Source organism: Berghia stephanieae, chromosome 12, assembly GCF_034508935.2.
Source record: "Berghia stephanieae isolate SIO BIC M18660-M18661 chromosome 12, UCSD_Bste_1.3, whole genome shotgun sequence".
Taxonomy (NCBI): Eukaryota; Metazoa; Mollusca; class Gastropoda; order Nudibranchia; family Aeolidiidae; genus Berghia; species Berghia stephanieae.
This window is the reverse complement of record NC_088371.1, coordinates 33266789-33338877: the sequence shown is the minus strand read 5'-3', so window position 1 is coordinate 33338877 and position 72089 is coordinate 33266789. Positions and strand designations below refer to the sequence as shown.

The window sequence follows — 72089 nt, the reverse complement described above, 5'->3', positions numbered from 1 at the left end:
TCATTTTACACTTGAGTACGGTGAGAGAATGTGAGTAAAGAGCCTTTTCCAAGGACTCAACTATGCGCCGAACGCGAGGCTCGAACCCAGGACCTTACGATCCGAAAGCGAGTGTCATACCACAAGACCCAAGGAATGTAGAGTCATCTTCCTTAACATTTATATCTATTTTTAATTTTACCTGGTCCGTTACAATTTTTGTGATTATCAAACCGATGATTTTTCCAAGGAGATAATAATAATATATCTTTATTGTCCTAAAAAAAAGTGGCAATTTGTCATTTGGTTACACATTTATAACAATACAATATTGACATAGACACACACACACACACACACACACACACACACACACACAGATGCACACTAGTAACATAGTAGTCATCGGAGAAAAAACAACCCCCCCCCCAAGAAAAAAAATGATTTCATATCAATGATTTATAAGCGGCATCAAACCTTTAAAAACAGTAAAGTCCTTAAAAGAATGTAGATCCCATCATCTTCCTTGCGGCCACTGGCGGTCGGTCAATAGAGCGAAGTTGTTTTGTGCCGCCCTATATTTTCCGTAGATTAGCATGTCAACCAAACAAAAAACTTCAATTTTACAATTTTGATAAAATTAAAAATCTAGCACATACTGCTTTTTGTTTTGAATTTAATATTTGATGACTCGTGCGTCGCTCCGCGAAGGTAGCGTCAAATCGGCACGTTTCATCTTTCCCCGTTGCCAGCGCGGGGAGACAATGAGCGGAGGGTGTGGTGTGGTGGGGAAGTTTTTTTTTTGTTTCTATGAGCCAGTCTTCGTTTGGCCGTCCTGTCCTTATCCTATACTCCGTTGTACCTTGAAGAAAGTTAGTTACTACTCCCCAATCTCCCTCCACCCTCCCTCCCCAACTAACTATTGTCTTTCACTGCTAAAATAATTAGGCCAAGACGGCCAATCTAGCGATGCACGCCCTGAGGTCCTACTTGGGATAAATTAAAACCATATCAGTTTTATCACTGAAAGAAGAGGCTTTGCTTCACTTAGATATACGGATGAAGAGAATGGCAATAAATATATATTTTATCATTGTTTGTTTTGCTTAAATATATATTAAATATAAAAAAGAACAGTAAACAAAGTATGCACCGAGAAGAGCCCCATGGTACTATAAATAAAAATCCCTGACCCCACGGAGTCCTTCATCCCCGCACATTCCCAACGATCCCTACTCAACTTGTATTGTGTGCATTGTCTAATAATAGTATAATTATAAAGATGTCGCTGATTGTGTGTGAAGTTAACAAGTGCTTTGCGTTTGGAATTAAATGTGGATTTTTAAATTCTATTATTCTAAAGTTGTCTGTCATACCGTTAGTCGTTAGTATTCAGAGAAAAGTATTATCGCTATTGTCATTGTTTATGAAACCTACCTGTTTTTATCTTGAATCATTTTATTTTAAAAAGTTATTTCTGTAATTTGTAACCAATCATGAATCATGTTGATTTTTTAATTGATAATCAATTCCGACACTTATCCCCTCAAGAGAAAATAGTGGTGAAAGATTTAGGTCCACACAAACCAGTGAATTTTAACTTAGTTTCTAACACTCCGAGGAGACAGCGCCGATTGAATAATGATTATTTTTAAAATGTTGAATGGCTTACTGCCAGTGAAAGCCGTAAAACGCTTCATTGTGTTTATTGCTTGATTTTTGGTGATGTATGCTATAACGGACAACAGGAGGATTCAGTGATATTGCGCACATCTCTCAGGCACTGAAGAAACATTCTGAATCAAATAGCCATGTCACAGATGCTGTTAAATATAAACTTTTCAACGTTGTAGATATAAGAAATCAGTTGGAAACAGGACATGCTGCGTCTGTGAGTAGTTATAATGAACAGGTGAAAGTTACCAGACAAGTTTTGTCCAAGATAATTGATGCTCTTTTGTGAGTACGCCTCGTTAATATTCTAACACACACACACACACACATACACGCACACACAAATACACGCACATATATGCAAACAATTGCAATACCGCCCTCCACACACACACACACACACACACACACACACACACACATACACACATACACACACACACATACAAAGTAGGTCAAATTAAGTTAAATTAACTAGACCAATAAAATTTGATTCTGTATTTCGGATTTGTGTCGCCTTAAATACAATGTGACCAACCGCCCCTGCTTGCGGCTCACACTAGCGGCGGGCATTCGGAACATTTTCATGTTCCTGGTACGATTGTGTTCCTGGTGGCGTTGTTCCTGGTACGGAACCAGTTCCTGGTGCGATTGTTCCGGTCGAAGAGAGTTTCGTATCAGTCATGTCCTAAGTAGTACGGAGCATAGATGACACGGGTACGACGTTCGTACTCGTGTTTGTGGTACCAACCACAGACAGACGAGAGGTTGCGTACTCGTGTTTATGGTACCAACCACAGACAGACGAGAGGTTCAGACTGGAGGGAGGGACGTAGGCTGGTTTGCGCGCGCTCTCTCTCTCTCTCTCTCTCTCTCTCTCTCTCTCTCTCTCTCTCTCTCTAGACACACACACACACCACACACACACACACACACACACACAGTAACAGTAACATGACCAGGAACTTGTTCCTGGTGGAGGTTCCTGGTACTAGTTCCTGGTTGAGCTATGTTCCTGGTGTTACTGTTCTCGATAACCAAAACCCGTGCGGCACTAGCTCACACCGATTTTGCCTAAACCAAAAGTGTTCCAAACCCGTAACCTTATAAAAAAGTGAGCTTCATATAGCGCAATATCCACTAAATGTGCCCAAAGCGCTTTACAAGGGGTCAACAACAACATTAAACACGAAGGACGGAACATAACATATAAATAAGGATAGGAGCAAAAAAAAAAAAAACAATTGGGCGAGGAAAAGTAGCTACAGAGCAGTCCTTAACGTCTCTCTCTCTCTCTCTCTCTCTCTCTCTCTCTCTCTCTCTCTCTCTCTCTCTCTCTCTCTCTCTCTCTCTCTCTCTCTCTCTCTAATTTCACCGCCCCCTCTGTCTCTGACGCTCCCTTAAACATATTCAAGACCCTATAACTATGAAGTTGTTCTCTTTTCTTTAATTTTTTGTTTGTTTGTTGTATTCGTTCTTGTTTAGTTTAACTCAGGACTCGTGCTGTTATGTACAAAGAATGCACAAGGCAATGCATTTTGACGTCCTAAATTAAAATAATAAAACTAAAATGAGTAAAAGTAAATAAATAATAAATAATGTTAAAAGTTGACCAAACTTCTAGAGTCACCAGGAATGGTGTCAACGTGTTGAAGTTGAAAATTAAGAAAAAATGTACCAAGGGAATACACAAAAATACATAAAAGAAAATTATATTATGCCTAGAAATGAGTTCGAATCCCTACCTCACCCCACCCCGGTTACAGTTACGTTGTGCTAAAACAGCCGGCCACCTCGCCTTCTCGCGCTCGGTCAAACGTTTAATCTCTTCCATTGGACTGAATACACATCTGTGTCGAATAGTTTCGTATCAGTCATGTCCCCAGTAATACGGCGTGCGTACTCGTGTTTGTAGGTGGGTCCAACTATAGACTGTCATCGTGGTTTTTCGCGGCCGCAATGGCAAATTTGCGGCCGCAAAATTCGCACTTTTCCGCAATTTACCGCAAATTTTACAAATTTCATGAAAAATCTAAATTTTTCACCATTATTTAACCCGAGTGGTTTTTTTAAAGTGGCGAATTTCCGAAAGTCAGCATCGTCCCTTTCTTTCATTTTCTCATAGCACCTGGTCTGTTTAAACTGCTACTGGAAGCTGCCCAGTCTGGTTTTTAAACTGCCATACTACTAACAGACGTTACATTGCAATTAAAAGGAGTTTTTCTACTTTCACTTTCACCTTAGTGACGAGTGACGCTATTATTGTTATCTTCAATTGGTTTCGCTACCGGCGTTCTTTTCTCTTACATCTACTTGTTGATTACAAACTCGCTATGGACAAGTTCCTTGGTTTAGACATGAAGAAGGCAAAATGTGCTCGCCATGTCACTGCACACCAGCGACACTCAGAATACAGCCAGTGGACCCACGTCAGTGGTTCAAAGCTATTCTGCACACCATGCAACAAGGTTATTGACCACTTACGAAAGTCTTCTGTGGATAGCCACCGCAATTCCGCAGACCATAAAACAAAAGAAGAAAGAATGAAGAGGTCACATGCCACTGACGTGGATGAGAGTGAAGCGGTGAAGAAGCAGAGGACATTGGATTCTGTTTTGAAGAAACCGTCTACAGTTTCAACGCAAGGTGAGTGGTGCACCCTTTCCCTCTAAATGAGTACTTAGTTTTGGGTGGATATTGCTCTATAAATCTATACAATTACAACTATATAAAAGATGAGGGTATTATTATTACTATTATTATTATTATTATTATGATGATGATTATTATTATTATTATTATTATTATTATTATTATTATTATTATTATTATTATTATTATTATTATTATTATTATTATTATTATTATCATTGTTGTTCTTTTTATTATTACTTTGTGGTATAGTGAAAAGACACTCGCTTTAGGATCGGAAGGACCTGGGTTCGAGCCTCGCTCAGTGCATAGTTGAGTCCTTGGAGAAGGCTCTTTACTCACATTCTCTCATGAAATGGAGGTGTAAAATGAGTACCTGGCCGTTAACAGCGTTGTCTCTGTCCGAAAAAAATTGTAATATCCCCTAACAGGCTTCATGTCCCATCCTACCTGTTAAATGTTGCTGTTGGCCACGGACCCCTTGTAAAGTGCTTTGAGCACGTTTAGTGGATATTGCGCCATATAAAGCTTATTTTTTTTAAGCTATTCATATTAACAAACTATTTTTTAAATTTCTTTCTTTCAGCAAGAAATGATATCTGCAATGAAGTTGTTTCAATGTTTGCTGCAGCAAACATTCCCTTATCGAAGGTTGACCACCCAGCAGTCAGAAACTTCTTGCAGACAAGAGTTGAAAACGGTGGTGCCATTCCACAAGCTCATCAGCTGCAGGAATGCTACTTAAAGAGGGAGTTCACCAACAAAAAAGAAGTGGTGTATAAGAAAGTTATAAACAAGCCTGTGGCCATCATCTGTGATGAAATGTCTGATGATGTTGGAAGGTGGGTTTTGTTTTTTGTTTTTGACTGACAATGTTTGTAGAAACTAAAGCGAAAGAGTAATTTATATATAGGAGTAGGAGGCAGGTGAATACACACACACACACACACACACTCACGCACAATCATGTATATATATATATATATATATATATATATATATATATATATATATATATATATATATATATATATATACCACACACACACACACACACACACATATATATATATATATATATATATATATATATATATATATATATATATATATATATATATATATATATATATATATATATATATATATATATATATATATATATATATATATATATATATATATTATATATATATATATATATATATATATGGGCGTACTACACTACACAACATACACAGTGATCAGTTCGAATCCTTAGTTTGAATTCTATAATTAAATGCTGAGAGCAATTATGATATCACTTTTGCATCCTTCCCTATATGTTATTTTGTGTTTTCTCTTATTTGTATCGCCTATCTTTTCAGGTTTGTCCTCAATGTCTTAGCTGCACCACTGGAACCCTTGAGCGCTGATGTGGACAAAGTCCAAAGTTACCTCTTGGACACAAGATTTTTGTCTGTCACAAACCACACAACCGTTGCGACGGCCATAATTGAATGCTTAGTCTCCACTGGCATCAAGTTTACTGACGTCGTCACCGTAAACACAGACAATGCAGCATACATGAGGAAGGCTTTCAATGATGTATTGAAAGGGCTCATGCCAAATGCTACGCATATCACATGCATGGCTCATATCATGAGCCTAGTGGGTGATGCCTTCAGAAAGCCCTTCAATCGCACCAACAAATTCGTCAAAGCTGCAAATGCGATATTTTGGAACGCCAATGCCAGAAAGGCAAGATATCTGCGATTCCTGACACCACTCGTCAAATCTCCAAAGATGCCTCCAAACCCAATCGCTACACGGTGAGATTTTGAGAATTTTCCTTTCTTGGTCATGATTCATCTGGGTCTTTAAAAAAACTTTTTTCACCTAAAGGTGACACATTGTTAATATTGGATATTGACAAATAGGAGGGTCAGTCATTCTTATTACCTAATTTGATATGTTAGTAAACATATTTAGTAGTATCATGTTACAGTTATAGTAATCTGCTCCCTTTTTTTTGTTCAAAAGATGAGCTTTAATTAAGTATCTGACTGGGAAAGTGCTTGCTATGGCTTAATAGAATTGATTATTCCATTATGTTATCTTTTTAGATTGTCATCATTTTTTTATTTCAAAGTTAGTTTGCTTTAACCATTGATATAAGAAAATGCACTAGAATTTTTAAAAATAAATATTGGAAGCTATCTTGCACAATTATTTCGGGGTAAAGTAAGAGGGTCATAGTCAACCATTAAAGTCAATGCCTAACATTAGTCCTCACTAGGTCAAGTCATATGATGATGGTAAATTCAACAGACTATACTATAAGGCCAAAAACTGATAGATTAAGTAGGTATAATGTTATCTTCTTTTCAAATAAAAATTCAATTTAACAAATGAATTAAAAATGCATCATTTCTTTTACTTCCTTTTCAAAATCCAGATGGAATTGTTGGTTTGAAGCGGTCTCATACCATGAGAAAAATTTGCAGCACTTTGCCACATTCATTGCGAAGGAAATGGAGCACTGTGGGCGCACGGCTCCAGAGTCGTTAGTCTACTTGAATGATATCCTCTGCTCGGTGTCGGAGCGCCAGTTAATTCAAGCAGAGATGAGCTTTATAATCCAGCAGTCTCAGTCCATCGTTGTAGCTACTGATGTATTCCAAAGCCAACGTCCAATCGCCATGACAGTAAATATTCATTTTCTCCTCCTACCTTTAAATCTTATTTTATAAGATTAAGAGCAGGTATCATTATTAATGAAACGATTCCATCTTTGTTGAAACTCTGCCTTTGGACACAACATTATAGTTGAATGTCTTTGACTAGAGCAAGAAAAGAATTACAAAACAAAAATACTTTCTTATGTTTTTTAATCCTTGCCTTATTCTTATTTCTATTTTCACCAGGCGTGGTCAAAGCTCATGGAAATTAAGGACCAGTTTTCATCTTGCCATGTGACCCTACAAGATGTAGAAAGACACTGTCCGCATGACCTGGACCAACATCTCAAGCTTCAGCTCCAGGATAGTTTTTGTCAAGCTTTCTCTTTGGCCAATGAAAAGCTTGAGAAATATTCATCGACGGAAGGCCAACCAGGGATGGAATTATTGAAGGAGATACCTTTCTTCAATCCTTGCAATTTAGTGTTCATTGCTGACTCTGATATTGATTCTTTGACCATTCCTGGTATTCATGAAGTACCTCGTGTAGAAGTACTTCGATATAAAGAGTCTCTTGGTCCAAGAGCAGTGTCGACATCTGGAGGCATTCCACTTGATCTGACTGTTTTTTGGAACAGTGTTAGCTCAGATGTTCCCCATCTTGCTACGCTGGCAAAGAGATACATATACACCTGCCTTAATTCTGCTGATGCTGAGAGGTCCTTCTCCATTTATAATCTTGTATTTTCAGACAGGAGAAGGCGGCTCAACGAAGCAAACTTAAAGGCTTTGGTGTTCCTTTATTATAACAGTTTTATTTCCTATGAATATCTTGTTTAATTAAATTTTGATACCTCTCTTTGCAGGTTTTTCGTACTTTTGTTTTGATATAAGATTAAGATTGATGTTTTAAATCATTTTTCATTCTGATCTGCACCTGAGTGACTTTTGTGTGCATCTTCAGATCATTGTAGTATTTGGGGTCCCCGGGAACGAAAAAAAGTTATCCGATTAGTTAACAAAATTTGCAAAATTTGGCAATTTTTACGGCAAAATGTGGCAAATTTTTCTATTTTTTGTGGCAAAATTGTCATTTTTTTGTGGGAAAATTTGGCAAAATTTGGGATTTCAAATGGCAATTTTCCGCGATGCCAGTATAGAACAGTAAAGTTGGTGCAATAAAATAAACAATATCACGTGACCATTTTAGAAGCACGTGGCAAAACACATGTTCCTGGCTTTGACAGCTCACCTTCCAATGTAAATTATAGAAAAAAAATAACCATTAAAAAATGTCTGTTAGGTGGCAAAAGAAACACATATTCATAAATACTCGATCACGCGTCAAATAATATCTAAATATTGATTTTTTATTAAACAAATGGTAAAATTTATCAAAAATTACTGTCGGTCTATTTTTAGACCACGGTCAAGATTATTCTCCAAAATCAATGCGCTTGTGTGAACAAAACAAGAACTATTTGAAATCTGGTTTTCGGAATAATTTAGCCATATACAAAGAATTTAACTAAATAACAATTTTATTTTTACTTGTTTGTTTTTAACTGAATGCGTATTATCTACAATTTGAACGACAAAAACGGGAGACCTGTTTTGTGCGCAACGTGTCCGGCTGCTAAAGTTCCTAATCACCATCAAAGAATGGCAGTCCAACTCATGCAAAGGTAAGATTCCAATTTCAGTGTTTGAGTTTGTAATTTGTATCGATTGGTTTTGAGAGCAGGAAACGATTTAGTTCAATGTTAATCCATAATAGCGTTCGGGTATTTAACTTTGGATGTCTCACCGGCATAATTTTAGAATGTGTTGTTCATTTGTTTTCATTTCACTTCGCAATTTGACTGTCACTGTCAGTGTCAGTCATTACAGTACAGCTTCACTCGCCGATTCTCACTTACAGAGTTGACGTTTCCTTCACTTATGTCTGCTTCATGCTCATTCAGTGAGTGATTCGAATACTGTGTGAGAGAAAACACTTTTCGTAATTTATGACATTTTATGGGTAACGTTTACAGTCTAGAACGTGTGTCAGTCATAACTTGACCGAAAAGGAAAACAGAAAGGAACAACAACAAAAAAAACCCCAAAAAAGCAGACACCCCCCTCCTCAATAGGTGGAATCTCAACAAAAGTTGTATTTTTTAAATCCTCATCTTTCGTGGTGCGAAGCTTTCATCGCTTGTCATATTTTATTGACTCTCGCTCTTTCCTAACCTGATAATAGATTTCGAAACAATCTTTAGGTCTTCATTCTCTCATTATCTGTTCATGACTGGAACTGGAAAAGAAACAAGACAAAGGCAAAGGGTCTCTGCCACCGATTTTCAATATCTTGTGTTGTTTGAAGGATTTAAGTTGGTAGACGTTTTTGCCACATAAGACTTTTTGTTATTGTTTTTGCTGAGAGTCGATGGGAGAAGGAATGGCAGAGAGGGAGGAAGGGGTGGTGAAAAAATGAGAATGTCTGGAAAAAGAAAATGTCCCACTCAACCCCTTATCGCATCTTTGATATTTGGCAGGTGTCAAACTACATGTATGACGTTTTGGATCTTCCAAGCCTATTCGCCTTATTTGGTCGGTAGCTGTGTGAAAGAAAACATATTTTATTGTAAAATGCAGGGAGTGCGGTCTGATATTTTCGTCATCGCTATGATTATTCCCAGACAGGGTCTGCCAATAATGAAAATTGGTTATTCCCAGACAGATAGAGGGGAAAAAAACACAATATTTTTGTATTAAAAAAAAAAATAAAAACAATTTTAAGAAATTCATGCTCAGAAACGGAACAAGGCCAAACGAAAAAAGGAGAAAAGAATAGACTCGCTCAAAAAATTAAAGAAAAAAAAAAGGGGGGGGGGAGGAGAGCGATTGAATTCGAATCTGTGCAGCTAAAATGAGCAACGAGTTTCCCTTGGCTCAAGAGAAATGAAAATGAAAAAATTGTGTTTATGTTTTTGTATGAGTGTTGGGTGGGGGGGGGGGGTCGTGGGGTTTTGTTACAGTTTTATACACATCCCTGTTAGTTCAATCAATTTTGTGGGTAATGATGAAGAGGGGCCTGGTCCTACAACTCTTTACGGATTTACCTTGGATTGAAATGAAAACTAAACCTCTCTGATTACTTTAGATTACCTAATTTTATTTCATACGTTTTTTTTATGAAGAAGAAGCTTTTTAGGATTTTGTAATAGATAGGAAACACCATGATATGTGACATGATGTCTTATCTAAATTTTGCCTGAGGAATAATAAGCGAACAATTTTGAAAAGCTCTCTCTGTTGATCGAATTATCAAAAATTTTATTTGTGATCAGATATTTTATTTGACTTTAAAGTGAAATCTAGAGGCATTAAAACATATTCAATGTTTATTAGACTTTTCTTATGTGATCAGAAAGTTAAATACAGGAAATATTGATCAAATGAGTTCACCGGAAGGTAAATAAAAGCCCATTTTTTTAAAAGCTAATCGACATTGGTTATGTAATCTTGCCTTCATGATCATAAACCTCTGATAAAATTTAGACCTGACCCAACGGTTTTAACAACCTTGTGGTTTCTGAGTTCCAGGTCCATTATGTTTTCTAATGTTTTTATTGAATATAAGCAAACCATTAAGAAATAGGTCATTATATATTCAACATTGAATGGTATTTCTTCTTACATTGAAATAAGTGGTTCTTTAGAGTAATAAGGCTCATGGAATTGGAGTTTTTCCTGTTTCTGTAACAGACCTTAAATAGTGTTTGATAACTTTCTTAAAACAATAAATGGTATTTCATTTTACTTTGAAATAATTGGTCCTTTAGAGTCATAAGGCTCATGGAACTGGAGTTTTTCCTGTAACATGAAGCGACAGACTGTAGCAAGTGCTTCCTGAAATCTGAATAAGTTTCACATTTACATTTTACTTGTAGAGTTAGATCCAGTTATTCATTCAAACATTGGTATCTTAATTTCGAATTGTCATTTAATTATAAAGTTAAATAAATCCAATGATAATAATTGATAAAATAAGGTAATTATAACTTTTATTCATTGTTTGGTCCATATGAATTTTACTTTATGATTTTGTGTGAGATGATATTGCATTTTATGGGACCATGGGACAATGGTTTAGGATGCCATGCTTATCATTTTTTTTTTCAGATCTAAATAACATTACAACAAGATTGAAGAATGAGTCTCTGCAGTCCTTTAATTGTTCTGGAAGCATTGGCCTGCCTATACCATGGGAATTAATCAATTTATATTCTGGAAGAAGTATCATAATTATTATTATTATCATCATCATCATCATTGAGTCTTATCCTTCAAGATTATCAAAATGGCTTTCATGTTACTGTATCTTATAGTTATAGAATTCCTCATATATCATTATGGACCCTTCTTTGTTTTTTTTATTGGAATTAATGTTTTTCTTCTATATTCTTCATAAAACCTCTCAGCTTTATTGACCTAATCTAGAGACTGGAGAGCGGTGATTAAGAGAACAGGACCATATTTTGCTTTCGAGCTTTTCTTAATTTTAAAAGCAGCTTACTGTAGTTTGTAAAGATTTTTTAAAACTTTTTTCTAATGACAGTGTCTACTACACGTTAAAACCAATGCATATCTATCCCTATGTAATTTTTGGCAGTGATCTCTCCATTATAATGGTATTGGCTCCTGTTTCTTTATAAAAATGCCCTGTGAGCTTGTTATACACTTGAAAGAAACATTTACATAGGGAAATCAAGAAGAATATATAGCAAAAGAAACCTGCTTCCTTGGTTATGAATAAGAAATTTAAAAAGAAATAGGCAATGACCTCTTTATCTTGTCTACCATTTAACTTTATAATTATTTTTAAAAGTTTATTATATCCTTTTCTATATTTATAATTTAATTTATCAGCAAGATAAGAGTACTGATGAATCCATCTATGTAGCTGATTTGTAATGGTAGTAGAATTTGATAGATGGGACCATGTGATGTTGCAAAACATATTTTTAAAAATTGTATTGCATTGTTTCATTTATCAGCAACATCATATTAAATAATGCAGTGGCTTAATCACAAACTTTCTGCACTTCATATGCAAGACAGTGATGCTTTTGTGCTACATTTCTCGAAATATTCACAAAGTTTCTGTATTTTGTAAATAAGACCATGGCGCTTTTGTCTTAACTGGTTAGTCGCAAATTCTGCCTTTGTATTCCATTTCTCGAATCAAATTATATTAAATTCTATTAAATAATCATTTTAATGGCAAACTTTCTGCATTTGATAATTATAAGCAAGACCATAATACTAAAGTCTACACAGGTTAATCGCATGTTCTGCCTAAGAAGTACATTTCTTGAATCAGAACCTTTCTTAACCAAAGCTTTTGCTGAGGCTCTTGCATCACAGATTTTTAAAAATGGAACTACTCAGTTTCAGTAATAATTATCAATTTTTTCCTTTTTTTTTCTTTCTCTTTCACAGGATGAGAATACAAGCATACCTTTAATGGAGAAACATCATATCTATATTTTTTTAATGATTTCAGTGTGAATAACATGAATATGAATGAAATGACAATAAATGTGATATAAATTTATAATCTGTTTTTAATTTATTTGGATTTCACAAGTTGTGTTATGGCACTCAGATACAGCAGGACGGGTGAGACTGAGAACCAATCCTCACAATAGCACTAGAGGTCTTGTATATGCAAGATGTGATTTCCATTGATACAGTTTAAAGACTGTCCTGTTTTTATTCATTCTGGTGCACGCTGTAGGTTTTTTTTTTGTTTCTTGTTTTAAAAAAGATTCTTTGGGCTTTTTTCTTTCAATCTATGTCTAAGACTTGATTGAATTCTGACTCAATGCAAATCAACTTTGTTCCAACTCCTCAACTTCAAATTACAATGAACTTGTGCGCCCTTCCTTCTCTGTTAACCTACAGGTTATTGGATATGTAACTTTAATACATCTATGTACGTCTACCACAATGATAAACTAGCAATTTATCTAAATATCTTGCAATCGTCTTTTGTAATAACTTTTCATTCTGGGTTACACATAAAAGTTAGCAGTGCCCGGTTCAAAAGTACTTTGATGTTAAAAAGATCAGCATCCTGTCATCTTACTTATATATTGGCAGGTGTAAGACTTATTCATTTTGCAAGTCATCATCGTCACAGTTTCGCACCAACACCGAACCCACTCAACAGCATCTGGGGAGCAGACTCTTGGGTCATGGTCAGTGCAGCTGAGCGCATCCTGGCATTCTCTAAGTCTAAGGATGTCTGCTCTGGGCACCCACATGTACACAAGCTACTCTCAGCAAGCCCCCACTTTTTCATGCTTCCAGTTATTCTCACAAGTTTTGCCTGTGCTCTGTTCAGTGTTACCAATTCATTCCTGGGGAGCTCAGTTCCGTAGGACAGTTCTTCTCTCAGATCTCCAATAGCTTCATTTGCATGATTGTTCCACTCTCTCCACGTGGAACGCCTGTATACAGCTGCATGGTCAGGGTTGATGCTTTCTTCCATCGTGAAGCTCTTTCTCGACTTCAGTCTACTTGTCATTGGGCTGTGCATTGGGTGCCTTGGGTCCATTTTCTATTTATATTTCTGGGCTTTGGAATCAGTGGCTCTTTGAAGGTGGGGAGGTGCAATGCCAGCCAGCCGATGGAGGACTGGAACTGCAGTCGGTTTCAAGTTACTCTAATGATCCGGCAGGTGTTATTTTGACATGGCAGGATCTTGCCCAGACTGGTGAGACCTATTCGGCTGATGAATAGCAGAGGGCTACTATGGTAACTGACTGTTTTCGGATCTGCTCCCCATGGCGTGTAAGTTTTTGCCTCTTTTCTTAGGAAGTTGTTTCTTGTGGCCACCTTTGCTTTTGTTTTCTTTGTGTTCTGAGAAAAGGACCTTGTGCGGCCTATGGTAACACCGAGGTACATGGGGAATGTGTTTTTATCCAATATGTTCCCATTCCAGATGTTCAGTTTCCTGTTTTCTTAGGCTTGGCGGTTCTTTAAATGGAAAGCACACACTTGAGTTTTTCCTGGGTTGGCAAGTGAGTTCTTTAAATGTGGCCTCAGAGAGTGGCTCCAGGACATCCGTTAGTCTCTCCTCAATGGTCTTGAAATCAGAGGCCTGGGACGCAAGACACAGATCATATAGAAACCCCTGATGTTCTCAAAATGAGGTTGGTCGTTGGTATAATAGTTGAAAAGGATAGGTGCAAGTACCGATCCTTGAGGGAGTCCGTTCTTTTGTGATCTGCTTTTCTTCCCATCCATTTCCACAAAAAAGTGACGGTTTGACATAAGGAATTATATTATTGCAACTATTTTTGTGTTACGAGTTACCCTTGCAACCTTTAGGAGCATGTTTCCTATGATTTACTGTGTAATAGGCAGCTGCCAGGTCCACGAACACAGTTCATATAATTTGTTTGTTCTCGTAGAGATGCCTGATCCTACCTCAATGGCGATAGGTCTGTATACTGATTTTGTTATGGGGTTGCCGACAGTTTTTGACATATCTGGAAGACAACACTGCAAGGTCTGTTCTCCAGCGAGCGCTTGGAAAGGATGCTTCATGCGTCATAGAAGAGTGTCAGATTATATTGGTCAGCCCATTCCTCAACAGTATCTCCATCTTTGTTGTTCTCATTGTATCCCCATTTGGTGCTGTGGCAGTTAAAGTCACCTATCACAATCATTGGTTTCTCACTAGTGGTGGATGTAACTGGCCACTTGAATGGCGTTGGTGGAGGTTTGTTGACAGTAATATCACATTGAGAAAAGTGAGTGGAGCAGGCACTTATGTTGGTAACAACAAGATATGAAGTGAGTAGAAAAGTGCCAGAAGACAATAGAGAATAAAATTTTTTTTCGCGGCGGTGGTGGGGTTCGAACCTGCGACCTTATTGGTACGACAACTCCGCCTGGCAGGTGAGAGCGTGGCTCTACCGTGTGAGCTATCCACGAACACAAAAATATTCGTTTCAAACCCAAAGTCATTTCTAGATCCCTCTCTCACCCACTTCTTGAGATCGCCGATTCGTTCACCACCATCGCGAAGTAATTTTGACCAGCAGTTAAGCTTAATAGCCAATATTCTCATCACAAACATATAACATAGAAACGAGGAAAGGCGGAGTTGTCGTACCAATAAGGTCGCAGGTTCAAACCCCACCACCGCCGCGAAAAAAATTTTTATTCTCTATTGTCTTCTGGCACTTTTCTACTCACTTCATATCTTGTTGTTACCAACATAAGTGCCTGCTCCACTCACTTTTCTGAATTAAAAATTCACCCCATACACCGGAGCATACTCAATGTCTCAATCGTTTCTATGTTATATGTTTGTGATGAGAATATTGGCTATTAAGCTTAACTGCTGGTCAAAATTACTTCGCGATGGTGGTGAACGAATCGGCGATCTCAAGAAGTGGGTGAGAGAGGGATCTAGAAATGACTTTGGGTTTGAAACGAATATTTTTGTGTTCGTGGATAGCTCACACGGTAGAGCCACGCTCTCACCTGCCAGGCGGAGTTGTCGTACCAATAAGGTCGCAGGTTCGAACCCCACCACCGCCGCGAAAAAAAATTTTATTCTCTATTGTCTTCTGGCACTTTTCTACTCACTTCATATCTTGTTGTTACCAACATAAGTGCCTGCTCCACTCACTTTTCTGAATTAAAAATTCACCCCATACACCGGAGCATACTCAATGTCTCAATCGTTTCTATGTTATATGTTTGTGATGAGAATATTGGCTATTAAGCTTAACTGCTGGTCAAAATTACTTCGCGATGGTGGTGAACGAATCGGCGATCTCAAGAAGTGGGTGAGAGAGGGATCTAGAAATGACTTTGGGTTTGAAACGAATATTTTTGTGTTCGTGGATAGCTCACACGGTAGAGCCACGCTCTCACCTGCCAGGCGGAGTTGTCGTACCAATAAGGTCGCAGGTTCGAACCCCACCACCGCCGCGGAAAAAAAATTTTATTCTCTATTGTCTTCTGGCACTTTTCTACTCACTTCATATCTTGTTGTTACCAACATAAGTGCCTGCTCCACTCACTTTTCTGAATTAAAAATTCACCCCATACACCGGAGCATACTCAATGTCTCAATCGTTTCTATGTTATATGTTTGTGATGAGAATATTGGCTATTAAGCTTAACTGCTGGTCAAAATTACTTCGCGATGGTGGTGAACGAATCGGCGATCTCAAGAAGTGGGTGAGAGAGGGATCTAGAAATGACTTTGGGTTTGAAACGAATATTTTTGTGTTCGTGGATAGCTCACACGGTAGAGCCACGCTCTCACCTGCCAGGCGGAGTTGTCGTACCAATAAGGTCGCAGGTTCGAACCCACCACCGCCGCGAAAAAAAATTTTATTCTCTATCGTCTTCTGGCACTTTTCTACTCACTTCATATCTTGTTGTTACCAACATAAGTGCCTGCTCCACTCACTTTTCTGAATTAAAAATTCACCCCATACACCGGAGCATACTCAATGTCTCAATCGTTTCTATGTTATATGTTTGTGATGAGAATATTGGCTATTAAGCTTAACTGCTGGTCAAAATTACTTCGCGATGGTGGTGAACGAATCGGCGATCTCAAGAAGTGGGTGAGAGAGGGATCTAGAAATGACTTTGGGTTTGAAACGAATATTTTTGTGTTCGTGGATAGCTCACACGGTAGAGCCACGCTCTCACCTGCCAGGCGGAGTTGTCGTACCAATAAGGTCGCAGGTTCGAACCCCACCACCGCCGCGAAAAAAAAAATTTTATTCTCTATTGTCTTCTGGCACTTTTCTACTCACTTCATATCTTGTTGTTACCAACATAAGTGCCTGCTCCACTCACTTTTCTGAATTAAAAATTCACCCCATACACCGGAGCATACTCAATGTCTCAATCGTTTCTATGTTATATGTTTGTGATGAGAATATTGGCTATTAAGCTTACTGCTGGTCAAAATTACTTCGCGATGGTGGTGAACGAATCGGCGATCTCAAGAAGTGGGTGAGAGAGGGATCTAGAAATGACTTTGGGTTTGAAACGAATATTTTTGTGTTCGTGGATAGCTCACACGGTAGAGCCACGCTCTCACCTGCCAGGCGGAGTTGTCGTACCAATAAGGTCGCGAGGTTCGAACCCCACCACCGCCGCGAAAAAAATTTTATTCTCTATCGTCTTCTGGCACTTTTCTACTCACTTCATATCTTGTTGTTACCAACATAAGTGCCTGCTCCACTCACTTTTCTGAATTAAAAATTCACCCCATACACCGGAGCATACTCAATGTCTCAATCGTTTCTATGTTATATGTTTGTGATGAGAATATTGGCTATTAAGCTTAACTGCTGGTCAAAATTACTTCGCGATGGTGGTGAACGAATCGGCGATCTCAAGAAGTGGGTGAGAGAGGGATCTAGAAATGACTTTGGGTTTGAAACGAATATTTTTGTGTTCGTGGATAGCTCACACGGTAGAGCCACGCTCTCACCTGCCAGGCGGAGTTGTCGTACCAATAAGGTCGCAGGTTCGAACCCCACCACCGCCGCGAAAAAAAATTTTATTCTCTATTGTCTTCTGGCACTTTTCTACTCACTTCATATCTTGTTGTTACCAACATAAGTGCCTGCTCCACTCACTTTTCTGAATTAAAAATTCACCCCATACACCGGAGCATACTCAATGTCTCAATCGTTTCTATGTTATATGTTTGTGATGAGAATATTGGCTATTAAGCTTAACTGCTGGTCAAAATTACTTCGCGATGGTGGTGAACGAATCGGCGATCTCAAGAAGTGGGTGAGAGAGGGATCTAGAAATGACTTTGGGTTTGAAACGAATATTTTTGTGTTCGTGGATAGCTCACACGGTAGAGCCACGCTCTCACCTGCCAGGCGGAGTTGTCGTACCAATAAGGTCGCAGGTTCGAACCCCACCACCGCCGCGAAAAAAAAATTTTATTCTCTATTGTCTTCTGGCACTTTTCTACTCACTTCATATCTTGATATCACATTGAAGTGTCTGCTTTCAATTCTGAGAATTTCCACCTCACTTACTGCCATGTCCTGGTTGTATGTCACTATTTGTCTTTGACTTTGACGTAGTTAACGCTACCGTGAATGTTGCTTTCATGTTGTTTGACTAAATGCATGCCAGGGATGTTTAGTGCCACGGTCTTGTGCGTCTCTTGTAGTTGTAGACAGAGTTGCGTTGCTGGATTGCTACAACACACACAACACCAACATTTTGCAAGTATCTTTAACACTTTTTTAAATCATTAATAAACGGTGATACTGACAACAACAATAATAATTGTTATTGTTGTTATTATTATTATATTATTGTTATTATCATTATTATTATTATTATTAGTAATAGTAGTAGTAGTAGTAGTAGAGGTCTTGTAGTAGTAATAGTAATAGTAACAGTTGGACCAAGTACATAAATATGAATATTTATACAGCGCATTTCTACAGATAGCCGTGAGCAATGCGCTTCACAGTGTTTCATATTTATCCCCACACTTCAACAAGCCGTATGGAACCATATTTCTTTGTCAGACAGCCTGTTAGGCGACCCTTGTGTACTAAAACTGTCACTACACTATCCGCCATTTCTGTAGCCAGATACTCATTCAATCGAGTGGGGTAATGTGTGTATAATTTTTCACGATTAGTCACCCATCCTATTACTGATCACACTTAGCATTGGCATTGCTCGGCTTTTGTGACAAGACGAAAACCGTACCTCTAAGCCATACGGTCCATTAGTTCTAGATAGTATAAAAGTCTATAGTTTTGTGGTATCAGTGGTTATAATACAGTAGTGGTAGTGCAGTTATAGTTATAGTGTAGAAGTAGTAGTTGTCTTCTGTTAAAAGTGTCATCTGAGCGAAGAGATAGGAGATAGATTCGAATTTACTCTCTTCATTAAATTGGCCGTATGCTTTGACTTTGATCATTTGATACGCTGTAAAAAAAAAAAGTATGGTCCGCCTTATCCAAAAACAAGCAACCATCTTCGTTTCCCTGGACATAGATATGATTTTGTTTACGGGAGGAGGGGAACCATGATTATGGTTTTCCTATAAAATAAAAGAAGGGGCATTTTGGCGATAAAAAAAATATGATCGTGGCCTCCCTAGCTATCTCAGACTCGGAGTAAACAGCTTGAATTTATTCCCGCCAACTTCAGTTTGCTGCCTTATCAACATGTAAACAAAAAGTTGGTTGGAGTTGGATGCGCATGACATTACCAAAGGTCAATTGCAGCATAGTTCGGGTCATTTATAATAAAAAAATCTGGGTCACGTTTGACGTCAAATGTCTGGTCACGTGATGTTGTTTATTTTATTGCACCAACTTTACTGTTCTATAGATGAGAGGTTCAGATAGAGAGGGAGGAGGGAGTGACGTAGGCTGGTTTGCGCTCTCTCTCTCTCTCTCTCTCTCTCTCTCTCTCTCTCTCTCTCTCTCTCTCTCTCTCTCTCTCTCTCTCTCTCTCTCTCTCTCTCTCTCTCTCTCTCTCTCTCTCTCTCTCTCTCTCTCTCTCACACACACACACACACACACACACACTCACGCACACACACACACGCACTCACACACATACACAGCATAACAACGTCCGCCCACCCCACCTCCTCGTCTCATTCTTCGCCCCGTTCGTCATCACACTATTATGATTAGCAATGGCTATCCCGCACAAATCTTTGGGCCTCTTTTTCGCTCACGAAGTGCCCGAATTCGCGTCAAAATATGGGACGAGGCCGTTTCGTATATGCTATTTTAAAAAAATTAATTACGACGCTGTTTATCGATGAATATGACTGAAAGTTGGCACACAGTTAGAAAAAAGGTCATTTTAGATTATGTCAAGCGACAAAACTCGTACGATTACCAGAAGACCGTTAAAAATAGATTTTTACTCTTTGGAGTAAAATATTTCTAAAACTACCGGGCGTGTAGGTTTTGTCGCTGACAAGGTAATACATGAACATTTCTTCTTTTAGGTTGTGAAATTTCATATAAATATGACGAGTACTTTTCCCGTATTTTACAAAACACCATCCTAATTAATAAGCCATTTTACCTCCCTACAGACTCAGCCCGAATCACAAATTCAAAGCGATTTGGCAGTGTTGGGTTATTTGATCGCTTTTACTCGATCGACGACCGAGCGCCAAGCCACGAGTCAGTGCTCGATCTCAATGCCGGAAGAGCGAGTTAGTAAAACGATCACTCGATCGTAAAACGATCAAGCGGGTTGTGAGCTTGAGACGATCTTGACACGTGAGACGAGCTTGAGACGATCAGGATTCGAGCGAGCGGAGGGGTAACGAGTGTTTCGAATCATTTCAAATTCAAACGATCACAGTTTGCCATCCGATACCAATCGCCAATGTTTGCACACGGTAGTCTGTGGTTCTTCCACAGCCCTCACTCCTTGTCAGATGTTAGTGTGTCTGGGTGGCAGTGGCAGGGAAATTCGTATAGGTGTATCACGCGTGTGTGACAAGACTTCATTAAACCTACTAAAGTTTGACTATCACACACACACACACACACATACACACACACACACACTAAGGCTATTTCTATGACACACACGCATCCCTCTATCAATGAACACTCCTACAGTAGTGCGGCTATGTGGTCTAGTCATGACGTAACTATAGGTAGTACTCTAGTCGACCATGGCTCTCGTGCATTATAATGGTCTAGTGGTATGACACCCGCTTTGGGATCGGAAAGTCCTGGGTTCGAGCCTCGCGCTCGGTGCATAGTTGAGTCTTTGGACAAGGCTCTTTACTCACATTCTCTCACCGTACTCAGGTGTAAAATGAGTACCTGGCCGTTAACAGCGTTGTCTTTGTCTGAAAAATTGTAATATCGCCTAACAGGCGGCATGTCCCGTCCTACATATTAAATGTTGCTGTTGACCGGGGACCCCTTTACAAAGCGCTTTGATCACATTTAGTGGATATTGTAAAGCTCAATTTTTTAAAGTAAAACATTAGCTTTGAATATGGAATGTTTCAATTTTAGATGCCTGTGTATTCTTTGTTAGTTCCCATCATCATCATCATCATCATCATCATCATCATCATCATCATCATCATCATCATCATCATCAGGGGCAGCGGTACGGTCTTTGGTTGGCACCCGAAAGGTACCGAGTTCGATCACCCGCCGCTGAGTGGTCTTGAGCAAGTCACCTTGCCCTAACTAAATTTGCGGCGCTGCACTGCGGCTATCGCTTGGGTTATTCCAGTCTTCCCTTAGAATAGACCCGAAAGACGAATCTCCCCTATGGGATGAATAAAGGGAATTATGTTTAATTTATTTATCATCACCATCATATCAGCGGGATCATCATCATCACCACCACCACCACCACCCTAATAATAATGGATAAAATAAATATCAACACATTTCAATGTAATAATCAAGCTAAAATCAATCAGTGCTCCTAAAAGACCCTTTGATTTCTTTGTCTAATTCGTTCCATACTTTTGGAGTCCCGACAAAGAAAGATTTTCAGCTAACTATAGTTTATATATGGGAATATTAATCAGTCGTTTATATTGGAATCGGAGTTGCCTAGCAGGTGTATTAGTTCAAAGCGCATTTCCAAGGATTTACCATGCTCAATGAACTTCACAATATTTTATTTAATTTATTCCTCCGGCACGCCATATCGACCATACATCCATTTCGTACAGTAGGTACCGATCGCTGTTTGGAGTCTTTTTGTATTAAAGCTCTTTACAATACCCGTCATTGCTTATAAGATAAGAATACATTCACACCTGAGTCAAGTGCCTGACACACGGACTTAACGTCTGGATCACAATTTTCAACAATCACTGTCACTCATCCGGCCATTGACAAGGCTTGATTTTGTGACGAGACACCGTACCACTGAGCGACCGAACAAATAATCACCATCTGCGCCATCGTCATCATCATCATCATCATCATTATCATCATCCTCATCACAGCCGTAACAGCCAGCAAAACCACAATCATCATCTTCGGGTCCGGTCTATCCGTGTGGGGGGTGGGGGTGGAACCTGCTAAAGTATTTCATTTTTTAAACAGAAACACGATAATCATCATCATCATCATCATCGTCATCCATTGTCGTCGGCATCGTTATCATCGTGTCCGGGCAATCCGTGTGTGTCTGGGTGTGGAACCTGCTAAATATTATTATTATCTACCTACCTAATAAAAACACACCATTCTTGTTCATTTATTTTTCAAATAATGAAATGAAAGGCACGACCTTTCCCGCACACACAAGAGGCGATGACGACCAGTGACAAATTATGGGAGGTGGGGGCGGCCGACAACTTTTGGCGCGACATAAATATGAAATGTTAAGGTGACAGCGGGATGATGGTGGTGGGAGGGGGGGGGGGGTCTCAACCCTTCACCATCAACAACTGTTTGATGGCGTGTGTGTGTGTGTGTGTGTGTGTGTGTGTGTGTATGTGTGTGTGATGCGACGAACGATCATAATCAAGGCTGCCAGACAGCCAGATTTCTTCTTGCCCAAGTAGTCAAATAGACCCCAAATAGCCCAACACCACAAGCATTCTGACTCCCTTGAAAAACTCATTTGTTTTGATTAACAAAACAATCGACTACAGTTGGATAAACTTATCTTTTCATTTTTTTTAAATAAAGATTTTTTTTAAATGAATAATAATAGAAAAGCGTTTCTTAGTAACCAATTTTGAACTTGGCCATCTGGCAGCCCCATCATAACCAGCTGCAGTCAAGCCAGCCACAGACATAAGAGAGGGAGGGGTATGTGAAGTTTCCTGTGGCAAACGAGTTGCTCGTGTTTTTTTTTTTTCAAACGAATCACTGCTCGATGACGTCACTGACTCGAAACCCGCCCGAAACCGACTCGATTTTAGAGGACTCGATCGAAAACCCGCTCGATTTGATCGTTTCAAACTCGACCCAGCACTACGATTTGGCACCAAACAGCGGCTGAGCGAGTCGTGGCAAAGCGCTTTCTGATTGGTTGACCTCGTTTTAAAGTTCATGACTAGTCAAAATGTCTGCGCGGTCTCACTGGCAGAGGGGTGTTTATCGTCTGCCATTGCGTTTGGGTTCAATAAACAGCTGATAATTTGACTGTTTAATTTACAAGAATTTAAGAAATTATAATGTTAAAAGTTTTGGATTGCAATATGATCTACAATCTCAGCATGGGTTTAATTATTGTATTCCAAGTCACGTTCCATCAGTAACCTTTGTCCCCTTGTCCAATTTCTCTTTTCCTTCTATATTTCTTTTGTTTACGTACGCAATCTCTCTCTCTCTCTCTCTCTCTCTCTCTCTCTCTCTCTCTCTCTCTCTCTCTCTCTCTCTCTCTCTCTCTCTCTCTCTGTGTGTGTGTGTGTGTGTGTGTGTGTTTATATAAGTTAGAACTCTTCTAATGTTTTCATAATTTTCTCTATCAAATTTGCCATAAAATTGCCAAATTTCAATCTTTTAAGGAAGTGTGTTTTCAGTCTACCAGTGGACTGAATACACAGCTGTGTTTTCAGTCCACCGGAAGAGATTTTACGGCACGGGCTGTTTGACCTAGCGCGAGAAATCGAGGTGGCCGGCTGCTTAGCACAGCGTAACTGTAACCCAGGCGGGGTGAGTTAGGCATTCGAGCTCTTTTCTAGGCATATCTTCTTTTTTCTTCCTTAATTGTTTTTTTTTTTTGGTACTACCTTAAAAAAATTCTTAATTTTCAACTTCAACACGTTGACACCATTCCTGGTGACTCGAGAAGTTTGATTGACTTTTAACATTTTTTTAATTTATTTACTTTTCTCACTTTTAAGTTTATTATTCTAATTTAGGACACAGTGAGACGTCAAAATTTATTGCCTTGTGCATTTCTTGTACTGGCAATATGAGTCCGGAGAAAAACGAAACAAAAACAACAACAAAAAAGGAAAGAGAACTAAATGTTATAGTCATAGGGTCTTGAATATGTTTAAGGGAGCGGAGCATCAGAAAGAGAGAGAGGGAGGGAGAGAGAGAGAGAGCGAGAGAGAGAGAGAGAGAGAGAGAGAGAGAGATTAAGGACTGCTTTGTAGCTACTTGCACCTGCACGATTAAAAAAAAAATTTGGCTCCTATTTTTATTTATGAGTTAAGGTTACGGGCTTGGGACACTTTTGGTTTATGCAATATCGGCGTGAGCCGCAGGGAAAACATTCTTTCAATGACTTTGTTTTTGAAGATTTGATGGCACTTATAATAGTTATAAAACATTGGGGTGATTTTAGGGATAATAGAAAGGAAGTTATATTAGCACACGAGAAAAAATTAATAAGGCAAACGGAAATGGTTCAAAAAGGGAACAGATGTAGATTCCACTAGCGGACCATCCGTGTACTTAGTTTGAGATCACCCAAAAGTCTCACCAGATACAAGCACAAGATACAACTGAAACAGATAGACACGATTACAAATCATTATACACACACAACAAAAAATACAACCCTACATAAATTACAAAACAAAGATGTGTCTTACAAGGAGAGAAATCTCATAATCTCCAAAAACTAACTACACAAATAACTGCTTTCCTCTCAGCCAAGGTCTCCGATCAGGGCCAGAACAAAACCAAGTAATTTTATTCCAGGACAGGGGCAAAAACGTATAGGGGGGGGGGTGGGGGTCGGAATGGGAAAAATGGCAAGTGATCTCCCTGTTCATGATTGGGGGGGGGGGGTCAATTACCACTTGGGGACAAATTCGCCATTAAAAAGGCCTACGTAGATAGCATATCATACACTCAAATGGGTGCAAATGCAAATTATTATAAAAGCTAACATATGTACCGTTTCGTTCAAGATCCCAGGCCCAGGCTAAACAAAATGGTCCCGAAGAACTGTACACATAGAGGTGACAGTAAATGACATGGAATCCAAATGGTCTAGTATAGAGGGGAAAAGTGATAGTTTAGTCAGGATGTTGACCGATGAAGAGTCCACCGAGAGGGGGTGTGATTATGACGTTTTGCGGTCGTTTTAATGAAATTGAAAAATGTACACAAAACATAAAAAATCCCTGCAATCTTGGGTCACAGGCACCTAAGAATAAAGCCTAAATATGTCACAGCAGCAGTCTACCCAATGTATGACCACCAAGTATCAACACCAACACAGACATTGAGACTGGGTTTCTCGCCAAAAGGAGATAAATACTAGATGGTTATTCATACTCATATTTTATCAAGACTCAGAGTCAGAGAGATGATTTACAAAAATAAAAAAAAAATAAAAAAATAAAAGTATCACCTCTCACAGACAAAGTCATTTAACTATCTCTCTCCTACTATATGATTCCAGGCAGGGGGAGCCACATGGTCACAATTCTGTTCCAGAACAAGAACATGGAAAGAATAAATGATAAAAGGGCGATGGGGAAGACAGCAAAGTAAAGGGCCAATCAACAACCACCCAAGACAGTCAGCTTTCCCCTACCCTAAGGGGAATTCCACCCACAGTTCTCCAGGACGAGGACAAAATCTCACAGCAATGTCTATTGGAATTAATTATCCCCCTATATTCAAGTGGCTGTTTATGAATTCGAGAACAGAATACAAAGATGCAACGAGTGACATAAAATCAAAGTAACAATGAGGGAAAAGATTAAACAAATAGGTTGTATGTAGTTTGATTTCAGTCCAATATTTATTAAACGACCTTATTTCAAAAGGCAAGACAAAATGTAGTGAAAAGTGCATGGTAATAAAAAAATACAATTATAATAATAATAATAATAATAATAATAATAATAATAATAATAATAATAATAATAATAATAATAATAATAATAATAACAATAATAATAATAATAATAATAATAATAATAATAATAATAATAATAATAATAATAATAATAATAATAATAATAATAATAATAATAATAATAATACTGTAATAATAATGTTCAAACAGTCCATTCCAATTGCACTCAGATGTCAAGCCTGCAATTACCTGCTAACGCACCAAATGAAAATTTAAAGCAAAGGGAAACTAATTTGACAGAGAAAAGAAGTAGGTATAACATAGATCCAAGAGCAAAGCAATGTCCTAGCAACTAGACTGAAAGCTCCTTATTGGCAAATCAACTTTGCTATTCCGTCAAATAAACTGTTCTAACAAAAAAAAAAAAACATGTAGTACATGAACAAATCAATAAAAATAATAGTAAAGCTGCAGGAACTATCTTTCCTTGGCGATTGACGAACTGGTTCCACTGTGCAAACACTTGTAGTTGCCTATTTTGATCCTAAGAAACAGACCCTCCAGATAATGCCGGTCATCATTCTTTATGAATTTATTTGCGTAGGATACAGTGCTGCCACCCGTTGCTTTTACCCACGTTTCACCTCTTCCTTTCCTTAGCTCGAGAACTTTCAGGAATTCATCTAATGTTTTAAACTTTCTTCCAACATACAAATCAAGCGAAGAACTCGAGGGTTCATGCGTCATTGTTCAAATGATAGACAATGAACAATGGACTAGCTCTACAAGACAAAGGACACGGAATGGTTTTGAAATAAAAAATGTTGAAAGATGAGGGGATGAAGGCCTTAGGCCTCAGGCCTCAAGGTACGGGCGTGCTCAAGGCCAGTGATCAATGTGAAAAGTGACCAAATAGAACCTTAGATGGACAAACAATTCTAAAACTGATCTCTTTGGAAAACTCATCGGTTTTCATAATCACAAAAATTCTAACCGCCTAGGTAAAATTAAAAATAGATATAAATCTTAATTTAAATTAATTGTAGAAACAATATTCTCTATGTGGCCAATTTTGTTCATATTGGCCAGGCCCATGGTCATCTGGCAGCAAGCCAAGAATCTCGTCAATAATTGATATATCGGTATCGAGAATTGAGATCTATTTCAGGAGCCGGATTTCGAACAACTCTCAATCAAGACTTCCCGAGAGTAAATAAAACGCTGTAAATGATATTATTAAGCCGTTGAATTGCCATAAATTATAATCCTGTCCATTTCTGATGATGCCTATAATAGGGTCAATATCAATGTCTTCATTATCGATTAAGGTATCAATTATATACGATATTTGGTCCTTTTTAAGATTTTTATTTCCGGTGGACTGAATACACGGCTGTGTTTTCAGTCCACTGGCGGACTGAAAACACAGTTCCTTAGGCAATACATTTTATCCTTGGCTTGATTGAATGTATTGCCTAAGTTGGGTTGTGAACACCTTTGTTTTAGCCATAGCCTTCACTGTCTCATTCACGAGGGGCAGGCGATTCTCCGGATAAAGTGAGGATGGCTAAATGTAAAAAGAAAAAAGATTAAAAGTACAAAATTGTATGCAATAGCATTCAATTCAGACCTGCCAGCTAAAAAAAAAAAAGCATTTTATTTTTATTGACAATTTAAAGACAAAAAAATGCATATAAACCCATCATGCACGAGTTGAGTTTGTCACTCTAAAATACTTGAATGACCTAAAATGCAACAGGCGCTCATCAAACTCAAGGGTTTAATGAATGAATTCAGAATTCCCAAAAAACGTCGCTTCATTGTCTTTGTAACATTTTCATGGCATACAAAAACGCAATAGAGGGGTCACCATTTATAATTAGTCTTCAGAAATCAAGCACTTATAACTGCATCGTACTCATAGTCAAATTCAAATTTTATTTTGAAAAGTCTATGGACAACCATCAAATCTTAAAATTCCTTATCTGGAACAAAAAAAAAAACAAAAAAAGACCAAAAAAAAAAAATTAGTCACTCCCACGCATCGTTCTGAAAAAAGTCCGCGAAATTAAAGGGGAGGCAAGAGAAAATCAGCTGATCGTTAAAATAGTAACAGAAAAGTGGAGGTGCTCGGCAATGAATGCAAGAAAGAATTTAAAACGCTGTAAAAATGTTTAAAGACCACTTAATGTTATAATTACCATCCATAACAACCTGTCAAATTCACATATGTAAGATGCCAAGCCAAAATTAATAATAAAATAATAAAGAACACGATAGACCGGTGGTCCGTTGACTACACGTACATACGAGTACCAGAAATATTTTGTAAACAATGTAACACAATATAATATAATGTGTAAGTTTCAAAGCAAATGCAACGATAAATAACATCAAAGAACAATGTGGGACTACTGTTTTAATTTCATAAAACCAAACGTATATTTTCTGCCCCCGATATTGAACGTGTAGTTAGTATGTATCGTACAAACAACATTTGTTTAGACAGGTAGTCGGGATTCTAGCGCCAGTTTTATTTTGGCAATCATGATTGGGATTTCACTCTATTATTAATAATAAGCAGTTGAAAGGATATAGTCTTTGGTGTATAAGTGCACATGTACAATATTTCTTATAATAAATGTTTCAAAACAAAACAAAACTAAAATAAAAAGAATAAATGAATAAAAATATCTATTTGGGCATTTACTTACATTAATAGTCTTGAAAATCACAATCACAATCCATGAAAATTAAATATCCCAAAATCCGAAGAAGACATGAATTTAATCCAAAATCCAACACAGGAATGTATTTTAATATCCTATTAAAACCATAGCATTACTTGCAAACAACAGTACCCCACTCTGCATTTAACGGGCTTGTGGCCGTCACATTGTAAATTGTGGCCGCATTAGGGTAATCGGTGTCCTAAAGACTGACATACAATCAATGAGAACTATAAGGAATCCATTCTAGAATTCAACTACAAACTGAAAAGCATGATAAATATCTCTCTCTCAAATAATTTTCTTTGCTCAGGTTCACTCACACTCTCCTTTATTGCAAAACATTGATAAGTGAGATACAGTTTGTATTTCAATTATAAACTTAATCACATAATCTAAATGATGGAGAATAAAAACAGCTAATTATAAAAAAAATCACAGATCAAGTTATCTATTTGAACTCCGCATATTTAGCATAATTACTCAATGACCATATATTTTTAAAAATTGCATTGTTTCATTTAAACAAGACCATGACGCTTATGCCTGGACCGGGTATTCACAACTTCTGCTTTTGTGTTCCACTTTTCGATTCGAATTAATCTCTATCTTATCCGTTTATTTGCAAAGGTTCTGCACTTTATAAATAAGACCATGACGCTTATGTCTGGACCGGGCATTCGCAAATTCTGCTTTTGTGTTCCACTTTTCGAATCGAATTAATCTCTATCTTATCCGTTTATTTGCAAAGTTTCTGCACTTTATAAATAAGACCATAACGCTTATGTCTGGACCGGGCATTCGCAAATTCCGCTTTTGTTTTCCACTTTTCGAATTGAATTAATCTCTATTTTTTCCGTTTATTTGCAAAGTTTCTGCACTTTATAAATAAGACCATAACGCTTATGTCTGGACCGGGCATTTGCAAATTCTGCTTTTAGTTCCACTTTTCGAATCGAATTAATCTCTATTTTATCCGTTTATTTGCAAATTTTCTGCACTTTATAAATAAGACCATGACGCTTATGCCTGGACCGGGTATTCACAAATTCTGCTTTTGTGTTCCACTTTTCGATTCGAATTAATCTCTATCTTATCCGTTTATTTGCAAAGGTTCTGCACTTTATAAATAAGACCATGACGCTTATGTCTGGACCGGGTATTTGCAAATTCTGCTTTTGTGTTCCACTTTTCGAATCGTAGTCTATCCGTTTATTTGCAAAGTTTCTGCATTTTATAAATAAGACCATGACACTTATGTGTTAGGTTGTTCGCAAATTCTGCCTTTGTGTTCCACTGTTCCATTAGAATTAATCTCTATTTTTTCCGTTTATTTGCAAAGATTCTGCACTTTATAAATAAGACCATGATGCTTATGTCTGGACCGGGTATTCGCAAATTCTGCTTTTGTGTTCCACTTTTCGAATCGAATTAATATCTAGTCTATCCGTTTATTTGCAAAGTTTCTGCATTTTATAAATAATAATAATTGTTCAAAATTTTACCTTACACCCGATATTACAAGTACAAGTGAGCCAGGTGAAGAAGATTGTCAAACAGTATTACAGATGAAATAGGAAGAGAGAAAGAGAGAGAGAGAGAGAGAGAGAGTGATAGAGAGAGAGAGAGAGTGATAGAGAGAGATTGAGAGGGGAGAGAGAGAGAGAGAGAGAGAGAGAGAGAAAGTGAGACAGGTGAAGAAGATTGTCAAACAGTGTGACAGATGAAATAGGAAGAGAGAGAGAGAGAGAGAGAGAGAGAGAGAGAGAGAGAGATATATTCGTTTTTTGTTCAAAATCTCTCTCTCTCTCTCTTCTCTCTCTCTCTCTCTCTCTCTCTCTCTCTCATATTGCACAAGGTTGTGCTATTTACTACTATTTATCAAGAACAGCCAAGGTGGCAACCCAGTCTCTGTATAAACTAAGCAAGATGGCAACAGGGACCTCGCTCCTTATCCAACGCCGAAGCTTTAGTTTGAGTCAAACGGTTTTGTTAAAAAAAAAACCCACCCAAAATAAGTTCATGTCGTAAGTGATGGAAGTTGAAGTCGGCTTATTATAAAATCGTTTTTATGGTCTGTTTGGATTATCCTTTTTAAAATGAAAAGGTGAATATAACATAAACTTGAAGAATAGGCAAGCTAAATGAAAATTAAATTGACTGATTAAATGAGTACGCGAGGCTGAGTTGCGAACGATTTCTGGCTTCCGACATTCCGATCCCAGTGTCATTCATGTTCACAGTACTGTGTTACTGTCTACACACTACACGGCATTGTTAGTGATTGGTCATGCCTTTTTTGTTTGTATGTTTCTTTTAATATGGGTCAATTTACAAAGAATAATAATAGAAATGTTCAAAACAAACACTAGATTCACTATTACGTGCCTGTAATGAAGTGCTTTCCACAAACCGTGAGCGAGAATGATGGTGGAGGTAATGGCAACCATGTGGGTTTGTTATTGTTTCCTGCCTCCGTCAACCCGCGCATCCAGTTGCGCACCCATGCTGATTCTAACCAATATTGTCTTACAGGACTTAATAGCGCTTGCAACACTATAAAAAGGATGACGATATGGTGACTGATTCAGTAAATAGGGAACAGTAGATTTCACGAGCACCTCAAAGATGTACCAATTTTGACATTACCTCAAAGTCTCACCGAGACACAAGCAAAGGATCCTGCTAAAACATTTACATAATGCAATAATATTCAAAACCTATAACTATAACAGTACACAACAGAGAGATGATTTACAGTATAAAAAATCATCTCAAGAAGAAAGGTACTGTATTTGACTGTCTGCCTCCCAACTAAAGACCCCCGCAAGGACCAGGAAAAATTGAGCAATCTTAATCCATAACAAAGACAGGGAGCAACATGGAAAGGGAAAACAAATATAAGGGATAGAAAAAATGTGAACTCTCTGCCCAGAATCCTTCCAAGAAATTATTTTTTTAATTAAAAAAATACAAATTCTGGAACATCAATTTTGTCACAAGCTGGTCATCATCTCTCCATCTCAGTGCGCCACCTTGAATGTATCGTAATAAAATATGAGTTGGAATGGCTGTTGTCCTTTAAACATTTGGTCCTGGTGTCAATAGTGCATTTACCTAACTAATCTATTATTATATATTACACTCAATAGTGGGAGGGGGGAGGGACAATTAAGTACTGAAAATATAAAGTAACAAGAAAAAAAAATAATACATATTTATAAAAAAAATTGAGTCTAATTGCGACTAAAATAGAATTTGCGATTAGTTACTGTCAAGTGTAAAATTTTCGGCAGCGTAATAGGTACACCGCAGTACGCTTAAGATAAGCTCCCAGGGACCAGAAAGAAAGTTGATCTAATCCGAGGATTATGTTATCCAAAAACTCGAGAGGAAGAATTTTTCAGAGACACAAACGTATGTCTAATGTTGTCCTCCTTTAATGAATACATGTCTCCAGAAAGATGCCCAGTTTCCTGTTACGCATTGCTAAACTAAAATTGAATTTTTCTTTTTAATATTTTTATTTGTCTTAAAAGTATCGGCTGATTGAGTTTTCTTTTCAACGAGGATGTATCTAGAATTTCTGTACACGATTTGCAGTGAAAAATTTGAATCTTATGGTCCAGACTGCAAAAAGTATGTTTGACTCTTTAGCCTTTGTTTAACTTAAGCATTCGTTTAAAGTTAATTGAACACGGGGCAATTCTGTCAATGAGTACGTTCACCAGGTCTAGAAAAGCTTCAGCTATCCAGTAATTAATGAGTTCGATAGTTCAATTTAGTCATGCCCGGAGACTGCTTCTGGAAAATTGGCAAGTTAAGGAAGGGATATAACCCGGAGAATATTGCCCGTTAGCGGTAAAGGAATTGAGTTAGGTTCCTTTCTCAACAACATTGAGCTTTTATATAGGACAAAATCCACTAAATGTGCCGAAAGCGCTTTACAAAAGGTCTCTGACCAACAGCAACACGTAGTCAGGCAATACTTAGATCTTTTTCGACAGAGACAACGCTGTTAACGGCCAGGTAATAAATTGTTTTATGAAATGACTGGCTACCACACATAACTTATCGCACCATTCTGGGCACAATGCTTGGCATTGCAATAACATTTTGAGCCAGTAGTGAGAGAGCGGCTATGATCAGTTCGATATTTTTTGTATCGCAAAAATAAGGTTACGGTTATAAAAATAAAAAGTAAAAGAAGAAATGCATCTTGAATTTGAATGATAAATGCCGAGGTAAATCTTAAACTAATATTAATGTACAACAGACGTTTAAGACAATATGAAAATTATTTTTGATCTAAAAAAGAATTATTCTAGAATCACCACAGGACAAATGACTGTGGTATTGTATTGTGCTTTTTAAGTTGTTCAGCTTATAGTGACTAAGCTGGAAGGTCCCAGGTTCAAATCCCACTGAAACTGAGGTCAAGCTGAAACTGTTGCGTGGTTCGTGCAATTTTATCCTCTTAAACTCAGCGAGGTCCATCCATTGCTTGTATTGCAGTGGCAAACTAGTTACTGGAATTACCATGTTCATAGATCCTGAGGCTAGGTGCCCGGTTACCATGTACGTAGACACTGCCTTATTATTTTTTAAGTTTTAATATTTAAAAAGATATTTACTATTTTGTTATGACACTTACTATTATATTTCTTTCTTAAAGGTAGCGTCAATTGGCAAAGTGGTCAATCTGTATATGGTCTGTTAATTCCCACAGTCCGTAACTGCGACGGAGTCCTGGTAAACCGGTGATATGTATTCAACATGGATTAAAGACTGCATTTGGCAGCAATTTTTATTGTAACTTGAGTGAATTTTTCAGATCCCACAGATTTGGTAAATGAAATGATTCTTAAGTTACCGCAGAGTTATGAGAGATAAAAGTATTATTCTCTTTTAGACTTCAGTGACTTGCTAAAAAAATTGAACTGATAACTTTGTAACTTTGGAATCATTAGTTTAGGCCCTTTGAGGAGTTCTCTAAACTCAAAAGAATTTTTCATTTGTGCCAAGGACGTTAGGACTGGAAATTTTCATTCGCGTTTTGGGGGTGGGGATCATTAAATGATAAATGTTATGAAGAGTAATATCGCAGATATTTTGGATCTTTCAATTTCCTTTTAAATAGTGCCAAAAAACGAGATATCCATTAAATATTTCAGGGGTTTTATGAAGCTAAAGTTTGATGTTTTCAAATGGATTTACAAATTCGATCTTATTGTGCTTGTAAATTTTCGTGCACTTAAATAAAAAATTTTGGTTTTCAAAACTCATCAGTATTGATTTGATTTTAATTAAGACTAGATATGTGCATTTGCGTTCTTGTGCTTCTTGCATGCTTTGTCGATAAATGGGACTTCCAAAACATCCACAGTATGTCTAATAGATTGAAACTTACAATTCAACACTTATCGTTATTTTTTCCTTCGAGATTCAAGCAGCAACATTTTTGTTAATTAACCAGCACCGCCAACGGAGGTGCTTAGAGACGGTGCATCTTTTAAACTTCAACGGAGGTGCATAAAAACGCCACCTTTTAAAATAATATTTTATTAATGGTGTTCAAGCACTATTTACGACAAAAACAATGAAAATATACACTGGAGAGTGAAATCGTAGTTGGTATACCCTTTGTACACATGAGAAGTACACATTCTAACGTTGCTAATATGTGCCATCTCTCAGGCACTGGTCCGTGCATCACCTTTTTTCGTATTCACATGTCTCACCACGCCCCCTTTTTCCACCATCTTGAAAACACCGGAATAGCGACATAGCTTTGCGGTCCTTTGTGATGTCATTATCCAGGAGTTGCACTGTATTTTGAAACAATTTTCTCTGGTGTAGGTTTCTCAAATACATACGCTTGTTTGAATAACATTAAATTTTATTCATGCCAAATTTCAGGGTCTGTCAGTCCCCGACAAAATGCCATGTTTTCATTATCTTCTCATCATGGATGCCCGACAATATTGACATCTCTATCGTTTTCATTTAGTTATGTTATGTATTGTTTTTAGTTTAGACCATACTGTTACTAGTGTCTATACCTTGTCGTGGTATAACAGCTTGCGGGCTCCTTGGGCCAGACTAAAGTAGGCACCCCGGACATTGGCCGGACAACGCCTTATCGTAATCCAAGACGGTGAATGAGACAACCGTCGGACTCAGAGACCTGCCGAGACCACGCCGAGTGATGGAGACACGGCCCGGCCCCCACATCATAATAATCGATACAGGAAAAGCCTAACCACGGTCGGATTCATCTCGGAGAGGTGAATGGCGCCGCCGAGTTCATCAAGCCTACCAAAAGGACATGCAGATGAAAAGTAAATACAGATACCGGATTGGTCGAGGCCCGGGAAAACAACGACCGCGCGCTCCACTGGCACTCTCCAGGGTGGACGTGGAAAATGAGCTACTGGAAGTAGGAATCTCCCAAAAACGGGAATCACAACAGGAACTTGAAACGTCCGCACACTATATGCATGAGGCACAAATGAACTCGAGCGGTACAGATGGGACATTGTAGGACTTTGCGAAGTTGATGGACTGGCTTTGGAGAAATATCAACAAGGGAAGGCCACAAGATTTGGTTTTCTGGAGATGATACGAAACACCGATGTGGAGTAGGATTCATAGTTAAGAAAGAAAACATCAACTCAATAATTGAATGCACTCCCATCTCCAGCAGACTAAGAAAAATAAATATTGCAGGCAAACCCCAAAATGTAACAATTTTTCAAGTCTACGCACCAACATCAGACTACGAAGATGAAGAAATTGAAAACTTTTATGGAAGTATTGAAGATACCATTGCGAAAACACAGAACAAGGATATCCTCATAATACAAGGTGATTTTAATGCCAAAGTGGGACCAGATGCATATGAAGAATGGGCTGGAACTGTTGGTCGTTTCGGATGCGGACAAACAAACGATAGAGGCCTGAGACTACTTGAGTTCGCCAAGACACATAACCTCACAAATGCCAATACATTACATCCACACAAGATGACAAGAACCACCACGTGGCATTATTCTCCTGATGGACAAGTACATAATCAAATTGACTATATCTTGACACCTCAACGCTTTACATCAAGCATAAACAAAGCAAAGACCAGATAATATCCAGGCGCAGAAATTGGCAGCGATCACAATCTTGTACTTGGAACATTCAAGATAAAACTGTTGAAAGGACACGTACCATGGCCACTTTACGTTTTGACCTAGACAAACTGAAAGATCCAAATGTCGCTGACATTTTTCAAGCCCAAATAGGTGGCAAATTCGCAGCGTTAAACGTGATATAATTCTATAGAGACATCAATGAAGCCCTTTCCACAACTGCAGAAAAGTGTTAGGGCTGAGAAAAAGGGAGACAAAACAACCATGGATGACAAATGAGACAATGGCCCTTTGCGATAAACGAAGAAAGCTGAAGAGCAAGAAACACGTTAGTGCTGAAGATAAATCACAAGTAAACACAGAGGTGAGGAAAAAAACTACGTAACACAAAAGAAAAATGGGTGATGGAGCAATGCCGTAACATCGAACAAGGAATGGAACGGGGAGACAGCAAATGTGCCTATAATACACTGAGGCTAAATACAAAATCTGTACAACCAAAAACTACCGCAATCGAAGACAAAAATGGCAACTTGCTGACAAACAAAGATGAAGTAACTAAAAGATGGACTGAATACTGCAATGACCTGTACAGCATAGAGATAAATACAAGCAATTCAGTACTTCGTCCAATTTGTCATACAGCGGAATTGAGCGATACCCCACACATTTTGAAGGAAGAAGTGGGAGCAGCAATAAAAAGTCTTAAACCTAATAAGTCACCAGGAATTGACAACATACCATTTGAACTGCTAAAATACCACGGAGAAGAGGTAATAAACGTGTTCACAATGCTCAGCCAAAAGGTATGAGATCAGGAAGAATGACCCAAAGAATGGACATAATCCATCGTCATACCCCTCCCAAAGAAAGGGAACTTAAAACAATGCAGGAATTACAGAACAATAAGCTTGATAGGCCATCCAAGCAAAATCATGCTCTGAATAATCCATAACGGAATGCAATCTAGAACAGAAGAAATACTGACAGAAGAACAGACAGGATTCAGAAAAGGATGAAGTACCGTGGAGCAAATATTTAACCTTAGGATGCTTAGAAATGCCTTCAGCACCGGCGTGCGATGTACCATAATTTTATAGACTTCAGAAATGCATTTGAAAGAGTCTGGTCTTTGGATTGTGATGAGGAAATATAATTTTGAAGAAGGGCTCATCCAGATAATAGAGGCATTGTATGGCAGGTCAAACAGCACAGTCCTGGTATATGACCAATTAGGAACTCCTTTCAACACTACTGTAGGAGTCAGACAGGGCTGCATATTATCTCTGATGCTATTCAGTATATTCCTTGAAAGCTCCTTGCAAGATGTGCTGGGGGGTTACCACACCTCGATATCCATCGGCGTCCGCCTGTTGTCTAATTTAAGATTTGCGGACGATATTGACCTACTGGCAGGCACAAAACTAGAACTAGAAGACTTAACAGACCGCCTAACTGAATGTGCATCGCAATACGGAATGGAAATAAGTACTGACAAGTCAGCATTCAGTTCATATTTAATTTAATCCGGTAGCGTCCCGCTGAGTGGCGGACATAAAGAAGAAAGGTAGGCGTATAATTTTGTTATTTTTGTTTTCTTTATGTGACTTTCGTAATTTTAGTGTACCCTTTCTTATTACTTTCGGTTAACGTTATTATTATAATTGGTGTTAAGTAAAAGTAAGATTAAATTGCGGTAATGTTACATAGTTGAATGGTTTTCCTTTTCTCAGTTACAACCTTCCCTTCCTCGATAGAGGATAGTTTCACTATTGTTTTCCTCGTAGCTATTTGACTCTCTTCCCTTACATATTATATTATTATTATTATTATTATTATTATTATTATTATTATTATTATTATTATTATTATTATTATTATTATTATTATTATTACTACTACTACTACTACTATTTTTGATTTGTTTTGGTCAGGATATGTAATTTTTAGAAGGCTAAAGTAGAATATTATTAGGGGATAAATTGCTCTCCATTTTCCCTTATCTTCTCTTACATTCTTTGGGAGACCTTCCGGGGGCTCTAAGCGCTGCATTTCTTTATATTTGAGTCGTTTCTCTTAACGCTGGGAAGTTTCGGAAAACCTCCCCCTTCTCTCTCCCCCTCCCCTCCTCTCTATCTCTCTCCTTTTTTTAGTGAGTTGTATTAAAATAAATGAGGTAATAATAAATTTATTTTCACGTATACAGGCCGAAACAATTACACACGAACACACACACACACACACACACACACACGCTCATACACACTTTCTATCTCCCTTTTTCTCTCTTTCTATTTCTCTCTCTCTCTCGTTCTCTCTCTCTCTCTCTCTCTATCTCCACCCCCCCCCACCTCTCTCTCTCTCTGTTTTTTTAGCACACACACATATACACGCACGCACGCACACACACACACACACACACACCTATATACACAATCATTTTGCAAAAAAAGTCTCACAGTGGATATTGAGTAATTTAATTTATATATAATTAATGAACATGTCTGCAGTCTTGTCTGTATTTTTAAAGGTGGAGGACAGCCGCTTCACTACATTCGAGATATGTTTTGCGGCGGAAAAGTCGGGAGGGGATGGATCCCTCATAGGAGCCCAAAGGATAGGGCGGTTATGGAGGATTTATCCCTCCAACAACGAAGCCAGGGTAAGGATGCTGGCCAGAGGGAGAAAACTGGATCTGAATGGGAGGAACCCATTTATTCTCGTGGACGAAGAGGGGAAGGAGATTGCGGTCACCAAACTGTTTATTGGTGGAATCCCAATCTCATTCTCCAATGAAGAGATCGAAAAAAAAGGTCAAGATGCTTGGACTTAAAATGACGAGTAGAATGGTCATGGAGCGGGTAAGGGACCCGCAAGGCAAGATGATGACTTGGGTGACTGGGAAAGGATGGTTTGGATTTGTACCCCTACTGCCCCAACACCAAGAATAATAGACGTAGGCATCTTTAAAGGGTTCCTGTACTATAAGGAAATGCAGGACAATCGATGCAGGAATTGCACGGAGCAAGGCCATAGTGCCACAGTATGTAGAAAACAAGTCGTCTGCAGAAGATGCAAAACAGGGAGACATGGGAAAGTCGATTGTCCATATCATCTGGAGGAAAAAGAAGTGGAAACAGAGGAGGATAGAGTAGAAAACTATGAGAGGGAGGAGGAGAGGGAGGAGAAAGAGGAGGAGTCGGAAGAAGAAATGGAGGGGAGAGAGAGGAGACGGAAGAGGGGGGAGAGAAGGAGGTGGAGGATGAGGAAGAAGTAGAGGAGAGAAAGGGAGAGAAAAGGGAGGAGAGAAGAAAGGAGACAAAAAGTGGAGAGAATCGGGAGGTGGGAGATAAGGACAAAAAAAAAACACATGATAGAATTAATACACGGGGAGGAGAGGAAGTAAGAAAAGATATGGAAGTGGTAAAAGAAGGAAATGGAAAGAAGAAGCGAGGTAACGATGAACAGGTAAGAGAGAGGCGAGAAGGTGAGATTGGTGGAAAAGGAAAATCAAATGAATTCATGGAAGAGGATAAGGAAAAAGAAAGGAGAGGTCGGAAAGAAAAAGAAAAGATAGAGAGAGAAAGAGAAAGAGAAGAAAAAAGAGAGAGGGGGAGACACGTTGTGAGGGAGGCAAAAAAAAGTTTAAAACAATGGAGGATTATGTAATGACAAGATCTTCTAGTAGAAAGAGAGAAGGGTCACCAAAAGAGGAAGGAAAAAGAGGTCGCCCAAAACTATCTGAGTAAAAATGGTGTTAAAAAGCGATTGTAGTAACAGTAATAATGCTAAAACATAAAATAATATTAATTTTAAAATACTTCAATTAAAATGAATCCAAACAATTTTAGCACGGTTTTATCAGATGGGGGTTTAGAATATTTAAGTATCCTTTAACTAACTGTTTGTGGATTAAGAAACAGGAAAAAAAGGAATGCAATTTTAAAAAATATCAAGCAAAATAAAATAGACATAGTAGGATTACAGAAAACACATTTATTGGAGGAGGATTCAAATGTATTTGAAAAAGAATGGGGTGGGAAAATTATCTTATCTCCGGGACATCCAAAAATAGAGGACAATTATTTCTTATTTCCAAACAATTAAACGATAAAGTAGAAATTAATACGGCATATAAAGACTCCAGAATATTATTGATAAAATAAAATACATACAATAACAAAGATAGAGGTATTTTAATAGCTAATATTTACGCTCCATGTATTACACAGGAGAAAAATTATTTATTTTCTCATTTAGGAAAGATTTTAATATCAAAATCTGAGTTAAATCTAGATTTACCAATGATTTGTTTATGGGACTTTAACACTGTGGTAAATAATGAGTTCGACATAATATCTGGCAAACCACTCGATAAAGAAAATCTTGAAAATTTTAATGATTTTATAAATATATTAGCCTTTACAGATACATGGAGAATAAAACATAAAAAAGAAAAAAGTTTTACATGGAGTAGAGGATCTCCTTTGATAGCTAGACGTCTAGATTATATCTTTATAAATAACATGCTTATACCTTTTTTACAAGAAGCAGAAATTAAAGGCATTGCCTTTACTGATCATAGAGCTGTTATATCAAAATTTAAATTCACATCCTTCAAAAAAGGACCCTCCTTATTTAAAATGAATGTATCAATATTGAGTGACTTAAAATATATAACATTAATGAAAGAAAAAATCCAAAGTTTCTTAGAAGAAAACAAAAGGTTGGATCCTCACCTTAAGTGGGACTGTGTTAAAATAGACATTAAGGAATTTACTCAAGACTACTGCAAATATAAATGTCGTAAGAAATCAGATACTTATAATGAAGAAATAAGAGCCCTTAATGAATTAGAAGAACAATTAGTATATTACCCTAACGACAACGATATTTTATCACGAATATTGGAGTTACGGAAAAGAATTGAAGTAAAACAAATTTAAGAAACAATGGGGGCCGGAGTAAGAGTAGGCATCAAGTGGATAGAGGAGGGAGAGAAATGTAATCGATTCTTTCTATCATTAGAAAAGATCGGGGCTGTAAATAATACAATTTATAAATTGAAAAGTGGTGAAATTGATTATGTTACAAATGAATTGGAAATTCTAGAAACTATTAGTAAATATTATTCAGAACTTTACACCGAATTGAAAGAAGACGAAACAATAGAAATGTTGTGTGATGAATATGTAAAAAATAAGACTATACCTAAAATAAAAAATGAAGCGAAAGAATTCTGTGACAGATTTATTACGTTAGATGAAATTAGGAGCGCTATGGAAAAAATGAAAAATGGATTCTCTCCAGGGCCAGATGGAATTCCAGTAGAATTTTACAAAGTTTTTTTGGCATGAGATTAAAACGGCGATGTTCAACTGTTTTGAGTTTAGTATTTTTTTAAATATATGCTTAGTTACAGTCAAAGAAAGGGGGTAATAGCGTTAAAAGCGAAAAATCAATTTATCGATAGGGAAGATTTAGAGAATTGGAGGCCTATAATATTAACAAATGCTGATTATAAAATACTGGCAAAAACCTTGGCAAACAGACTTAAAACGGTTATAAGTAATATAATTAGTAAGGACCAAAAAGGATTTATTCGTGGAAGAAACATTGCAGAAATTTGAGGGAAATTGATGATGTAAAAGAATATGAAAAAGAAATAAACTTATCCTCGTTAATGTTATCAATTGATTATAAAAAGGCTTTCGACACTATATCAACAACATATCTATTAAAAACTTTTGCTTACTTTGGTTTCGGAAATTATTTCAAAGGTTGTATTATCACCATTCTCAATAATAGGAAGGTTTATGTTAAAAATGGGTGACATATATCGGGGGATTTTGAGATGCAAAGAGGTGTTAGACAAGGTTGTCCAATATCTCCTTTAACTTTTATTCTAGGAGTAGAAATGATGGCATCTAAAGTAAGACAGGAGAAATACATTCAAAGAATACTAATAGATAACACAAGATTTATTATAAAACAATATGCTGACGATACAACTTTTTTTCTAAACGATCAAAAAGACTTAAAACATGTGTTACAGAAAATTAATGAGTTTTCGATATTCTCTTGGCTTAATTTGAATAAGAGTAAATCTAAAATTATGCAACTGAACAAAAATCAAAACCTTAGGAAAGATTCATTGTTCAACAATTGTTGATGATCTAAGAATTTTAGGAGTAATATTCAGTTTCAAAATGACAGCTACGGAAAATAAAAATAATTGGATACATAAAATTGAAAGGAAAAAGAAAATGCTAAAGTTATGGGAAAAAAGGGACCTTTCTTTGATAGGAAAAATAAACCAAAAACCTTTGGTATTTCTATGTTAATCTATATCATGCAGAGTATTTCAATCCCGTTGACTGTATTAAAGGAAATAAATAGATTGTTCTTTAAATTTTTGTGGCAAAGAAAACATCAAATAGGAGAGCTTTTGAGAAAGTAAAAGGAAAGACCATGTGTAACGATAGAAGTAATGGAGGCCTGAACATGATTGACATAATTTCTTTTAAAAAATCATTTCTGATTAATTGGGGAAAAAGTTTTATTCAGATGAAAGTTGCGATTGGAGAGTAGTATCTAATTACTTTTTAGACGCATTTTTAGGGAAAAAAAGCATTGAAAGCAAGTATAAACAGTGCGCAATTCAAAGGGTTAAAATTGGTGAAAAACATATTTTGGAAAAATAGTATTTTAACTTTCCTCATGAAGATCAAGGTATGGAAATTCACCCAGATGAACCAATTTTTAACAATAATAAAATTAAATTCAAAGGTAAAGTACTGTTTTCAACTAATCTAATCGCAAAAAAAGTGTTTTACGTTAAGCAAATCTACATCAATTCAAGACGTATCATGTCAATTGGGGAATTCAAAGATATATATGGGAAATATAATAGAATAGACTTGATTATAGTGTAGTCCAAAACGCTGTATCATGCCTAAAAGTTTCGAAATCAGAAGATTTAATAAAATTTCAAAAAAAGAATATTATTCAAAATCTTTCCAGAAAAGAGTTATACAAAAGAACATGTTAAAGGATTTTGGGGGTAAAAAAGCGTAGAGTTACATGCAAATCATTGGATTTTACCTTATGTTTGTACAAAATAATCAAGATTAAGGATTTTACAATGGAAGATTATTATTAATTTTTACCCTACCAATATATAGCTTCATAAAATCAAAGTTGCAAGTTCAAATAAATGTCAATATTGTGATGAAATAGACTATTCTGAGCATTTCTTTTTGTTATTGTAAATCAGTAAAATCTGTATGGCGGGAGATAGAAATCATAATTAACGGATCGTATGTGGATAAATCATGTGATTCTCGTTTGAAAAATCAAATATGGCCCAAAAAAAATAATCCATTAGCGATATTAAGAACCGATATGAGGATCAGAAAATTGATATAATATAAAATAAAATAAAATGAAATATTATTATTGTTATTATTACTGTTTTTGTAGTTTTTATTATCGTTGTTGTAGTTATTGTTGTTGTTATTATTATTAGATATTATGGTTCCTGTTTTTGCTAACGTGGCTGTTATAATACTTTTTAGTACTTTTATCACTAATTTTATATGCTCTATCATTATTATTATTTCTATTGTTGTTGTTGTTGTTATTATTATTATTATTATTATTATTGTAGGTGTTTTTACTACTATTTTTGTTGGTGTTGATGTTTTTAGTGTTATTGTTGTTATTGTTGCTATTATTGTTATTATTATTACTATAATTAATTACTTGGACATGTGTTTCTGAAGGTAGGTATATTGATTATACAATTTGTATACACATAGTTATGAAAAAGTTATCAGTTACGTTAAAGCAACAAACCAATCTTATATTATTAAAAACAAAAAAAAAAAAAAAATAAAATAAAAAAAAAAACAAAAAAAAATTTAAAAACCTGTGATGAACATGAAGACATTATATCCGATATTACAATATCGTTCAATTTGTTGGCGTCCGCTTTTATAATAATAAAGACATCACAAATATATGTGAATGCACAACTAGATACATTTATCTATATGCACAATCGACAGGTGGAATCGGATTCAACGACCTTTTTTTAAAAATTATTATTATTATTATTATTATTATTATTATTATTACTATTATTACTATTATTACTTTTATTATTATTGTTATTATTGTTATTATTGTTATTATTGTTATTATTGTTATTATTGTTATTATTGTTATTATTGTTATAATAATAATAATTATAATAATAATAATTATAATAATAATAATTATAATAATAATAATTATAATAATAATAATTATAATAATAATAATTATAATAATAATAATTATAATAATAATAATTATAATAATAATAATTATAATAATAATAATTATTATTATAATAATAATTATATATAATAATAATTATATAATAATAATAATTATATATTATTATTATATTATTATTATTATTATTATTATTATTATTATTATTATTATTATTATTATTATTATTATTATTATTATTATTATTATTATTATTATATTATTATAATTATCATAATTATCATAATTATCATAATTATCATAATTATCATAATTATCATAATTATCATAATTATCATAATTATCATAATTATCATAATTATCATAATTATCATAATTATCATAATAATAATAATAATAATAATAATAATAATAATAATAATAATAATAATAATAATAATAATAATAATAATAATAATAATAATAATAATAATAATAATAATAATAATAATAATAATAATAATTATTATTATTATTATTATCATTAATATTATTATTATCATTAATATTATTATTATCATTATTATTATTATTATCATTATTATTATTATTAATATTATTATTATCATTATTAATATTATTATTATCATTATTACTATTATTATTATCATTATTACTATTATTATTATCATTATTACTATTATTATTATCATTATTACTATTATTACTATTATTACTATTATTACTATTATTACTATTATTACTATTATTACTATTATTACTATTATTACTATTATTACTATTATTACTATTATTACTATTATTACTATTATTACTATTACTATTATTACTATTACTATTACTATTATTATTATTATTATTATGATTATTATTATGATTATTATTATGATTATTATGATTATTATTATTATTATGATTATTATGATTATTATTATTATTATTATCATTATTATCATCATCATCATCATCATCATCATTATCATCATCATTATCATCATCATTATTATTAATCATTATTATTATTATTACTATTATTATTATTATTATTATTATTATTATTATTATCATTATTATTATTATTATTATTATTATTATCATTATCATTATCATTATCATTATCATTATTATTACTATTATTATTACTATTATTATTACTATTTATTATTATTATTATTATTATTATTATTATTATTATCATTATTATTATTATCATTATTATTTATTATTATTATTATATTATTATTATTATTATTATTATTATTATTATCATTATTAGTATTATCATTATTCTTTTTTTTTATTATTATTAGTCATTTCCTGTTTCATTTTAAAACATATATGTGTTCGCTAACCATGGTATTCCTCTCACGCTTGTGACCGATAACGCAAAACCGTTCACGAGCACGGAATTTAAAGCATTCATGAAGGAATGGGAAATCGAACATAATTCCGCCAGTCCTTATTTCCCACATTCAAATGGCTTCATTGAAAGGTTGGTACAGACGGTTAAGAACTGATTAAAGACATCAAAAGAGACCCAACCAAACCCCCCAGATTGCTCTACTCAACCAAAGAACTACACCGATTGACCATACATTAGAAAGACACAATACACAATACCCACATTGCACCAAATTTCTACGCCTACACTGAATATTAATGGATCTATTGAGGTGAACACAAAGACAAACACTAGGTTTAAGGACCAGTGGATAAAGGGACACAATAATGCCGTCCACTGGGTCGAGGTCACGACACCTCTAGTCTTTTTTCTTTCAGGTGATGGCCACATTGAAGAGCCTATTTTCAAACTTATTATGATCTTATCCTAATTTATGTTTATCTAAAAACTTTAGGAAAGCTAACTGAAGTTATTTTAAACTTTACATCTTTCCATTATGTTTTGTTACTTTTTGGCATCCTGCCCACTGATTGGCTGATCTGAAGTTCTTAACCTAAGGTCCACAAATTACATTTGATGTTCTAAGTTCTATGTTTTAGTACAGGCGCTACCTGCATAATGAGTTTAAATATCTATCTCAGTCTTGATTTTTTAAAAATATATGCTTAAGCTCTATTTGAGAAGGGGATGTAACTGTAGTGTAAATAATACGTTCATACCAACCTTATTGATAAGAGTAGTAGTAGTTGTAGTTGTAGTAGTAGTAGTAGTTGTTGTAGTTGTAGTTGTAGTAGTAGTAGTAGTAGTAGTAGTAGTAGTAGTAGTAGTAGTAGTAGTAGTAGTAGTAGTAGTAAGATTAGTAGAAGTAAGAGTAGTAGCAGATGTAGTGGGAATTATTTAACTTTTTGCTGACAGATGCGGAGTTGGATGCGGAAGGCAAAAGGATGGAGGGGCAGACATACATGATCAGTGGGAAACAGCGAGTCTGTGTCTACACCAACGGATACATAATCAGATGGAAATATCGCTAGTCTGTGTCTACCAACGCATACATGATCAGTGGGAAAACAGCGCTAATCTGTGTCTTTCAACGCATACATGATCAGTGGGAAACAGCGCTAATCTGTGTCTTCCAATTCATTCATGATCCTTGGGAAATAGCACTATTCCTTGTCTATTAACGCATACATGATCAATGGAAAACAGCGCTAATCTGTGTCTACCAACGCATACATGATTAGTTGAAAACAGCGCTAGTATGTGTCTACCAATGCATACATGATTAGTTGATAACAGCGCTAATCTTTTGTCTACCAACGAAAACATGATTAGTTGGAAATAGCACCAGTCTGTGTATGCCAACGCATACATGATCAATTGATGTTTCCAAGTATTATAATTCCTTCAAAGCCATAAGGCCTATGGAGCCGTACTTTATCCTAGTTTCTATAGTTAAAAGGGCAGTAGCAATGGCCACCCGTTGGATTGGATGCTATTCTGTCGCTAGGTACTTTCCGCTAGATCTATCAGGTTCAGCTACCCAGACACTGATGAGTGGACAGAGGGTGGTGGTGGGTGGAGGTAGAAAATAAATCTCGACTTCACCCTGTATTGATCTTCTTTTGTGTGTGAAGCGAGTGATCTACCAGCTGAGCTATTGGGACACTTTCAATAATAAAGAGGCAAACAAAAAAGTACATTTAATTTAGCTTTATTCCCATTGATAGGACAACACAGGATCTTGTGACTTCAAGTGCAAATCCAACGTATCTGAAAAAAAGATTGATTTAAAAATAAGATGATGTGTCATATCATATATCATGGAAGACCTCCCTACAACATAATACAATAGAAAATTATTGAATTGATATTTGCATTTGGGGGAGGGGGTTTGGGTGGCTCTTTCTGTCTCTCTCTCTCTCTCTCTCTCTCTCTCTATCTATCTATCTATCTCTCTCTTTCTCTCTTTCTTTCTCCCTCTCTCTCCCTCCTCTCTCTCTCTCTCTCTCCCTCCTTCTCTCTCTCCCTCCTTCTTTCTCTCCCTCCTTCTCTCTCTCACTCTCTCTCTCTCTCTCTCTCTCACACACACACCACGCCCCCCCCCCTTTTCCACCATCTAGAAAACACCGAAATAACGACATAACTTTGCAGTCCTTGGTGATGTCATTATCCAGTGGTTGCACTGTATTTTGAAAATGATTTCTCCGGTGTATGTTTTTTTCAAATAAATACGCTTGTTTGAATATCATTAAATTTTATTCATACGAAATTTCAGGGCTCTGTAAGTCCCCGACGAAATGCCATGTTTTCATTATCTTCTCATCATGGATGCCCGACAATGTTGATATCCATATCGATATCATTTAGTTTTGTTATGTATTATTTTTAGGTTAGACCATAAGGTTTTCATTATTATTATTTACTATTTGAATACACACGTCAACTTTTTTATATGCATTTCATTGCTTTTAATTTTTTTTTTAATTGTTATATTTGTAGAATGTGATATTTAAAAAATACTTATTGCTTTCATTATATTTCATCTTCTTATCAAGACTTTTCCCTATATATTTAGATATGATTGTTATCAGTTGTTATCACTTTCTAAAGCTCTGTATAATTTCATTTCAACTTATGGTAAGAAGGTCTATCAGTTAAATCTTGACAACCCATACATTGAGAGAGAGAGAGAGAGAGGGGTGGGGGGAGGAGGATAAAGTTATATGAATTGTGTAGTGAAAATTTAACTGGATTGGTAATAAAAAGTACAACTCATTATGCAACATGTTTATACAGTCGACTCTGCTTAATTGCACACCCTCGGGATTTCGGGTTAGTGTGTCAATTAAGCGGAGAAGCTAATGATAGCATCTAAGCTCCAGCTTTCATGTGGGACCTTCCTTTGTGGGTTTTCTACAGGCTTGATGTTTGTTTATTTGTTTTTGTTGCTTTGCATGTTTTTTTTCTTTTTCTTTTTCTTCCTTTTTTTGTTGTCTATTAAAAATATCATGTTTTATGACCACAAAATGTGACATTGTTTGTAAGAACAATAATCGTGAGGCTGTGGTTGCTTTCTATTCTGTGCAAGTTGTTTATAAACCTTTGTCGTCAGATTGATCATGGCAAACTGCAGCGCGTTCAAAATCAAGCGGCAAAATTAGTTTTGTAAAAGAAAAATAGTGATTATGTCACACCTTTGTTTTGGACTTTACATTGACACCCTGTTAGATGTAAGATTACATATAATTTTGCTGTAATGTGCTATAATCATATTAATGAAACTTTTCCTGCCTATATATCAGATTTGATAAGTGTTTACATTCCCTCACGCTCTTTAAGATCCAACTCTCAAGAACGATTATGCGTTTACATTCCCTCACGCTCTTTAAGATTCAACTCTCAATAACGATTATGCGTTTACATTCCCTCACGCTCTTTAAGATCCAACTCTCAAGAACGATTATGCGTTCATTAAAAAAAAAAAAGAAAACATATGCTGATTGTGCAGTTATTCATGCTGCTCCCGCTGTCTGGAATTCTTTAGCATTCAGTGTTAGGAGCGGGGTTGTGGATTCCCAGTCACCTTTTAAAAAGAAATTATAATCTCATCTGACGAGAAGCTCACTAGATTAAATAAAACAGCCTCTTAATAAGATATACATTTGTTACATCAAAATTCTCATCTCATACTATTATAGTCTCCCTTCATCCGCCATTATTGTTAAATGTACTGATATGATTTTTATTCAATAATTCATGTTAACAGATATTTTTCGTCTCTGTGTGCATATGCACGTTTTGGTTAATATGTGTGTCTTTTTGAGGGTGTGTGTGTGTGTGTGTGTGTGTGTGTGTGTGCGTGCTTGTATAAATGGATGTGTGTACAAAAATGTTTTTAATGATGTTTACAATTGTGTGCGCATAGAGCTGTTTTGTCAACAGGATTGGGCGCTATACAAATAAACTTTTGTTATTATTATTATTATTATTATTATTATTATTATTATTATTATTATTATTATTATTATTATTATTATTATTATTATGGAAAAAAAGCTATGCAAAGATATAAACCTAAACGAGGGATCGACAGATCAAATCAAAATTTGAGAATTAGGTCAGAATCTCCTATAGGGCAAATTTGCGACCTGTCTATCAAAATATTCATTAAATATATATTTTTTTCAATATATTTTCCTTAACATTTGTATAGTTTATATATATTTCAATAATTTTTTTGATTGTGATGAAATTTCAGAAATACATAATTTATGGTCCGGCGGTTACAGCTTTCTAAACTTTTTTTCCCGGTGTTTTTTTCTCGCACTCGATATTAGCAAATAAAGGCATTTGTCTAGTGACTAAAGACTTGTGCATATAGAATGGATTATTATTCTAGGTATTAATTTTGATGCGTAAAAATATCTTTTAGGTCTTGAATGCATTATTCGAGGTGTTGCTTCTTGATCGATAAAGTCATACATTTGAGAGTCGTCTGCATAGAATGGATACATTAAGTCGTGATAGAAAATTTTTTCAGCATTAGCAAGTGGAAATGTGTTATGACATAGTGTTATGGCTATGGTGAGGGCATGATAGATTGTGAGATTGGATATTTGTAGATAATTAAGTCAAAGAAGATTGATAAACAAAGATATCATTTTCGATTGACCTGCAAGTGTGGAACAGGAAGTACAGAATTCCTTGTTTATTACAAACGTAGATCGTACAAGATGTCAAGAACCAACACGTTGCATTCTCCTGATGGACAAGTACATAATCAAATTGACTATATCTTGAAACCTCAACGCTTTAAATCAAGCATTAACAAAGCAAAGACAAGGACATATCCAGGCGCAGACATTGACAGTGATCACGATCTTGTACTTGGAAAATACAAGATAAAACTTTTGAAAGGACACGAAGAAAAGGCTACCCGGGAGAAAGCAAATATGCCTATAATACACTGAGGCTAATTACAAAATCAGAACAACCAAAAACTACCGCAATCGAAGAGAAAAATGGCAACTTGCTGACAAACAAAGATGAAGTAAATAAAAGATGGACTGAATACTGCATGGACCTGTACAACATAGAGCTAACTACAAGAAATTCAGTACTTCGTCCAATTTGTCATACAGCGGAATTGAGCGATACCCCACACATTTTGAAGGAAGAAGTGGGAGCAGCAATAAAAAGTCTTAAACCAAATAAGTCACCAAGAATTGGCAACACATTAACTGTACTGTTAAAATACGTCGGAGAATAGGTAATAAACGTGTCCACAATGCTTTGACAAAAGGTATGAGATCAGGAAGAATGGCCCAAAGACTGGACACAATCCATCGTCATACCCCTCCCAAAGAAAGGGAATTTAAAACAGTGCAAGGATTACAGAACAATAAGCTTGATAAGCCATCCAAGCAAAGTCAAGCTCCGAATAATCCATAACAGAATGAAATCTAGAGCAGAAGAAATACCGGCAGAAGAACAGTCAGGATTCATAACAGGAAGAATTATTGTGGAGCAAATATTTAACTGCAGGGTTCTCACAGTGAAATGCATTCAGCACCAGTGTGCGCTGTACCATTATTTTATAGAATTCAGGAAGGCATTTGACAGAGTCTGGTACGATGGTCTTTGGAATATGATGTAATTTTGAAGAAGGGCTCATCCAGACAATAAAGGCATTGTATGGCAGGTCAAAGAGCACAGTCGTGGTAAATGATCGTTTGGGAACTCCTTTCAACACTACCGCAGAGTCGGACAGGGCTGCATATTATCTCCGATGCTATTCAATATATTCCTTGACAACATAATGCAACATGTGCTGGAGGGTTATCACAACTCGATATCCATCGGCTGCTGCCCTTAGTCTAATTTAAGATTTGCGGACGATATTGACCTACTGGCAGGCACAGAACCAGAACAACAAGACTTAACAGACCGCTTAGCTGAAGGTGCATCGGAATACGGAATGGAAATAAGTACCGAAAGTCACAAATATTGGTGAACAGCAACGCAGAAAGCACTACAAACATCACAGTGGGAAATGAAAAACTAAAAGAGGTCACGACAATCAAATATCTAGGTGTGACACTAAGCAAAGATGGGACTAGCACAATTGATATTCGAAAGATAATTGCAATGGCAACATCAGTAATGACTCAATTAACAAAGATTTGGAAAAGTTGCATGAGTCTTAATGTAATGGTCAAACTGTATAAATCACTGTTGTTGCCAACCTTGTTGTACGGATGCGAAGCTTAGACACTTAGAATGGATGCACAACGGCGCATAAGGGCGTTTGAAAGCAAGTGCTATAGAAGACGGCTACGCGTGTCATATACGGAGCATCGCACAAACAAAGACGTCCTGGAAGAAATAGAAGCCCTGTCAGGCAACAAGAGCCTCTTCTAGTGACTGTGAAGCGCAGAAAACTGTCTTGATTTGGTCACCATACTCGACACGATAGCCTGATCAGGACGGTCCTACAGGGCACAGTCGAAGGCCAGTGCAGAAGAGGGCGCCAAAGGAAGACGTGGCTGGACAATATAAAAGAATGGACAGAGATGTCGGTTCCGGAGCTGCTACATAGGGCTAGCAACAGGCAGGCATGAAGGAAGACTGTAACTTCTGCTTCACGCAATTACCCCCGACGACCATCGGGCCATGAGATTGAGTGAGTGAGTGATCGTACATTCTGCACTTCTTAATGTTATTTTTAACATTATTAATTTTAAAAAATGTACAGATGAGCTTATACTCAACTTCCCCCATAAACTCATCTTAAATGACCCAACAGTTCAACAATAATGAACAAAAAATAGTAAAAGAACACATGAGTCATAAAACTTTGTCAAAACGAACAATTCACAAAGAAAACAGACAGGAGTTCATCATACTCAGATCAATAAGGTGAAATGGAAAAAAAAAGAATTCAAAAGTTAAAGATAAAACAAAACGTTTGATTATTGGTCAATAAAGTTTAGACTATACTAAAGGATCATTTATTTTATCTATCAAACATGTCTAATAGTAGGAATAGTACATTAATGCCACAAATAAGTTACGCTAGAATAAATCTATCCAATGATGTGTTTAATGAAGCATTGAAGTTTGATTTTGGAAATGGTTTGGTGAACATATCAGATGGGTTTGAAACGGAACATGTTCTATGCTGAGATTGGCTTTTGATATTTCATCTCTAATGAAGTGATATTTTACATCAATATGCTTTGACTTTTGATTACTGATTGGATTTTTAGTCAAAGCAATTGCTCCCTGATTGTCACAAAATAGGTTGAATGTTGGATGGTCAGCATCAGTGATTTTATTTAATAAAGAAACCATATTATATTTGCCCTCCTGTGCAGCTGAGATAAGAAAAATGTACTCTGTTTCACAAGTTGATAAAGCCACAGTTGGCTGATTTCTTGATTTCCAAGAAAACATTGGGCGTGTGTTCGATAACTGAAAACAATATCCTGTGATACTCTTTCTGTCTTCTGGACTGCTAGCCAAGTCTGCATCACAGAAGCCAGCCACATTAATCTTTTCAGCTTTCCTGAAAGACAATTTTTGATTCATAGTACTCTTCAGATATCTGAGAGCGTTTTGCCATTGTCAAGTGACATTTCTTTGCGCATTGTGCATGAATTGAGACAGTGGTAATGGTGTAAGAAATGTCAGGTCTGGTAGCTGTCATAACGTCGACCAAAGCTCCAACTATTTGCTTATACACTTGTAATTGTTCATCATCAAGCACTTCATAATTATTGTCATGATTGCATGGTTTCATTTCACATGGGGTGCGTGTTGGTTTGCAGTTTTACATTTCAAATCTATCAAGCAAAGTCTCAATGTAATTACTCTGAGATATAAATTTCATCATCTGTGATCTCAAACTGAATACCTAAGAAATGAGATACAATTCCCTGGTCTTTCATTTGGACATTTTTTCAACTGTTTTCTTTACAGATTTATTTATGTTACATTTGGATCAAATCATAAGATCATCCATCCACACAAGTAATAGACCTGTAAATGAGCTCTATAAAAATTGACTGAAACTCTTCGACAAACTGAAGATTCAATTATTTAAAAAAAAATAAGGGCATAATTGGAGAGGAGAGTGATAAAAACAATACATTAAAATAGTGGGTGTTATTTTTTACTGGAAGTATGACTGCCATAATTTGATGTAGAAGGAATGCTAAATAAGCATGTCATTCATATAGGTAAAGATGACTTCATCAAAGTCATATTCCTGCCTCTGGAATTTTTTGACATAGTCAGAAAAATAATCACCTTTATCATCTTTAACTTCTAGCCATGACCAATTGAATTTATTCCTCACACTCACATCCTTAACTTTATCGATGCTCGACAAGTCTGAATTGCGATCCACGAACAGCTCAGCCATTGTGAGAACATTAGAATAATGTAGCAATGAGCAAACTTGATTTTCAATCAGTAAATGACAGAGAAAAAACTTAAATAAATATGACTTCTGGCCAATACACTGAATTATTAAGTAGAAGTGAATTATCAAGAAGAAACTTCGGCAGGCGTAGCGGAAAAATTCAAAGAATCGAAATTAAGGTAAATCGCCACAAAACAGCAAGCTCGCTTGGGCTTGAGCAAAAACAATGGCAGAAAACGTCCTGATTTGCACGGGAATTAATTAGGCTACTTACCATTGTTCTTATAATCAGGTACTCAATCAGTGAAGAAACGGTCAACCAGTTTGTTTACAATGTGAGGCAATCGAAATGTGCTTTGTTAGCAATCTATCCTAATCTAACTTTCGATTTAAAGGTGTCTCCATCATCTACTAGAGATGTTACTTCCGGCATTCGCATTTTATATTTTTTTATACTTTTAAACCCCTGCTTGTAATTTTGGTCAATTTTGGCTTAGACGAAACAGTGAAATTTATCGCTCGGCGGCTCAGTTAAAATTGGCTACCGTTGGGATCACGACAGGTTGGAAAGTGAAAAAATAATTTAACGAAGGCTGTGTGAAATTACACTGGGATATGTTCAGTCACGCCAATTCTAAAAAGCGCCGCTTAGCCTTGGCAATAAATCCATCGTTAATATTAACGGCTCCCATGAGCTATGCGTAGCGTTATGGAACACTCCTAATTACTTTACGGTCATTCGACTACGATTTGTGAATTCTTTCTTTCTTCACTTCTTTCTTTCCTTTTTTTTTAAATATTTGAATTTGACAAATTGACTGATTTCAGTTAATTGACTGAGAATTTACAGGTCTAAAGTAAGTAAATTTCATTGTCAGGTTTGAAATAGAAACATGGATCATTGACATTTCTGACAAAACCTACTTTCTGTAAGTAAGTATCAAGAAGATTATTCCAATTTCTACTGGATTGTTTCAAACCGTATAGACGTTTCTTCACTCTCAGGACTAAGCGTTCTGTATCATTGTCTTTTGATTTGATTTCGAATCCCTGTGGTTGGTCCACATATTTCTGGAAGTATCTATAGGAGCATTTAGAAATGCAGACTTAACATCCACTTCATCGACTTCATAGTCATGCTGTTTTGACAGCTGTGTAAGGAGTCTGATTGAGCTCCTCTAGGGGTAGGAAAGAAAGTTTCATTGTAATCAATACCTTCTACTTGAGAAAATCATTTAGCAACATATCAAGCTTTGTAGGTTTCATTCCCAATTTGGTCTGCTTTTATTGCATACACACACCCTCCCCATACACACACTCACTCTCTCTCTCCCCCCCCCCCCCCGTCTCTCTCTCTCTCTCTCTCTCTCTCTCTCTCTCTCTCTCTCTCTCTCTCTCTCTCTCTCTTTCTCTCTCTTTGGGTTGAGGAAAAACATCATAAGTGTCATTTCCAATAAAGGCACTCATTTTCTTTTTCATAGCTTCATTCCATTTTTCTTTGCTGTAACTATTGATTGCTTCTGAATAATCTTAGGGACAAAATTTGCATTTTAACAGAAATAACTGTACAAATTGTCAGTATCATCATCTAAATAGTAGTCATTGAGATGTTTGTGTTTCTTTTGTGTTCTTTTGGGTTTCACACAATGTTCTTTTGATTTTGACTCAGATTTAAGTTTCTGTATTTTATCGAGGACTCTATATATACTTCGTTGCTTCTATTGACAGAATTTGCAATTTTAACATAGTGGCCACTTCCACTTTGAAATCGCATTTAACCATATTTTACAGTCCTTCTCAGAGCCAATGGGCCCATAAAGCCAGAATTTATCCTGGTTTTTATAACATGAAACAGATCAAAACAATTGCTTGCTATCCTTTGGATTGGACGTAAGTCTATTGCAAAGTACTTTCCGTCAGATCTAACAAACCCAACTACACAATCACTTTGGGTGGTTGGATGGGAGCATCACCCTTGAATCATATACCTATGATGTTCGCATGGGTGTACGATCCGATAGTGATGTCCTTTCTTCTTCTCTTTACTAGCCTATCCTGCTTCTTTGGTTTGTGATTGTATTTTTGACAGGGGATATATTTTTTTCTGTAAATCTTCTGCCTGTTTGTTCTTGGTTATTTATAATTTAGCTTATGACATCTTTAGGTTATGATTTTGATTTACATTTGTACTATTTTTGTTAGATTGCTTGTTTTTTGTTTCAGCGGTCTCTCATATAACCTCAATTGTGTTGGAAGAGACCTAAAGCAACAAACAAACAAAAAAAAAACACAATCACTTTACGGTGGATAGAGAGGGGGGGGGTCAGAAAAAATGATCGAATTCACACGTGATAGATATCGGTCCCTTTGCTTGTAAGCAAGTGCTTTATCAACTGAACTATCTTGACCCCAAATCATCTTATACACGCGACATAACACCAGTTGGAGGCTGTCGAACACGAATATTATACGAATTTAAATTGATTTGAAGAATTAGAAGAACTTTGAAGAGAAGTGAAAAAATACTTACGTAAGGATAGCTTCCCCTCGAGACACATCTTTTCATTGCTTGACATTTCTATATGATAAAATTATAGAACGATATCATATACATTTCTATAAGATATACTGATAAAACAATACAATAGACAGTTCTATAAGATAAAATGATAGAACGATATAATAGACAGTTCTATAAGATAAAATGATAGAACGATATAATAGACAGTTCTGTAAGATAAAATGATAGAACGATATAATAGACAGTTCTATAAGGAAAATGAGATAACAATATAATAGACAGTTCTGTAAGATAAAATGATAGAACGATATAATAGACAGTTCTATAAGATAAAAGGATAAAACAATATAATAGACAGTTCTATAAGATAGAATATGGACAGTTCTATCAGATAAAATGATAGAACAATATAAAAGACAGTTCTATAAGATAGAATGATAGAACAATATAATAGACATTTCTATATGATAAAATGAAATAACGATATAATAGACAGTTCTACAAGATAAAATGATAAAACAATATAATAGACAGTTCTATAAGCTAAAATGAGATAACGATATAATAGACAGTTCTGTAAGATAAAATGATAGAACGATATAATAGACAGTTCTATAAGATAAAATGAGATAATATAATAGACAGTTCTGTAAGATAAAATAATAGAACGATATAATAGACAGTTCTATAAGATAAAATGAGATAACAATATAATAGACAGTTCTGTAAGATAAAATGATAAAACAATATAATAGACAGTTCTATAAGATAAAATAAGATAACAATATAATAGACAGTTCTGTAAGATAAAATGATAGAACGATATAATAGACAGTTATATAAGATAAAATGAGATAACAATATAATAGACAGTTCTGTAAGATAAAATGATAGAACGATATAATAGACAGTTCTATAAGATAAAAGGATAAAACAATATAATAGACAGTTCTATAAGATAGAATGTGGACAGTTCTATAAGATAAAATGATAGAACAATATAAAAGACAGTTCTATAAGATAGAATGATAGAACAATATAATAGACATTTCTATATGATAAAATGATATAACGATATAATAGACAGTTCTACAAGATAAAATGATAAAACAATATAATAGACAGTTCTATAAGCTAAAATGAGATAACGATATAATAGACAGTTCTGTAAGATAAAATGAGATAACGATATAATAGACAGTTCTGTAAGATAAAATGATAGAACGATATAATAGACAGTTCTGTAAGATAAAATGATAGAACGATATAATAGACAGTTCTATAAGATATACTGATAAAACAATATAATAGACAGTTCTATAAGATAAAATGAGATAACGATATAATAGACTGTTCTATAAGATAAAATGATAGAACAATATAATAGACTATTCTATAAGATACAATAATAGCACAATATAATAGACAGTTCTATAAAATAAAATGATATAACAACATAATAGACTGAATACAGACATGGCCATCTCACCTCTAGTTACTTATTTATTTACTTACTTACATACTTATTTCTTACTTACTCCAGTGTCATCACACAAAGAGGTCGACTGGAAATGGCTCGCTATTCTTCTCTGTCTCGTACCAGACTGTTGCATTTTTCAATGGTCATCCCAGTCAGTCCATCTCTTGATTTGGTCCAGCCAAAATCTTAGGAAATGGAACGAGGTCTTGTCCTATTGCCATTTACTCTGCCCAGGACGATGTTTTTACAGATTGGGTTGTGTCATTTAGTGTGGGCAAAGTATATATTTCCATTTTCGGTCTTTATGGTTTCGAATAATTCTGGGTGCAGATTGACAATATTGCTGGCTGCATCATTGGTCTTCTTTTTCTCTTCTTTTTGTTTCCAGCTTATTTTACCCCTTTCTAGTTAATTATTTATCGTCCAAGTTTCTGACTCGTGCAAGAGTGCATAATGTTCAGTATTCTGTGTCCTGTTGACATTTACACGTAGTCCGGATTAAGGTTGGAGTTTAGTTCTGCAAAACGTTTTCTTGCCATTGCACTTCTGGTTTGGAGCTCGAGATCATTTCAGCCTTTCGTAACTGCTCAATGTGCAGATATGTGTATGATTCAAGTTGCTCCGGGGCTATTTCTATCAAATTCTATAACAGCATTTAGGCCTAGTTTTATCGTCATCACCAATAACTTTCGTCTTTTTGACATACATGACAAGATGTTTTTGACCTGATCTACGGTCTTACTCCACTACGTCCAAATAACTACTACTACTTCTACTACTACTTCTACTACTACTACTACTACTACTACTACTACTACTACTACTACTACTACTACTACTACTATTACTACTACTACTACTACTACTACTACTACTACTACTACTACTACTACTACTACTACTACTACTACTACTACTACTACTACTACTACTACTACTACTACTACTACTACTACTACTACTGGGGGGTGGGTGAGATTAAACAGGAAACTGATAAAAAGAATGAGGTGCGTGTGTGATTGTATATATATATATATATATATATATATATATATATGTGTGTGTGTGTGTGTGTGTGTGTGTATGTGTGTTGTGTTTGTGGGTGTGTGTTTGTGTCTGCATGTGTGTAAGGGTAGGAAAGAATGAGGCAGAGAAAAAGAGAGATAGAGAGATGATGTTCGTTCATCGTGCAAGTGCAAGTATTAAAAAAGGAATTAAGTTCCTAACGTACTTACAGACTTGCAAGCAGCCTTTGATAGATATTAAGGAATACCATCAACTTCAATGGTGGCAATCAGGATTAAGGCAGTCGTATACTTTTTTTACGGATAGAGAGAAAAGTTAAAATGTGAATGAAAGATAACAATTGCCTCATATCTCGTCTCTAATATTAAGTGTTGCCGTTGGCTTGGGACCCATTGTATATCGCTTTGAGCACGTTCAGTAGATATAAAGCTTTATAAAGGCTCATGTTTTTACCAAGATAATAAGATATAATTTATTCATCCAAAAAATGAAAATTCGTTTACAGACGTGGCATGCATGAAAATGTATTTAAACACAAAGTTGAGAATCTATGGCGACAATGTATACATATATAATATCTGCAAATGTACAAATATGTAAAAATATACAACAAAGAACCAATAGCAACATGTTGTATATTAATTTGATAAATTGAGAAAGCCATACCTCTGGCCTTTAGTCCGAACTTGTGTGTGTATATTTAAAAGATAGTATTTGATTTAAATCACATTTGCGCGTTAAAAATTCGAACACCATGTGGCAAAAATAAATTAAGGTGATGTGTTGTCTTTATTTTTATAGATATAAGGACGATCAATCCCCCCCCCCCCCACTCCGCCTGAAAAAAAAAAGCAAACTCTGGTTTATCTCATCCAAATGTCAAGGGGAATAACCCTTCAACAACACAATCATAATTTGTTTAATTTATTTGTTATATCCCTTTTTCTTCTGTCATTACATCACGCATTATTGTTTCGGTGTATAGGCTGAATAGTGAAGGAGAAAGGATGCACCCCTGCCTCACTCCCCGCTTTATTGGGAACCATTTTGTAAGTCGAAATTCTAGTCTAACCGATGCTGTCTGTTGTTGGTAAAGATTGTTTATGAGGTTGACTATTTTGTAGTGGCAGTTTAAGTTCTTCAAAGTTGTTACTATTTGTTCGTGATTTACGCAGTCAAACGCTTTGCTGTAATCTATGAAGCACATGTGTAGATCTATGTTTACCTCCCTGCTTTTTTCAATCAGTGTCCTGATATTAAATATTTGGTCTCTTGTTCCCCTGTTTGGTCCAAAGCCTGCTTGAGTTTCGCTGACTTCTTCCTTCACCACGTTCTCTAATCTCTTCAAAATAATTTTCAGTAAGATCTTGCTTGCATGGCTGATGAGTGATATCGTCCTGTAATTTGTGCATAGCTGTAGGTCTCCTTTTTTGGGGATTGGTATAAATACAGCCTTTGTCCATTCATTTGGCCATCGTTCTTCGTGCCATATCTTTTTACAGAGAGTGTGATATAATGCAGTCCCCTTGTCTCCACAAGTTTGGATCATTTCTCCCGATATTTAATCGTTTCCTGCTGATTTGCCTGTTGGGAGCTGTTTAATTGCCCATTCTACTTCGCTTCGTAGGGTGGTAGTTCATCTCCATTTGGTTCCATCATTGGCAATGTGTTTGTGTTGCCATCGTACATTTCCTTACAGTATTCAGCCCACCTATCTGCGATTTTTTCTGGGTTGTTAAGGGGTGTGCCGTTGGTATCTTTTATGGTCGATAGGCGTGGTTTGAACTCATTTGTTAGGTTGTTGATTTCTTTGTGCATTTTATTTGTCTGATTGGTAATACATTGCCAGTTCTATGTCATCGAGTTTTTGTTTAATGCGTGATGTAATTACAGAAGAAAAAGATGAAGAGTACAGTGCCGTTAAGATAAATGGCAGGAAGATCTCTGACCTACGATATGCAGACGACACGGCGCTATTGTCAACAACATCAACAGGTCTCAACAAACTAATAAAAACGGTAAAAAACATAGTAAAGACAAAGACCTATTATCAAACGCAAAGAAAACGAAAATAATGAGCACAGATAAAAGCAGCACTGCTCAGGTCGAAATAGAAGGAGAACAACTGGAAAATGTTACAAATTTCATTTACCTTGGAGCTAAAATAGAAGCCAATGGAAAATCGGCACCAAATATCAGGAGAAGACTTGCAATTGCAAGCAACAAACTAAACAAAATGATGGCAATCTGGAAGAGCGAGGAAGTCAGACTGAAAATGAAGAGCCTAACATCCTGTATTTTTCCCACTGCAATATATGGATGCGAGACATGGTCTATAACCAAAGAATCAGAAAAGAGAATAACCGCCTTCGAAATGAAATGCTATAGAAAAATCTTACGCATCCCGTGGACAAACAAAGAAAGCAATGCAAACATCATGAAAACACTAAGACTAAAAAAGCCCCTGCTAATGAGTAAGATATAAAAATCAATTACTTTGGGCACCTGAAAAGACCCGACACACTAGAGAGAGATGTACTGGAGGGCATGGCGGAGGGCAAAAGAGGCAGAGGAAGACCACAAAGAAGATGGCAACAGGATATACAGGAATGGCTCAACAACGGCGTGACGGAATGTGGCAGATGGGCACAAGACAGAGACTTCTTCCGAAGGACTGTGTGGGGGGCTACGTCCAAGTGATATGCCACAGAGAGAGAGATATCCCTTTACTTAATATGCCTAGAGAAACGGCCTGATGTCTTGTAAAAGATGGCTCCAACCCAACAGCATCTATAGCCACCTTTCACAATGCAACAGGCAAACGATGATCTAAACGTTAGGAAAGGCAGATTGAGAATGTTAAAAAAATTGTCGGGAGAGTTTAGACGCTATAATCCTTCGCCACATTGGCTAACTGAGCGATGAGTGCCAGTCTAGTTCTGATCATCGGTAGGCGTGCAGCAACAACTTCTAATATTGTTACACTACTTTGTTATGATAATACATACACGCAGTTAATTCCTCGCCTCATTTGTGTGGTCACATCGCAACGCTCTGTGGTCGCGGCTCTTTGCAACAACGCGTACATATGAGACGGGTGGAAAGTCCCCACTGATGAAGTGAAGCTGATATAAGACTGGTTCACGACCGCTTTTTTTCTCTCGCTTCGTTTAATTTGCTGGATTTTTAGATGTTATATATTTAATTAAATGGAAGTGTGCTTATCAATGGTGACATTCCGGAATTTAGTTTACCATTTCTTAAACGGATTGTTTATTTATTTAGCAACGCATTTTAGTCAAGATAATGCAATCTTCATCATCATCATTGTCATCAAATGTCATTATCATCATTGTCATCTCCATCATCATTTCTCCCTTCCCCAAACTTTTATTATCTCCCAACCATAGTATCTTTATCATTCACCTACCCCCTTCCTTCTCCAACATTATTTCCTGTTATCAATTTTTTGCTCACTATAACACTATCACGAGTCACTTCACCATCACCTATCTAATACAATAACAGCAACAACAACAACAACTCCTACTACTACTACTACTACTACTACTACTACTACTACTACTACTAATGCTACTACTACTACTACTACTACTACTACTACTACTACTAGTATTATTACTACTACTACTACTACTACTACTACTACTACTACTACTACTACTACTAAAACTAGTATGACCACTACTAATACTACTCAGTGACGCCGACAATAAATTTGGCTCACAAGAATTGCGGTGGTAGGGATGATGATGTGGTGTTGGTAGTTGTAGTAGTAGTGATAGTGATGATGATGTGGTAGTGGTGGTTTTGATAGTGGTAATGATAATGATTACGTGATGGTGGTGGTTGTAGTAGTAGTGGTAGTGAAGATGATGTGCTGGTAGTGGTTGTAGTAGCGGTAGTGTTGATGATGTGGTGGTGGTTGTAGTGGTAGTTATGATGATGTCGTGAAGCTGGTGGTGGTGGTTGTAGTAGTAGTGGTAATGATGATGATGTGGTGGTGGTTGTAGTGGTAATAATAATGATGTGGTGCTGGTGGTTGTAGATGTGGTTGTAGTGATGATGATGTGGATGAAATAGTGTTAGTTCACATGATGTGGCAGTATTGGATTTAAAAGTGGTAGTGGTGGTAGTGATGATTATGTGGTGTTGTGGTGGTGGTTGTTAGTGATAATGATCTGGTATAGGTGGTTGTAGTAGTAGTGATAATGATGATGATGATGTGGTGGTGGTTGAAGTAGTGGTAGTCATGACGATCTGGTGGTGGTGGTATCGTAGTAGTATCGGTAGTGATAATGATGTGGTGTTAGTGGCTGTAGTAGTAGTGGCAATGATGATTATGTGGCGGTGGTAGTTATAGTAGTAGTAGTGATGATGATGTGATTGTGGTTGTAGTAGTAGTGGTAGTGATGATGATGTGGTGCTGGTTGTGGTAGCTGATGGTTGTAGTGATGATGATGTGGTTGAAGTAGTATTAGTTGAGATGATGTGGAAGCATTGTATGTAAAAGTGGTAGTGGTGGTGGTTGTTTGTGATGATGATGTGGTGGTGGTGGTTATAGTAGTAGTGATAGTGATGATAATGTGGTGGTGCAGGTTGTAGTAGTAGTAGTAGTGATGACGATGTGGTGGTGGTGTAGTAATTGTCGCGCTGGTTATAATGATGTGGTGTTGATGGTTGTAGTAGTAGTGGTTAGGATGATGATATGGTGGTGGTGGTTGTAGTAATAGTTAGTAGAAGTTGTAGTAGTAGTGATGATGATCATGTGATGGTGGTTGTATTATTAGTGGTAGTGATGATGGTGTGGTGCTGGTGCTTGTAGCTGTAGTTGTAGTGATGATGATGTCGTGGTGGTGGTGGTTGTAGTAGTGTTGGTTAAGATGATGTGGCGATATTGGATGTATAGTGGTAGTGGTGGTAGTGATTATTAATTTGGTTCTGATGGTGGGTGTTAGTGATGATGATGATGTGGTGTTGGTGGTTGCAGTAGTAGAGGTAGTAATAATCATGTGGTGGTAGTGGTGATGGTGTAGTTGTAGTGGTAATGATAATGTTATGGTTTTGTTGGTTGTAGTAGTGGTAGTGATGACGATATGGTGGTGGTGGTGTAGTAGTAGCGGTAGTGATAATGTTGTGGTGTTGGTGGTTGTAGTAGTAGTGGTAGTGATAATGATGTGGTGATAGTTGTGGTGTAGTAGTAGTGGTGATGATGATGTGGCCGTGGTGATTGTATTAGTTGTGATGATGAATATATGGTGGTGGTCGTAGTAGTAGTGGTTGCGATGATGATGTGGTGCTGGTGGTTGCAGTAGTACTGGTGGTGATGGCGGTTGTAGTAGTAGTGGTAGTGATGATAATGTGGTGGTGGTGGTTGAAGTGGTAGTGGTGTCAGTGATGGTTGTAGCAGTAGTGATTGTTTGGTGGTTGGAGAGGGGGGGGGAGGGTTATCATTGGAACAAATTGGCCTCACCGAAATTTGACGGAAGTTGCCCGGAACCCGGAGTTTTGGCATCACTGAACTACTACTACTACTACTACTACTACTGCTGCTACTGCCATCACATTGATTTGCACAAAGTCCCCCAAAAGTCAGCCTCTCTCTCCTTCTCTCCTTCTCTCTTTCTCTCTCTCTCTCTCTCTCTCTCTCTCTCTCTCTCTCTCTCTCTCTCTCTCTCTCTCTCTCTCTCTCTCTCTCCCGTTGTTTTATTTTTTTAATCTGTCTCAAATAAAGTTTAATGTTCGGTTATTTCTATACTATGCTGAACTTGCCATCTCGTCATGAATTATAATTTGAATATAATACAGGCTTTTTATTAGTAATTCATCACTCCGACACCTTTAATGAGTTAAATAAATACAACTCGTCTCTTGCATCACTACCCCATTGCATACCGGTCTTTGATAACTCTCATTGACACACTGCCTACAAACTACACAGAGCTAGTCAATGGCCGTAACCATCCCGGCTCAAGACGCGTGCGACGAGGTCTTGACTCTCTTGTAGGTCATGCATTAGTTAACGAAATTGTACCGATCGATGTGATACGAGAAAAAAGTTACCCGGATCTACCTTCTTACGTCACATCTCGCGCCATGAACGAGATCTCGGTAGTACCGATGTAGCATATCGTTTGGAGCCTTCATAAATGCGGTACATCTTCAAAGGACACGGTTGAATAAACGTGATGATTGGTTTTGTAACATCAAAAGCCCTGTGGCCTGGACCACGAAGTTTTGTATGTAATGGTTACGTCATTCTTTCAACGCTCATGAATTAGTAAGGCTGGACTCACAATCTAAAAACGAAAATTGTATTTTAAACTCTTTTGAATCAAAGTACATCAACGTGCTCGTCTCATTGAGATGTGAAAAATGATATCAAAATCAAGAAAACTGGCCTATAAACAAACAGTTGTATAAAAATGCAAAAATTATGAAAAACAATTTCAAAATCAAATTTATTCGTAAAACAGTTGGTTTCAACTCTCAATGTTCTTCTTTTTTCAAGCTGATTTCAGCAATGTGACATTCCAATTCCAAGAACTATATATATTTCCTTTTGGATTTTAGGTATTAAGCCTACTCAAAAATTTGTTACATTTATTTGCATAACATTAGCGTAATACATGGAAGGCGAATAGAAACTTTGTTTCGGCCGGCCGGTTAGAGAACCCGTGATTGGTCGAAGACTTCGGACACTCGATTCACAATTCAATACGAATAGATCGTGGTGGTAGATCAAAGAATGTGACATTTTTTATTCACTAACCATTTTTCCTGATACTAAATTATACAAAGTAATCATTTCGCATCAGAACAAAATAACTTCGAAGTTCATTTCTCTCTATTACAATAAAATTGATACCACAAATACAAAATCGACCTACAAATAAGGGACTTATACATTATACATAATGAAGTTTCAAGTTACAATAATTGTCATCAAAATCATTATTTATCACCAAAGTCGTAATTTTTGTCCGATTTTTACCAAACAAAGTGAAATGTCAACGATTTAAACCTTCAAATAAAAAAAGGATCGCAATTTCTGCAACATATTTTATTATTGTTGGAAAATAATAAATATCAAAGCACAATTGTTCTTAACCGTTTTCATCTTCTAACGTGAAAGGCAGGATCTCCAATTTCGTTCTGAATTGTTGTAACGAGAGAAAGGGAGAGAAAATTTGATCACGTGATCGTTCGTACATCTTTACGAGTGCAATCGTTAACTTGGTATTATCTGTGGAGACCCCACGAGCACGCCCCCCCCCCCCTTATTTTTTTTTCTGGTTGAGATCTCCCGAACCCACATCAACGCAAACTAACGATAATATAATCTGATGAAATGTTTGCTTTTACTTGCAATATCAAAGCTAGTGGTAAAAACAGTAAATAATAATTACGTCGGCCGGAGTCGAATACGACATCCGACTCAGCAAATTGTTTTTGAAATTAGAAAACTAAATGAAAGTCTATAATGACTGAAAGATCAAGTAATTTAAATATAATAAAAGTGCTGTGACACTACGGAAGTCCACCCTTAAAAGAACCCAATGGCATGATAGAAGGTCGTTTTCTGCGAAAGAAAACACGAAAACCATATCTAAAGCTGGCACGCACATATCTAGGTTAACCGACCCAAATGTAAACAAACACGAGAGGACCGATTGTAAGTCTACTGGAGTGTGTAGTTGTTCTAATTCTAGGCGAATATCATGCTGTAGAAGTTTTTTAAAAAACCAATGGCATGATAGAAGGTCGTTTTCTGACGCTAAAGAAAACACGAAAACTCACCACAACAACAATAATATCAGTAAAACACACCCGCCCACAAATGAGGCCAGCACACGTAAGTCGTGATCCGTAAGAAATTCCGTCCCCGGTTGAAAATATCAAAACGAATTATCATAGATATCGCTGAGTCAGGTGGGCGATGGACGGTAGGGGTAATATAATATAATGTATGTAGAATTCCAAATCCTAATACAAATCAATCACAGCATTCTAAGATGTAATGAAATAAGAATTTATGTGACAATTCGTTCGTCGAAATGAGAGTCACAGAACGGTCCCAAGAAATAGTAACGTGACTCGTACATGTTTCTGTACTCATGGAAAATCAACCAAAGTGTTGAGATGGAATTAAGGATGAGGATAAATAGATAACTATGTGAAATTGAATGTAAGCGTAAGCTTCCATTTAATAAACGAGCAGCAACAGTTTCATTACCAAGGATAAATAGATAAAATCAAACTTACGAGCAGCTGGAAGATATTCATCTTGTTTGGTTGAATTATTTCAGAGTGAAGTTTTCTCACGCAAACATAGGTTTATATAGAGCATTTTAGTCCACTCCCCGATTGTCTAAAGTCACGTGTCATTGAATCCATTGGACAACGTATCACACGAGTGAGAGTAGAGTCTGTGATATCCATAGAGTCACCAAACATTAGTGATATCATAGACTTTCCCTTGTAAAAGTTTATTGGTGATACCTATCTGTGGACGACAGTACAGCCACGAAGCTCGCTTTTCCACAACTCTCTTTGCATTTGTCATTAGCGACAAGGCGTGAGTGAGGGCTTGGCGAACAATAGAGTTACCAGCTTGGATTATTTTAATCCAAACAGCCTGTTATTCAGCGAGTGTCATACCACAAGACCACGAAGCTACACGTTATCATAACTATGTGGGATACATAATTTTAACATATCCTTAACATTTCAGGACTGCCAGCATTACACTATTTTGTAAAGTAGTCCATCAGAGCCATACGGCCAAAGGAGCTAAGTTTCTTTGCGTTAAATAGACAATAGCAATTGAAGTAGTAGTTATTATAGTTCTACATTTTGTAACATGTAATTGTTTTATTTGATTTGAACATACCTAGAAAAAGTCTTTAGTAAAATAAAGATCCGAACAAATGTGTATGAACTGTTTCAGACAAAGCAAGAAAGAAGATTACCAGAAAAAAAACATCCCAAAAAACAAATCTACCTCGACTGGTCCAGATCTTTATCTTATAGTAGTACTGGTAGTTTATTGATGGTAACTTCTATTATTTGCAGGAGCACTTAGAAATGAGTCATAAGGAACGGCGATTGTGTGTGGGTGCTCTGTGTGTGTGTGTGAGAGAGAGAGAGAGACAGAGAGAGAGATTCCTGGAACTTTAAAAAATATATTTAACTAACTGTAAATAATGCAATGAACGAAGACGGAACAATTCTCATTAAGTAACCTGACAGAAAGATAAGCTGATAGATTTCAAGATGTGAGCGAGTGATGAAGTCGGAGAGGTGGGGACGGAGAAATTGTCAGGGATTAGCTTGGAGTAACAAAAATAAAACAAAATACGATCATGTAAAAGTTTCAGACTTGAAGAAAAAGTTGAAACGTTAAAAATCACAATTCTCAATCACACAAAATATTTCAATCATCCCTCCTCTTCTTTCGTTCTCAAACTAACACATTCTCATTCATCTTCAAGCTTTTCGACAACCTGCCATTTTCAACAGAAAATACAGTGTATTTAGAAAGGGGACAAAGACTAATTTTCAGAGGCGGGAGAGCGCTTCTACTACTACAAATAGAGATTATGCCGTTAAATTACTATTACTATAATACTACAGCGGATAAGCACTTCGTATTATTATTTACCAATCTTATGGCAGGCAGGACGAAAACGTAATCAAATCGTTTAAAAACAACCGTCCTCCATTTTTGATGAGTTATATATCAATCCACACATTAGCATAATGTCAAGACTAAACAAACATAAAATATTAATCTGAAAAACAAGCCGTAACAAATAGACCCCCTAATCCAGGTGTTTTTTTAAATTCCTCACGTGAAATGATGTGTCGTTGTTTTGTTATTGTCGTCGTCAGCATCATCATCATCATCATCATCATCATCATCATCATCATCATCATCATCATCATCATCATCAACATCATCTTCATCAACCTCACTATCTATTATTAATATTATCACTACTACTACTAATACTACCACTACTACTACTACTACTACTACTACTACTACTACTACTACTACTACTACTACTACTACTACTAGTACTACTAGTACTACTACTACTACTTCTACTACTACAACTACTACTACTACTACTACTACTACTACTACTACTACTACTACTACTACTACGACTATTACTACTACTACTACTACTACTACTACTACTACCTACTACTACTACTACTACTACTACTACTACTACTACTAGTACTAACTACTACTACTACTACTACTACTACTACTACTACTACTACTACTACTACTAGTAAACATAACATTTAGAAATATTTTTTCTTTCTAAAAAGTATTTTCTAATGATATACCAGTATGTAATATGAAAAAAGATTGAAAAACGAATTTGTAGTTTTAGTGGTGTTAATAAAGCGTAGAACTATGGGTAGCCATTGTGATGGTGGTAGTGGTGGTGTTGGTATTATTATTATTATTCTTACATATTATTATTATTATTATTATTATTATTATTATTATTATTAGTAGTAGTAGTAGTAGTAGTAGTAGTAGTAGTAGTAGTAGTAGTAGTAGTAGTAGTAGTAATAGTAGTAGTAGTAGTAGTAGTAGTAGTAGTAGGAATATTAGTAGAATTATTAGTATTAGTATTAGTAGTAGTAGTAGTAGTAGTAGTAGTAGTGGTAGTAGTAGTAGTAGTAGTAGTAGTAGTAGTAGTAGTAGTAGTAGTAGTAGTAGTAGTAGTAGTAGTAGTAGTAGTAGTAATTGTTGTAGTAGTTGTATTAATAGTTGTAGTAGTTTATAATAATAATAATAACAATAGTAGTAGTAGTAGTAGTAGTAGTAGTAGTAGTAGTAGTAGTAGTAATAGTAGTAGTAGTAGTAGTAGTAGTAGTAGTAGTAGTAGTAGTAGTTGTAGTAGTAGTAGTAGTATTAGTAGTATTAGTAATAGTAGTAGCAGTAGTAGTAGTAGTAGTAGTAGTAGTAGTAGTAGTAGTAGTAGTAGTAGTAGTAGTAGTAGTAGTAGTAAATGTAGTAGTAGTAGTAGTAGTAGTAGTAGTAGTAGTAGTAGTAGTAGTAGAAGTAGTAGTAGTAGTAGTATAGTAGTAGTAGTAGTAGTAGTAGTAGTAGTAGTAGTAGTAGTAGTAGTAGTAGTAGTAGTAGTAGTAGTAGTAGTAGTAGTAGTAGTAGTGGTTATGGTAGTATTATCCAATACCAGCAATACTACCACAACACTCAATATTCCTACCACCACTTCTACAACCACCACTACCGAACATTATCATCCCTACTATCACTACCACAGATCATATTATTGTTTCACACTGTTATACACGCTGACATCTTTGTTCACGATTGTTATATTATAAAATAAATTAAGTTTTAAGCGTAACCTCATAATTACTATATAATTCAATTCGTTGTGTGTTTGGGTTAGTCATCCTAGACATTTCAATCTGGGCAAACGTGCTTTGCATTTGTCTATGTCAACATACAACGTTGTGCGACCGTTACACGTGCCACAACTGAATGTGTTCATCACACTTATATGTGTAGTATATTATTGTTCCGTTTTTTCAGTTCACAATCCTTTCCTTATTTTATCCAAGTATATCTACTTGCCATTCACTCATTAAAAGAGCAGTCACAGCAATAGCTTAGATCTGTTGGGACAAGGAGCAAAAATCAAAATTCAATATTAACGGGGGGGGGGGGGGGGGGAGGTTGTGTGATGAGTTGAGTAATGGATGTTGGTGTAGCTTTTATTATTTTATTATTTCATCAGCACTGTTGGTAAATTCATAGGTGTAGTATACTGGCAAATCAGATTATTTTCATTTTGACCAGAATTTTTAAAAATACAAACTTTTGTCTAAATGATACAATGGCAGAGAATCCACATGTAGTCAACACTCCAGGATCAGGGTTCCACTTGATTGATAAGCAATGATAACCTCCAATACCGTCCAAAATCTCTTAAGCAAAATTAAGATTTAAAATGTTAGGAAATCGGTTAAGATCTTTTCCTCCAATGTAAGCTAGACACGCACAAATATCACAATATTATGTAAATAACTTTATCGGCGCAGCCCATCATTAATTAAGAAATCTTAATGAATTCAGTGGACCGTCTGTCTTCTAAATGACATGGCGTTGACTCTTTGGTGTGTCATTGAATGTTTAGAAACGCACACATATGATGGATCATTGGTGTGTATCAGTATAGCACTTAATCTATCCAGAAGAAATAAAATACTCCACAAATCAACGGCTGTCACCACTACCACCACCACATGCAACATCAGCTCCACTACAACCACCAACATCATCATCATCATCATCATCATCATCATCATCATCATCATCATCATCATCATCATCATCATCACCATTGTCGTCGTTATCGTCGGCATGGTCATAATCATCATCATCGTCATCGTCATAACCATCGTCTGAAATTTTAGGTTTTATTCGTAAAATGTCCTTGAAATTTGAATCTGAGGGAAGGCATCCTGGAAGTAGTAATGCTAATAATATATTATATTTGCTTTGCACTCTTCCATATCACGAGGAAGTGCTCAGAGCGCTTTACTTGGGAAATCAACACTTCAATTTGAAAAATACCAAAGACTTGCGATGATTTTAAAACATATCTTTCGATGAAGTTTGTTCCACAGGGTTGGGATGTTTCTAGAAAATGATCGCGCTCCATATGACACGTAAGAGCTCTTTCCTTAAGTGACAAGCAAATTTTCATCGGATGATGAGCGAAGGAATCGGGTTGGTGTATATAACTCCAATTTATTATAAAGATAAGTTGATTGATATAATGTGTTGAGGCATTTAAAACACAATATCAGAAATTTGTACAACATTCGCTCCTTAACAGTTAGCCAATGCCAGTTTGCTAAAATTAGATTTTGGTGGGATGTTGTCATGTAACCATTTGTCTGCATAAAAAAATTGCATGAAAACTTCATCTTCAGTTTTTTTCGACTCAAAATAATGTATTTTGTGACCCATAGTATGGTTAAATCCTGTCCATTTTTAGTTTTAGTGGACTGATTTCATGAAAGAATAGCAAATAGTCTACGTAAAGGCAAAAACATATCAATGAAAAGTAAAACCTCTCCTCTATCTTCAAAAACCAATCACTTTGTTATTAATTACGTCATGTGGTCACAATCCAATTAGAGAGCGAGAGGAGAGTTTTTCCCTAAACTCGTTTTCTTTGACTTTTAAATGCGTTTTACTCAAAACTGCAATTTT

The 72089-nt window shown here is 36.1% G+C and overlaps 2 protein-coding genes and 1 long non-coding RNA gene across 3 annotated transcripts; 2 read left to right on the top strand and 1 right to left on the bottom strand.

Moving 5' to 3' along the window:
• Nucleotides 1-3775: 3775 nt before the first annotated feature.
• On the top strand, nucleotides 3776-8052 carry LOC144957749 (uncharacterized). The gene is made up of 5 exons (XM_078889146.1): nucleotides 3776-4299; nucleotides 4892-5147; nucleotides 5673-6116; nucleotides 6743-6992; nucleotides 7212-8052. The coding sequence occupies exons 1-5, from the start codon at nucleotides 3987-3989 to the stop codon at nucleotides 7803-7805; spliced, it is 1857 nt and encodes a 618-aa protein (XP_078745272.1). The 5' UTR covers nucleotides 3776-3986; the 3' UTR covers nucleotides 7806-8052.
• Nucleotides 8053-36056: 28004 nt separating this feature from the next.
• On the top strand, nucleotides 36057-36464 carry LOC144957638 (uncharacterized). Its single transcript, XM_078888984.1, has one exon. It carries the CDS (start codon nucleotides 36057-36059, stop codon nucleotides 36462-36464), a length of 408 nt encoding a protein of 135 aa, XP_078745110.1.
• Nucleotides 36465-47029: 10565 nt separating this feature from the next.
• Nucleotides 47030-67230, bottom strand: LOC144957439 (uncharacterized). The gene is made up of 4 exons (XR_013642167.1): nucleotides 67073-67230; nucleotides 58996-59076; nucleotides 56290-56337; nucleotides 47030-47104 (listed from the first exon to the last, which is right to left on the bottom strand). It is a non-coding gene; the product is annotated as an uncharacterized LOC144957439 (long non-coding RNA).
• Nucleotides 67231-72089: the final 4859 nt, after the last annotated feature.

Bases quoted from the DNA above. Each gene is read 5' to 3' on its own strand.
- LOC144957749 (XM_078889146.1), top strand. From the start codon at position 3,987: ATGGACAAGTTCCTTGGTTTAGACATGAAGAAGGCAAAATGTGCTCGC. The intron at 6,117-6,742 runs GTGAGATTTTGA...TTCAAAATCCAG, and splicing joins CCAAACCCAATCGCTACACG to ATGGAATTGTTGGTTTGAAG. The intron at 6,993-7,211 runs GTAAATATTCAT...TATTTTCACCAG, and splicing joins AACGTCCAATCGCCATGACA to GCGTGGTCAAAGCTCATGGA.
- LOC144957638 (XM_078888984.1), top strand. From the start codon at position 36,057: ATGGAGCAATGCCGTAACATCGAACAAGGAATGGAACGGGGAGACAGC.